Source organism: Thunnus thynnus, chromosome 18 (genome assembly GCF_963924715.1).
Source record: "Thunnus thynnus chromosome 18, fThuThy2.1, whole genome shotgun sequence".
Classification (NCBI taxonomy): domain Eukaryota; kingdom Metazoa; phylum Chordata; class Actinopteri; order Scombriformes; family Scombridae; genus Thunnus; species Thunnus thynnus.
In genome coordinates, this window is record NC_089534.1 from 29,446,107 (window position 1) to 29,517,397 (window position 71,291).

Sequence of the window (71,291 nt, forward strand, 5' to 3'; positions counted from 1 at the left end):
AATATCTTACATAAAAAGGGGACAATGGGAGACACTTTTCTAAGGAAAGGGAAGATGTAAGCCTGTGTCTTAATCTGTATGTGTGTTGTCAGATTTGCAATATGTACAAGAATCTTTAAACATAAATAATATCATAATCAATAGGCTTCTTCTCAGTAACTTACTGATGCCTATTGTAATGCTTTTACTGTAAGGTACTGGTGGATCAATATACAACACATTTCCTTGAGAGTTAGAAATCTGTGACACTTATTTACTGTTTTGATTTTGACAAAGGAGAACCTTATTGCCATAATACAAATGTAATAATCAATGCACTGGTGTTGTAGTACTTGAGTCCAGGACTCGGACTCAAGTCCGACTCGAGTCCTGATTTTCAGGACTCGTGACTCGACTCGGACTTGAGCACTGCTGACTTGGACTCGGACTTGGGCTCAAGTATTGACACACACACACACAAATGCATGCATGTTGCACACACAGTGCAAAGACAGCCACAGACACACATGTTGTTGGTGTGGAAGTTCTTTAGCATGAGTGAAGAAGACACAAAGCTTTCAATTTTTAAAACCTTTAAGTCCAAAAATCCCCCAAAATCTTATTTAATTCTTATAAAGAAAGAAAATCTGAATCAGCAAAAATTGGAATGAGTAGGTCAGAAATTTAAAAAATTGGCAATCAGAATTGGCCAAGAAAATTGCAATCGGTGCATCATTAATATTAATATGAAATGGTGACAGCTGTATCATTTTTGTTTAATGTAGACCTTTTTTATTTGTATGTCAGCTCTTTGACCGTGCCAGAGTGGAGCACTGGAGCCTCTTGGACTTGGACTCAGACTCAATCTTGACTCGGACATGACTCGGACTCTTCTTTGGTGACTCGGACCTGGACTCAGACTCGAACACTGGGGACTCAAGACTCGTCTGGGACTCAAGATTTAGTGACTTGACTACAACACTGCAATGCACACATTTAAAATATAAAAATAACGATCATGAGAAAAACAAATTAGGGCTAATGCATATAGCAAACCAACCTCCCTCCAAAATATCATATGCACATGATGCTTCTATCATTCTATGAATGAATCCTTAACATTTAAGTTAAAAAAGAAGACAACAAAAAGAAGATAACTTGTCCTTTTCAGTAATCATTTCACTGTAAGATGTACCCATTCTAACATTTTTAATGGAAACTCCTGGAATGACTTTGTAAAATACACAGCTAATATCTATATATGATTGCATTATATTTGTAGCTCCCACACACAGCCCACACGGTCCTTTGAGAATTTCCAGTATTAAGAACCTGTGAGTCCTAGTTCAGGGCAAAGAAAACCCTAAGCTACAGAAAGATAGTTTTCACATTTTTTTGATTGTTTTACAAATCTTCTACATCTACAAATCAGCACATTTAGAGATCCTTGTACAGATTAAAGAATCTGAGTAAACACATACGTATTGAGATACAGTTTCACAACTTGCCAGTCATGGTTACAATAATTTTGCCACAATATTGGACCCATACCTGTGGTGAGGGATTAGTCAGATGAGAAACACAGGCTTCCTGTATCTGATAATTGCACTAATGAGCCTTTTCTCTGTCAAACAGACAATCTTTTCTAAGCTTCAAATTACTGAATAAACCTCCTTAAATATCCTTATCTGCCCATCAGACCTGATCTTTAAGCTTGTTATCAACAAAGTGAATATGGTCTTGATTAATTTTTTGGGCTGTAGTTTTTTGTGCTTCTATATAAATTGTAAAGTCGAAAACATAGTTATGTCCAAATTCTGGTTTGTTTGTGCTTGTTTGTTTACACTGTGGTGGCCTCTGACTGGCACATTTGCCTACCTCCCCATCCCCAAAACCACACTTGAGTATAACCATAACTACGATAATGAAAACAATCTGGATTGTGTCCTCAGCCTGGCTTTTCCATAATACCTGTCCTTGCTCTGCTCACTGGCAGCAGCCGAATTGCTTTCCAAGCTGAATAAGCTGTAATGAGCTCTGGGGTGAAAGTTGCCTGTTGCCATAGTAATGCATCTCCCCACTCTGATCCTCATGCTCCCACAGCAGCACACCTGCTTTATGTCTTCCAGCCCACCTGGCTACTGGAACACATACTACACACACAGCTAATAACACCACAACACACACACACACACACACACAGCTGCCCCTCACAGGCAACAATCAACAGGCTATTTTCAGACAATTCAGCGTGCAAAAATATTGAAGTTACAGAAACAATGCATGGCCTAACAGAGGATATACTGAAGACTTAAATGAGCTTTAAAAGTTTTTTTTGGAAATACGTTATTGTCTTTCTCTCTGAGAATAAGATGAGAGGTGGATATCAATCTCATGTCTGTGAGTTAAATACAGAGCTTGAGTCAGGATGTGGTTAGCCTAGCTTAGCATAAAGACTGGAAAAACTGGGGTAAACAGCTAGCTTTGGTGTCAGGCAAACCTGGCAGCCTCACTGTGATGACAAGAATTCAGGATGCTGTACAGTCACTGCTCCCGGCTGTTGTTATAGTAATAGTTTCTACATGTAACTCTCTGATGTTTTCTTTTGACATTTCCTATTTGTCTTTTTGACTTTTAAAGTTGATGTTCATGTGTAGCCAAGTTTTAATTGAATTTCTAGCATAACTGATTTTTAGATGTAATGAGTTACTTAGCTAGCTGCCTTCAAATGCTTTTCCTTAAGTGTACTGTTTTTTAAGAAAACACTGAAAAACATTTAAATTATATTAATATCAATATATTAGCATTTATTATGTATTATCCAGTTATTGTTATGTCATTCTTTAACTTTCATTGATCATCAGAGATCATGCAGGGGCCAGGAGTATGTATGTGCACGTGTGTGTATGTTGTTTTGGTTTTTTGAGAGTACAAATTCTTGAATTGAATTCTTTGAGTACTCTCAAATTACTGTCATGTTTGTGCTGCAGTAAGAACTGAAGTGTCTATTTCAGTTGTATCCACTCCAGGAGAGCTTGTTTGATTCATTATTTCATATTAATATAATTAAGTTATCACATTCAATATCTTTGTCCCCTCTATAGTCTTTTTATATTATTACTACATTGAATGTTATTAAAGCAATATTGGCCAGCTGGCAGTTAACAGTTAATTGCACAGATACCACTGTGTAACCTAATGCAGTGCAAATACTGTTTTGTTGTTGTTGCTTTGTTTTTTGTTGTTTGCCAAGAAATAGTCCAGACTCCCCCTAAAATCATAAATGTATGTTTCTGTATGAATTCAACAAATGGGATAAAACATGTTAATTGGTGAGCTTTAGAATTGTTGCTTAAGGGATATATTTTTGAACCTTGGAAAGAGCCAAGCTAGCTGTTTCCCCGTTTTCATGAGATTGATATCGATCAGAACATCTCAGTCTCAGAAAGAAAGCAAATAAGTACATTTCACAAAATGTTGAACTATGTCTTTAATAAAGAACTTAAAAGGGTTTGAGGATGTTAAGACTGTCACTGACCTCTGTAAGTGACCAGTAATGAGCAGAAAATTGAATTCAACCCTCATATATAATGGTTCATGTTGTGCTATGTGGCAGTACAACACACAATATGTTTTCTCTATAAGTGACCTTCTAATCTGTTTCCACATATCTTTTTGTAAAAATAGCTGCCCTTCTCCTGTGGTCGATATCAAATTTTGGAGCCTCATGATTAATCTGAACACCGAGGATCCTCCAGACAGTCAGGTAGATTTTGATGAATACTTTAGAGGCTGCCGACCCACAGCACACAGCCCAGACAGTGTCCTCCTCCCCTCCCACCCTGCAGACAGAACACTCAAAGTCACTCCTTAAACAGCACTGCAGGTCAGCTTAGGCCCGGGAGGTAGAGTGGGTCATCCACTAATCAGAAGGTTGGTGGTTTGATCCCCGACACTTCCAGTGTTGAAGTGTCCTTGGGCAAGACACCAAACCCTGATCAATACTGAATCCCGATGTATGGTAGCTTTCTGTCATTGGTGTGTGAGTGTTTGTGTGAATGGGTGGGTGAGCAGCAGAAACATTGTAAAGCGCTTTGTATAAAAGCGCTATATAAGCAGCCATTTACCATTTACCATTTACCAAACAGCAGCAGACAGCTAGCCTGCCCATTAGGTGTAATGTTGGGTTAGAGAGGCTAATGAAATGTCACTAGAGCCCTGATGCATCTGTGTGACATGGCCCAGCAGGAGCCTGGGGGTCACAGACAGTGCATTAATACACTGAGTGTTTCCTGAGCAGCCAGTAGTGTGCTGTCACAACCATAAAATGAAGTCACACATTGCAGTGTCCTTTCAGAGGAACACGTGATGCAGTTCACCCTAACTGCACCTTATCATCCTTTGTGTTATCAGATGGTTCAGCAGGGACTTTGATGAATTGCTGTTCAACTGGGAGATGGATGACTCATAGAAATGGGGCTAATGATATGCTGATTAGAGAATCTCCTCTTACAATACAACTCACAGTGTATTAAAATGCAACAATATGAAGGTAGCTTAGTTTAACATTGCACTTTCTGTGCATTGTTTATGTATTCGTAAATAGTATGTAGTAAGTGAGTAAAGAGTTGTTTAGTAAAATAAACCATGTAGGCATAGTATACAATGAAATAATAAAGGCCTTAAAACTAGTTTCAGTGCCCTTAAGGGCCTCTTTATAATTAGGTAATAATGCAGGAGTTGCCTTAAGGCCCTTATCATTTCAGTTTACCATGGGCTTTAGCGGTGTGTACAGTATATTCCCACAAATTGATTGCCACACAGTGAACCTGCAGCCTTTGGACCCATGAGAGTCTGGCGGAAGACTCTGGCTAAATGTTCTGACAGCCAAGCTGGGATGCCTCTGGTGGTGTCTGTTGATTTAGCAGAGTTGTCCTGGTCATATGTCAGGGTGGGAGTCTCAGCATCCACTGTTTGTACCTGTTGGCCCTGAGTACCCCTTGGACCCAGACCTCCCTCTCTCTATCCTCCATGTTATGTTCTGTGTAGGACAATCTGATCTGATCTCTGATGTTGTAAGTGCTGGTTAAACTTCAAATTAAAATAAAGAGATGTTGAGTTAAGATAATTCTGTCAGACTAGCACTCACGTGGTCAAGAATGAACTTTATTGATCAACTGAACAGTTTAAGTTTCCTAAACATAACTAAACCATTATGGTGTGCTCCAGGGATTTAGTATTGCACTTCCATGTAGGTGAGGGGACTCATAAGAGAGATACTTTAAAAAAAAAAAAAAAGTCCAATTCCATCCTGCAGAGGCGGAGATATCCTTTAATCCCTACTATGGATCAAGCTCCAAAAATGCTGAATCCTCCATTTCCCATTGTGCAACTTTTGCAACATTTTGTGATAAAAATATGTCATTTGGTACACTTATAGCCAAAGGCATTAAAAAAAAATCCGGATATTGGGCCGTCATGAATTTTCAATATGTCGCCCATGGCAGCCGTTTTTCAAAATGGCCGCCAGCCAACAACTGTTTTTAGATCAATTTTCTTATCAGTGATGGATATAATAGGATATTGAGGACATAATTAGTTGAATTTATTAACCATACACAGTTCTTGGGAATCGTACTTATAAGTACAATTCCCAATGTAAGTCATTGAAAATTCAAGAAGGCCATAATTTTTCAAGATGGCAGCCATGACTGGTGTGAAAATTGTAACTGCAATTAAGTTGCATAGACTAGTCTAATATGAATGATCTCTATGTCAAATCATACATTTTTATAGTGCAGAATTCAAATTTGGAACTTCAGAATTGCCCAGAAGCAGCACATGTATCTCGCACCACGAGAAGAGTCCATCAAATCATAGCAGCAGCTCTGAATGTTCTGCAGCACTGGACTTATGACAACTATTGTCAAACACAAACAGATGAAGTTCCTCTAGAGTTTGAAGCTTGGTGCAGCCAGAGAGCAAACATCCCGCAGTTTCAGTGCTGGTCTATTGAACTTGAGCTAGAGCTGCTCATGCTGGTCTTTATACGGTCATTGTGAGAGGCATCTTTCTCCATGTACCTTGATTTCCTAACAGAACTAGCCAAATGGTTTCATGCAATGGACCATACTCATTATGTCAGATGGATCACCCTTCATCTGAAAGACGTGGCTGAACTCCCAAGGACACACCTTAACATTCTCAGGTCTCGTTCATTAAGGATGTCTGCTCTCTGGTCAATGCAATGGAACACCTTGGAAACCCCTTTGAAGAGGAAAGCAAGGATCTGATTGTACTCCACTCAAAAGAAATTGCTTGGCCCTCAGCTGTTGAGGCAGTCAGAAAGGCAAAGCAGATAGGAGAGCACAAGTTTGAAGCTTTCACTAGAGAATGGCTTGTTGAAAGAACAAAACTGGATGATACCATACCAAGAGATAAGCTGGCAGTGTTCGGTATATCAACTGTGAGGAGAATATCAAAAAACAGCAATTGGTATCTCTCAAACAAGACATGGAGCTCTTTTCAAGGTTGTACATTGCCTGCTGGACCAGAGATGGAAACCTTCATGAGTTCTTTCGACACGAGAACCAGTCATGTCCCCCAGTGCCACCTGGGGCTGAAGAGTGGGCTGATCTTCTTTTATGCCTGGAAGATGTTCATAGTGACAACTCTGACAATCCCAAGGTTACCTTCACTATTCTAGATGGGGCAGCCATCATCCAGATGCTGAAACCAACTTCTGTAAAGACCTTCAATGAGTATGCCCATGAGATCTTCTTTCCATATCTGACCAGAAAACTTGAAAGTGTGTCCAGACTTGATCTGGTGTGGGACCACTACTTGTCTGAGTTTTTGAAAGCTGCTACAAGAGCAAAGTGTGTGAAGGGGGTGCAGAGACATGTGGTAGGTGCTGCAGCCATTCCCAGGAACAGGCATAACTTTCTCAGAGTTGACAGCAATAAGACTGAGTTGTTCCACCTTCCTCTCAGATGCTCTGCTCAGATGGTTTGTGCAGGAGGATAAACAGCTTGTTGTCACTGATGATGTGGAAGTCCTCAGCAAGCCATCACTTCCAGATCTATCTTCAATTGCTCCATGAGGAAGACAATAGTCACATGCTATTACACGTGGCCCATACAGCAAGAAATGGCCATCAGAAAATCTGGCCTAGAGGAACATGTTAAGAGAGCAGTGTACCAAGGAGGCCATGTGTGGGGTCAGATGCTGGTGTCCACACCAGAACTCCCTTCACGGTGTAAATCGAGCTGGTCAAAGACATATGAGGGGTACTATGAACCCTTCTGGACATTCCTATCAGATACAGGCCAGTCCAGCTTGTCTCCTGCAAATGTTAGAAGGGATGTGTTAAGCAATGCGAGTGCAAAAAAGCTCCACAGCCCTCTGTTACTGTGGGGAATGGGAAGGGGAGTTCTGAAAAGACTTTCCCACAATAGACCCTAGGTTTTGAGCAGATGTCACTTATTTTGAACCATGAATTGTAAGAAGGAAGCTTCTGGGCAATTCTAAAGTTCCTCAATTGAATTCTACATCAAAAAATGCATGATTTGATGCCAAGATCATCCATATCAGACTACTCTATGCAACTTTATTGCAATTACAATTTTCATATCAGTCATGGCTGCATTCTTGAAAAATAGCAGCCATCTTGAATTTTCAATTACTTGTGTGTTTTATCCAAATGGCAATTCCCAAGAACTATGTATGGTTAATAAATTCAACTTATTATGTCCTCAATATCATATTATATCCATCGCTGATAAGAAAATTGATCTGAAAACAGTCACTGGAGGCCATTCTGAAAAATGACTGCCATGGGCGACAATATCCAAAACTTTTTGGAATGCCTTTGGCTATAGGTGTACTAAATTATATGCTTATCACAAAATGCATAATTGTTATGGTTATCCACACCACTAATATAAAAATAACTACAGGATCTAAGTAAAAAGAAAAAAAACAGACAAACAAAAGACAGCTCAGACAAACACATTCAAGTACATTGCTCTATGTAAGATTTTGCATACAGTCAAGTCAAGTCAATTTATTTATATAGCACCAAATCACAACTGAAGTTATCTCAGGGCACTTTTCATATAGAATTGTTCTATGTGGTTTGTCCAAGTGGTGTTGCTGTACCTACCTGTCCAAGATGGCGCACCCACTCAACCAATTATATTTAGGGATACAATGGTGACCAGGTCTGCCCAATTACTGCCAAAAAGAAAAACCAGTCGCGTGCAATCAGGTGAAACATTCACGTGCTCCTTTGGATTCCACGTGCATTCAGCACCTGATTTTCTCCTCGCAGGCTACAATATTGCTTGCGCAAGATATTCTGCACGCAAATGCTGTGAAAGTGCTTGCAAAAATAATATGCATGCACGGCTGTTTGAGTTTACGCTCATGGATTATGGCAGAGATATGCTGTCATATATAACATAGGCTTTCTGTAATATGCGGTACCTGCAGTCCCCAAGCCAAAGCAGAGCTAACTGATGACATCACTGTGACATCAGGGTTATTTTTTCAGACTTGATAAAGCTCCTCCAGAGCAGCAAAAGACATTATACAACTGTTTTCACAGGCTGAGTAGTTGTCCTCTTGACTAGTGACTGATCTTAACGTATAAAGTATGTGGAGTGCCCCTTTAACCATACTTTTGTTGCCACCTTGAAAATGAGCATAACTTGTAGTAGACAAGGTTGCAGGACTCTGTTGTTACAGGCCTCTGACAGTTTGTATGTATTGTAGCACTGTTGCAATTTTGCTGTTTCTCCTTCACTGGACTTGAAAGTTTACATTGTCATATACATACTTTGAGTGAAGCTCAAAACTCTTGCGCTCTTGAGATCTGTTATTGTACATTATTTATAAAATGTTATTAGTGTATTTTTCCAAAAACTTATAGATGTCAGTGAGAAAATAGCTTTTCTTCATTCCTGAAAAAAAATTTCATTTTGCAAATCAGTGTTTTTTACTCAACTGCAGTGACAGGCTGTGCATATCCTGAGCCGTCAGTTTGAAGGTTGTAACACTGCAACAACTGTCAAACTGACAACTGTTGTATTATAGAGAGCTGGACACCTACTGTACTTCACTAGCACTGTAATTATGTATTTTGTATTAACTGTAGTTATTATTAAACTGTTGTAACTAAATGTTACATGCTGAGTTTTTTCCCCACTGTTTTAAAGTTATAATCCTTAAATATTCCCCTCAAGACATGTTTTAATACATTTAAAAAATACTCTGTTTAGTCTATCAAAAAGTTCAAATATCTCCTTAATAATCTTTAAAACAAGATTTCCTCCTTCTTCCTCTTTGAAAAATCCAGAATCTATGAATATACAAATATTGTTCATTTCTAAAGTTTTCCTGCAGGACATAGGATTGGCTCCAAACTGGTTATGATGTCATCAATCATGCTTGTAGGTACACACCTTAAATTGAGTAATAAGGTGGGCTCAGCAGATGAATGTGAAAACAGCTTTCTAGTCAAACTGCACATACATCATTCTGCACAGTGAAGCTCAAACATCCAACTGAAGTAAACTGAAAAAATTCAGTCCTGGTTGATTTGGTGGCACCTGATGCAACTGGAGGTAAAAGCAGGTGTCTTGTAACACAAAAGTGGAGCAGGCAGGTAAGAGCAAACAGAGGAAAGGCAAGGGTCATAACAGTCAGGCAGGCAGAGAAGCAAAGGTGAACACAAAGGCTGAAGCATAATAGACATTCTGTGAGGGAGGGATAAACATTTACTTAAAAACTGTCTGATGAAGTAATGACAAGCAGCTGAGGGTCAGGTGCCTGGGCAATGGTGGGAATGACTGAGGACCACTGCTGGTCAGATGAGGAATGCCAGGGTCTGAAATAAGAACAGTCTAACCTGCACTTGATGGAACATACTGCTTATAAAAACAGAGTATAAATATCTATATAAACAACATATAATCAGCTGTATGTGTCTGCCTCCAAAGTGACACCTGAGGTCATTATATTTGAAAACCCATTCCTGGTTATTTAGCAAAAAATCTAGCATTAAAAGTCTCTTGAACAAAACAGTAGTTTGTCGATGTCATCCAGATAAGATGTTCTGTTGAAATTATAGAATGCAGGTGCAAGCACTAGTACTGGTCACTGAGAGCAGAGTGGCACAGCAGGAGTGTGCTGGGCCCATAACTCAGAAATCAATGGGTGCGTGCTGTCTCCACCTTATCTAACAATACCTACATTGTCTGGTTTTCAGACAAATTGGCACTGATTGCCACATCAGATGGCTTTTCCTTTTGCTGCTGTAGTGGACACTGTAAACAGGTGATGCAACTAGTGCTACAGCAGGCCTTCATTACACTTTTATTTTAATGAAATTGCTTCAGTTATTCCACCTTTTCTCTTTCCTTGCATGCACTGTATTTACAGTTCAATGGATATCGTATTAAAAGCAAAACATATTTGTAAAAGTTTTGCATTATTAAAATTAGGAAAAAGGGTCTTTGGGGAAATATCAGAAATGTTCCTTTTTGCCTGAGCCGGCTGGACGTACATGTTGGTGTCTGATTGACAGCAGCTGGCGGGCTGCCAGAGTGCTGGTGTTACATCGTACAGGATGAGAGACAAAGTAAACAAACTGCTGTAGCTACAAGTCATGGACAGGCAGGAAGTGCAGGAAGAGCACTTGCCAAGGGGTTCCTCCTTTTTGACATTCAACTTGATTTAACATTTACTCCCAAGGTGAGATAACATATTGGTTTGACATCACGGAGTGCAGATGCCAGACCTAATACTGGTGACTGAGAGCAGAGTGGTGCAGGGGAAGTGTGCTGGGCCCATAACCCAGAAGTCAGTGATTCAAAACCATACTCTGCTAATGAGATGTTGAGCTGTTGAACAACAAAACATGGCAAAATATTTGACATTGACAATGCACAAAATAGTTTTAAAATGACTAAACGTCTCAGACTAAAAAACACAAAACACAGATACAATTGAGTGATTTTGGAGGGAGAATAGTCAGTTCCAAGCTGAATGGTAAATGTTTCAGTTCAGCTGACATATGACAGACTGAATACAACTGTTTAGTCTGTCACTTCATATTCAGTTGAAGAACAATAACAACAATAGTAACAATAGAAATATGACTAATAATAATAATAGCAGGCGTGGGTGACAGGACCATGTCAGCACGGGTTCCCCGTAACAAGGGAGTCCATTACCCTTATCTAAAGGAACCTGTGAGACGAGAAAGCACAAAAATTGCGGGGAAGAAGCCAAGTTAGAAACATGCATTAATGGTATATGAATGCATATAGATGGAGAGGAGGAGGAGGAGGAGAAAGGAGCTCATTGCACTGGTCCAAGGTAAGTCTGGCCTGCCCTATCTATAAGCTTTATCAAAAAGACAGAAAAACTTTTAATTCAATTTTTCAATTCAATTCAATTTTTATTCATATAGTGCCAAATCAGTACAGAAGTTATTGTGGGGCACTTTTCACATAGAATAGGTCTAGACCAAACTCTTTATTATACCCAACATTCCCCCATGAGCAGCACTTGGCGACAGCAGTAAGGAAAAACTCCCCTTTAACAGGAAGAAACCTCAAGCAGAACTGGGCTCTGGGTGGGCGGCCATCTGCCTCGACTGGTCTAAATGTAGAGAGGGTGCCTGCCCCCCAGACCAAATCTGGAAGATGGTTCTACAGGAGAGGAGCCTGATAGCTGAAGGCTCTGCCTCCTATTCTACTTTTAAAGACTGTAGGAACCACCAGTAAGCCTGCATACTGGGAGTGCAGTGTTCTAGTGGGGTAATAGGGTACTATGAGCTCTTTAAGATATGATGGTGCCTGACCATTAAGGGCTTTGCAGATGAGAAGAAGGATTTTAAATTATATTCTGGGTTTTACAGGGAGCCAATGTAGAGAAGCTAAAATGGGAGAAATATGATCTCTTTTTCTAGTTTTAGTCAGAACACGTGCAGCTGCATTCTGGACCAGCTGGAGAGTCTTTAGAGACTTGTTAGGGCAGCCTGATAATAATGAATTGCAACAATCCAGCCTGGAAGAAATGTTTGGAATATTTTTTCTGCATCTTTTTGAGACAGGATCTGCCTGATTTTTGCAATATTTTTCAGTTTTTGGCCTCTATATTCAGGGGGCACAAATGTTCCAGAAATGATTAGTATTCAGTATTTTGATATAATGATTATGAATGTGCCAGGGCTGTTCAAGATTGACAGAGTGTAAAGGTAAAACACTGTCCTAGTGGTACCGGTACTGAGTATTAAGGGTTTGGTATATTCCTACAGAACAACTTGTCAGGTGGTCAAACAGGTTTGGAAGCCCCCTCGCCCCATACCTTTCTGACAGCTGATTAGAGGACGCAGGGCCATTTCTGTAACTTTCCAACACCGACAAGCTGACATTCACACCAACTTCACACAGTGATTGGTCAGCTATGACGAGGCAAGAGAGGAGCCCAGGTTTGAACTTCTCTCTCTAGCTCTCCTTTATCATTCATGACACAATTATTTCTGTCACTTTTCATGTGAACAAATGAGTGCAACTCAATGACTGCCTTCCAGGAGAGGGAGAGAATCTGAAAATATGCTCCGTTATTCTCTTTTTTTAACCATTACCCCCATCCACCCATCGTCTTACATGTGAGTCTAATAATAATAAATCAATAAATGTAAATAAATATTGGAAGCCCCTCAGGTCTGTGTCCTTACTTCACTACTGCTTTAAATGTTTATTGTAAATTAACTGAGAAAAAAAAAACCCTTTTTCCAGACAGACATCTCCTGCATATCCCCTCATTCCAGAAATACCCCATTTAAAGGTTCTGTGATGCCTTTGTGACTGACTTCTACTATCTTTTACTAAGCTCATTATTCAGACACACCTCACCAATCAACAGAGACAGGATCAATAGCACTATGGCCTCTTTTGCCAATGCAAGTAATTAAGTTACATTGATTGAGACATCAGAGGGAGCGACATGAAGGCGTCCACACAATCATCTGCTTGTGAAAAACAAAAGGCGGATAAAATACAAGGCATGAATTATAAACAGTAAGACAACACGCAACATTGGAGTTACATCAAAAATATGGAGGTCAACGAGCATATTGACCATGCTTTAAAAACATTTTATGTTTGAATAGGAAATGTTTATTTCATTCAAATGTGCTCATATTTTAATCACGCACACTAGTGGTGCATTTCACACGTATCCATTTCCTGAGAGCCAGTGTCTCTTTGAGCGAGCTCAGCACATACCCAATTTTATCTTGTTAAATCAGCCAAATGAGTGGCTATCATAGTCAACATCTGCATGGTGGAAGAGACTATCACTGTTCTTTTATGGCAATTCAATCAGATATCATTTTTTGTTTTAAAGTGTACGCAGTGGTTTAGAATATATATACATACAATTAGGAGTCTTGCAAGAGACAGACATCTCAGCAGAGGCTGAGATGTCTGTCCTGACGTCCAAAAGCGTATATTATGAACTATTAGTCCACAAGTTCACTCCTTTACTAGTGCTTATTTACTACCATAAACATGGCCTTACTGGGTTCATGACTTCCAATTCGTCATCTTTAACTGGTGTACGCATAATAGCACAAAATAATTGCAATAGAATAGAACCAGAAAAGGAAAAAGTGTTCAAAAGTGCAAGGAAAATATAATGTATTATGAGATTTTATTGTATTGATCTTATCTTTTCCTGAAACAATAGATAAAAAGTATGACTATACACTAAGAATACTGAGAATCTTTAAACAGAATTATGAGAAAATGGAGGCAAAAGAGAATTATAAACAAATAGAAATAATTAGCAAATTAAAAGCATGGAAGAAATCACTTAGAGATCCTCTCCAGACAGTATTAAGACATATCAAAATACTCTGCTTGGAACAATAATGTGTCTCTGATAAGGTTTTTCAAAAAAAAAAAAAAAAAAAAAAATTATAATGAAAATATGAAAATCCTTAAAATGGCATCTCCTCCTTCTCCTACATTGAAAATTCCAGAATCTATAAATGTGTATATAATAATATGTAAATATATTTCATCTCAAAAGTTTAACTGCTGGACACAAGATGTCTTCTACTTCACTGTAAAGTCCATTCTTAGTGTTTGTGCACTGAAGGCTTCAAGTTTCCACATCACAGTTGTGTAAGTTATAATAATATTGGACCAGGATTGGCTTCCAAACTAATTGTGATGTTGCATATCCTGCTCATAGGCCTGCCCCTTAAAATCAGATTTTCAATGAGCTCAGAGAAACTTTCCACTTCAATTAGCAGATGAATGTTAAAACAGCCTTCCACTGTCATACTCTGCATATATATCATTCTGCACAGTGAAGCTCAAACATCCAACTGTAGGAACAAGAAGAAAAACATATTTTTGAGTGGAAGGGGACTTAAAAAAATCAAAGCAAATCTGAAACAAGAGAGGCTATATAAAGTGAAATCATGTAGGCACTGTATGGAATTCATGTATACAGCTACATGTAGACAGGTGGATGTGTATTTATATTCATTATATACATGTAGCCATGTTCATACAGGTGTTTAAGTGCGTATAAGTATTAGTACACACATATATTTCCTGGTGTGATCATTTTTAAACTCTTACAAGCTGTTCCTTAAGCCTTTAAATCAACCAAATCTAACTCAAGCCCATCAGTTTAAATTCAAATTTAAGGAGATAAGTTTGAGAAGCAAGAAGCATGAAAAAGAAAAGAAAGCAGTAGTGAACAGTTGTTTGCATCTGTAAGGAGTCTTAATCCATTACAGATGATGTGTTCAATAGTTAATCAAATAGTCAATCGTGGAAAAAATGTATTTAAATTATTTCTATTTGAAATAGCAGAACAGATGGGGATGTGGGAACTCAGACAACAAAGATAGGAAGGATTTGGGCTCACGTGAGTCATACAAGTGGCCTCTTTCTCTTTTTTCTGATTGTAAACTGCTCACTTGTTTCCCTTCACTAAGACAAAAGCATTAAATGTTTAAGTCACAAAGCGGGGGAGGAAGTTAGGAGGGAAGCACTGGAAAATGGAATGCACCCCTGCTTTGACATGCAGCAAATAACAAAATATGCATCTTTTCAACTGTGGTTTTGGAACAGAGGATGCAAACAGTATGTACAATCTCACCCTGTGTGAGCTGTAATGAGTTCTTTATGCTCATCTGTCTGCTGAGCATTCACATCACACCATCCTGTCCTCCCAAATTTAGGACAGCCATGGCTGTCCTGGTACACTGCTCGCCTGGCTGAGCACGTACAGCCAGTCGTGACCAGACACCGCTCCTTTCAGACTCCGATGACACTGACATTCCCAATGGCTGCTCCAAACCCTACAGTGCCTCCGCTGGGCTTTACTGACAGATTTGTGACATCCTATGGTGATTACAGGTCAGTTTGACTTGCCTGTGCATTCAGTTTTTACCAACTCCTTCACTGAGCACTCACTGCACAATATGGACTTGATAAAAGTGATCAAGAGTACCCTTGTTTAAATCGAATATCAGGACTAAGACTGATATCTAAAGTGTCCTGATTTTGATGTGTGTAATAAATAAATACAGACCAGTTACAAAGGCAGTATGTGAGAATGGTTGATGTCTATGTAATGTGATGGCACATTATAGAATCATGACATTGAAACACCAACCACCATTCACCATCATATTAGGAAAAGCACAGGTGTTACTAATGAAGGGGACATATTATGCTTTTTGTGATTTTCTCTTATTTATATCCTGTTGTTGATGTCAGATTTTAAACATGATAAAAGTTCCAAAACTTGAGGTGAACGTATGTAGAAATGCTGCCTGCAAGTCAAAAACCAAGGCTCTACTTCCTCCTTGTGATGTCATCGGATTTTTCAAACATGCCCACAAACTGCTGTCTGTTTTGTAGCATTTGTTGCTAAGGTAGTCGTTAAGGTTGTTTCAAGGGCTATTCGCATTGTCCACTCACATATTTCAGATCAAAGTTTCCATTTCAATTAAAAAATGAGAAAAATAAGTGAATTTCCTACTTGTACTATTTGTTTATGTAGCCCCCTGAATCGCTACTTCTCAGGGGTGGCCAATCAGAACAGAGTGGGCTCATCAGGAGACAAGCCTTAAAGAGACAGGAGCTAAAGGGCTTTGTTTCAAACAGACAGAGGCTGAACTGAGGGTCTGCGTAAAGGGCCGGATTAAGATAAATAAGGAGTTTTTAACTGTAAATCATGCAAAGATATTCCAGAATATAAATATAGACCTGGAAATGCATGACTCTGTTCTGTTCAAGTGTCCCAGTGAGACATGACGAAGTGACAGTGAGCCAGCATGTACAATACAGTACCAAGACCCTGAAACTGAAATTTTACTTTTATGATTTACACATGTGCTTTCCTTCCCATCACATGTCAAAACATCTTCTGTATAAAAGGCCTATTGGATGACTGTGCGAATTCACAGGGTAAAAATGAACAAAAATAAACTGACCTGATAGCATTGTGCACAAGAGCTGTGAAGCTACAAGCTACTCCTCACTGAAAAGCCACAGAAACAAGACCATTTTGTTGAAAGCAGCAGCTACAAAACAAGCTATGCAATTAAAGTAGCTCAAATGCAACCTGTGGAGTATTCTTACAATCAAACAAAATTCTGTTTACATTCAGTGTCTCTCATCAAACTGCATTGTGTGTATCCTTGAGACCTGACAAAATTGTTAAATGTATATCCTTAAGCATTTAAGTGAGTGTTCATGCACCACCAGGTAGTAGGCATGTGTGTCTGAATCCACTTCACCAACACATGAGGTGCTTCCAGAGCCACAATTCACCACAGTTTACTGCCATAGAAAAGAGTAACCAAATGCGTCTTGGACAGTTTCTCCCATAATGTTCACACATGACACAACCCTGGTTTTTTAACACTCTTTTTCACAATTTTCAGATTTTCAGCCTTACTCAGATAAACCAGTGCAAGGCTCTGGTTTATCTGCTTATGCAGAAAGGTTTAATTCAAACAAATTGTCTATCCTTATTTCTCATATTGCAAAATAGTGTGGGCAAATGCATTTTCCACAACTCCTCCAAAAACACACACAGAATTGCAACAAACTCAAATTCTCACATCCCACTGGCTCCTTTATTTCAGGAATCTCAACTTTTTTACAATATATGACATTAATGTTTTCAAAAAATGTACTTTTATATATAAGATCAAATTCAAGGAGGGACATCTTTCATTTTTAAATTAGAATCACAGATTCACACAAGCAGTCAAGTCAATTTTATTTATATAGCACTGAATCACAACAGAGCAGGTCTAGACCATACTCTTTAATTTACAGAGACCCAGCATTCCCACATGAACAACAGTGGTAAGGAAAAACTCCCCTTTAAGAGGAAGAAACATCAAGCAGAACCGGGCTCTAGGTGGGTGACCATCTGCCTCGACTAGTTGGGTTGAGAAAGAAAGAGAGAGGGTGAGAGGGGAGAGAGAGACAGAGAAGCACAGCAACAACAACAATAATAATAGAAATATGACTAATAATAATAGTGGGAGCAGTGGGCAAAAATGACTAATAAAAATAGCAACAGCAGTGGCTGTCAAGCTGGACCAAGAGGACAGCAGGAGGTCTGCAGCTGAAGTTCTCCTGCGAGACAAGAAAGCACAAAACTATGGGGAGGAAGCCAAGTTACTAACATGAATTAATGGTACCTGAATGCATACAGATGGAGAGAGGAGCTCAGTGCAAGATGGTTCCATTATTGTTGTGCCCTGAGATAACTTCTGTTGTGATTTCTCACTATATAAATAAAACTGACTTGACTTGTTATTTGTATTGTCATTTGTTTCATTTTAATCTGTGCAAAAACACAAAGTCAAAGGAAAAGCTTCTCAGGAGGCAAAACTAATTTCACTACTGTACACTATAGTTCTCTTTTTCACTCTTTTTAAAAAAAAAAAATCTTACAAAGACACTATATCAAGTTGCATTGTGGGAAATACTTTGATACTAGACCAATATTGAGGACTAAAAATCAGAATATCTCAAACTCTGCTATTTTGATTTTGACCATTCTTTTTTTCATCTGTCACTTTATGGAAGTGACAGATCAAAAACTGTATCTTGATCAATATCTTGATCCAGATATAGAAGGCTCATTTCCTGCCTAACATATCAGCCAATTCTTATTTGAATTCTCAGCATCACTTTCTCTTGCATATTAAAACACTGAATGTAACACTAAATGTCATGTGCAAAATGTCACTTTAATTAGAAATGCAAATGTTATTCATAGCAGCATTTTTCAGCACAGAAATTAGTTTTACATTTTTGTAATACTTTCACAAATAAGTCCACTGAGCTTCTTGAATTTTAAACACTACCAGATGCTTTCATATTATGTACAAATATCTTTTTTAAACATACAATACATAAACCCTGCTCATCACCTCATGCTGCTCTGTACCTCCTGTCCTGTCTCACATGTCTGAGGCAGATACTGTCATAGTATCTGAGGAGTGCAGACAGCCAATGCTCCGTTAAAAAGGACAAGCTGTCCATTTTCACAATGTTGTCACCATGGTAACTGTAGAGACCATCCCCAGTCACTGCCATAACCAACAATATCTGATTGTGGCAAAATGCCTCTTCAATAAAATATAATTGAGGGTATCTACAAAGCAATGTGGAGCACAAAGCTGCTGAAAGATCAGGAGGGAAAAAATGAACAAATAGAAAGCAAGAACAGTTTATTTGAGTCATGAACAGATTTACTTTAAGGTGCCCTGTGCAGTTTTCTCGCAAACACAGTCACATTTACATGTAGAGTAGTTTTTTTGTTTTTTTTTACCAAAACACATTGTTTATCTTGAGGTCCAGCATCCTCCTTGAATATATTTTCTGCCTTATGAAACATTTGCAAAGCTGATTCTTTGAATATAAAAAACAATCAATGTTTACTACCTAGCAATCTTCTTCTCTTCTCTTCTTCTTCTCTTTTTGCTGGCATATTCCTTTGTTCCTTTGCCAACAACTGTTGATCAGTGGAATAGGGTTAAACCTAATGTATTGTTGTATAAATGTACTCCCACGGTTACTATGCCTATTCCACTCACTTCCTGTTGCAGTTCCTTCTAAAGAATTTACTGAATGGAATAGGATGACCCAGAGATTTGTGATAAAATATAGGAGGAACTTAAAGGTGCTATATGCAAGAATAGCCCTGGCCTGTCCTCTCTCGTACTACCACTTTGTCCCTCAAGAGGCGATAGTGAGTCACTGTCTGCCCTCAGTCTAACATGAGAGGATGAAGAAGCATACTGTTTTCAGTGAATCTGTGCTATGGCATTGCCAAGATATCAAAATGCTACAGAGCCAGTGGTAAATTACCAAAGTTCTCACTAGTATGACAACAGACGTTGATTGGCCAATCATCTCAGGAGTCGGGCTGCTGGTGGCTGAGATGACTGGCCATGCTCAAAACACTCTGACACTTCAAAGTTAGGTTTAGACTGAAAGTCCACACAGGTTCTGGTGCATATGATTACTATCGTTCGTGACTCTTACCACCCAACATGCAGTGAAGAGGGACTAAGTCCTGGTGTCATGATCCCTGCCTGGCACTTGTGTCTTCCTGTTTTTCCTCTGCCTCCTAGTCTGTGTGTGTGTGTGTGTGTGTGTGTGTTGTGGACGCATGGTCAGACTGGGAACAAAATTCATCTGGACCAGCCCCATTATTCCCCAACATATGCACTTATGAATGGCAAAAAGCAATATCAGGCTATTTATAACATATAGGCTAAGCAATAGATATCAAGTTTGCACCCTAACAACAGGTGTACTTACAGGCTTTCATTAAAAATAAATAAATAAATAAATAGCAAGAAATATCTTAGAGGAAAAGTCAGCACCCCAAGAGGAGCATTTAGGATTAGTATGATAATTGATACGGTCAACCCAACTCTTAGCGTACTTAATCCATTACTTCACAAATAAAACATGACACAACCATATGTCCTAAATGTAATGTATGACAAAATGCAATGCTGTCATCATGAAACAAAATAGCCAAAACTTAACACTGGACAAAAGCTTTCCCATAGGCCTAGCCTAATGATGATCTGAAAATGTGTCAAGAATTGGACATTAATTAGCGGTGCTCTATTTATAGTCAATCATCCAACATTGTGTGTGCAACTGATCTGATGCAATTCACACATCAAGCTTAACAGTCAGGATTTCATGATACTGCCACTATTTAAATGTTCATTCACTGCTATTGTCAGACTGTGACAAGCAGCATGCCTGCACCCCATTGAAGCAGACCCAGAGTGACTAATCAGCTGACATCATTTAAACAGACAGCATAGCACAGCATAGCAGCAAATAGAACAGCATATCCTACCTTAGTGAGAAGACTTCTCATCAGTGTGCTCTTCTCTGCCATCCTGTTGATTATTCCATCAGTGTCCAAAACCATAAGAATGTTTTTTTTCTGTAGCCATAAGCATGAACACTTCACTATGCTCTTGAGATGTAGTGCTAAGCTATACTTTCAAAGTTGAAAAGGTGCGCTTAGTACGATAAATCCCCTCTGGCCTAGATCTGCTGTTAATACTGTCACTGTCACACTTACATGAGCTAGCAGTATCACCTGCTGGGAGGTTGTCATGCACCTTTCGCAAGTCCTCGGCAGCGGCCTCCTCTTCTTGCCCCTGCTCTCTACTGCAATCAGCCTGCTCATTTGTCCAGACTCTTTCCTCCTTTTTATTTGGCGCTGGCGGACTGTTAATGTTATCATTGCAGCTAGCAGGATTTTGTGTGGCACTGGCACTGGCATAGGTAATGTTATTTTTGAATAATAAATGATTCGACTTAAAACATTTTTCAGCATCAGCCTCTGCTCCACCTTTTCGATTGTTTGGACCTTAATTTGTATTTTTGATTTGAACTCTGCACTTTCTGTCTTGATTTCATTTGATTATTTCCTGCTTGAGCTCTCACATTAAACGGACGATCCTCTTGAAGGGGTGGGGGGAGGTGATGGTGGTTGGCACCACTTCTTGCATCTGCCTATTGACAATTATGGGACCGTGTAACCCCCAATCAGTTGGGCTGTTCCAACATCAAGTGGGTCAGTTTTTTTTCCACACTGCTAGTGGTGGCCTTGCAGCCCACTAGGCGGGCTGGCCCATCTGGCATTTGCCAGAATTGCCAGTCCGACCCTGGCAACCACTGCTGTTTCATAAGCAGTTCAGCAAGTTATCACACAGAATTTGGACATGGGATGTTAGTAATGTAGTCATTCATGTTATGCACTCAAGCTTAACTCATAAAACTGAAGTTGGGAGGGGTTGATTCGATAAGAACAGCTGCACTGAACTAAAGTCATAAAATCAAGATTGTGCTTGACAATAAAATAATTGATTAAGAATGTTTTTCCTGCCAAAGACCTGACGTTTAATGAAGCTAGATTTAGTGTTTGTGTTAAAAGTATTATAAGCCCGATGTTCTGGGACAGGCTGTGGCTGACGAGGAATGGATGCTAAATTTGATAAAAATAATCAGTTGAGTGCTTCCTGTTTCCTAGCAGAACCACCATTCTTTTTTTATTACCTACCAAGGCAGAAATTTAGGAAGCTACCAGCACACTGAGCCCTGGCTTTTTCTGGGGAGAATCATGAGTGCCATTACCTTTGTAGCCTGGACACAGCAGATATCAATTAGAGCTTGCTGCATTTTATTATCAGGATAATGACTTTATAGCTTCAGTAATACCTAAATATTTAGACAGTACAGCGTGAAAAGAGGCAATATTAAGCATGACTGAGGATTGAACCCATGCGGCTGCCGGTGCAGAAGAAGGACTTCCTGGCAAGCATAAAAGGTCACACTGTTAAGAAGGCTCACACCATTAAATGCTTCGTTTGATGGAAGTCTGCAGAAAGCCCAACCCAAACAAGTACACTTCACTCATGTGAGTGTACTTGTTTGGGTTGCACTATGTTCAACTCATAGTGCAACCCAAACACTATGTCTAACTCATTCTCTAAATATCACAGTAAAGATCTATCAAAGACGGCATGAAAGGTCAATTCAAAGGTCATGATCAAGCATTGCATCAATATTTCTAACAATAAGCACTGAACACTTCAGTGTGACAGGAATTCTGATTTCTTACATTTATCTGAATCTATTTAATGATATTGTATCAAAACATGCATTATGTAAATTCAAAATATATCATTACATTTTGTGACAGAACATACCTACTAAATGCACTATTATCACACACCCCCCAAACTAAATCCACTGTTTGCATTCCATTCCTACTCACAGTGTAGTGTTCACAGGGATGCCAGTATATATACTTTTTTAAATCATTTTTTTTATTTTAACATACATTTAAGTCATACTTTATACAATAGACAGAAGACAGGACTTTCCTTTCTTCATAAGTATATTCCATCATAGTTGAGTTAGAAGCCTCCATGTTTCCTGCTCTGCTCCTGTTTTAGTTGGAGTTAGCTGTTGATGCAAACTAAAATCTTAATAAATCCAGTATAATATATATTTCCACAGCACTCACTCCATCAGTACAACAGAGTCATGTCATACTCACCACTCTGCTGCTCTGAGTGTAGCTTGTAGCTGATACATTCATTAAAAGTGTGGTGCTCCTGCATTAACTAGTTCCAATGAAGAGCAGCTTGCAGTAGAGGGTGGACCTAAATGGAAAACCGGAACCTGACGTGCATAAATTCTGTTTCAAAAGAGAAATATCAAATCTAAAGGGGACCCAAGCTCAGTCAGACCAGATCCTAATAGCCCTGAGGATAATTAGGCCTGACACAGACTGTCGTCAACCCCGAACAGACTCTAATAGAGAGAGAGAACAGTAGCATGATGATCTGTTGGTTAAAGGACGGGTTCACAATTTTTCAAGTCTGTCTTAAATCAATAGTCAGGAGCCCGAAAGAACATGGAAACATGTTTTTCTTGCTGTAATCATTCCTCTTGTTCATACTGACCATTAGAAGATCCCTTCATAATGCACTTACAATGGAAGTGAAGGAGGACAAAATCCACAGTCCTTGTCCAAATGAGTCAAATCAAGTAGATATCTTTCAACGTTACAGTCTTTTTAGTGCCAAAGTCCCTCTTTTTGTTACTATACTTCCACTGCAGCTCAACAGGGAAACACTGTCTGAGGAAACACAAAGAGGGAATTTGATGCTAAAAAGACTGAGTATAATTTGGATGTGGTCCACGTCAGGTCCCCCGGTTGGGTCTGGTGGACCTGTGAAGACCTCTGGCTTGTAGCTTCCATAGCTGCAGTTTCCAAGTAGCTTTTCCAATACTGACTATGAGATGTATTGAACATTATTACATTGCGTGGGTCCTTTAGCTCTGTTTAAATGTTTAAAAATTTAAATGTCCTCCTTTTTTAGATACTGTAGTTGAAAATTTCCTCTGATTACTGGCTGGCATTGGTGAAGCAGGTGAACAGAATCAACCAGTAGTCCTTTATTTCTCTGATCAGAAGGCTATGGTGAATTTCAGTTGTGCTACAGTGCTCTGTAGTAATTAATGGTTTTAAAGCAAGGTTGTGCCTAAATAAAAACCATGATGAAACTTGCCCTTTTGCTATTAACTACATATTCTCATCATGACCGATCAACATAACCTTCAGCTGGAAAAAACTGGGTTTGTTTGTTTCATGAAAAAACAGCCTTTTCTTCATATTCGATGTCTTAAAATCCAAAGCAGAGCTGACTCCTGTCTGACTGTTTTTATACAACCCTGTCTTCACCTTTGTTGTTTACAGTACCTCTGAATCATGTGTCATATCTGACCTGTGGGTGCTCCAGGCTGTCGGGTTTACCTTCTGAAACACTTGCATCATCTCAGGCCACATCAGTTTGATGTCAGTGACTGTGTCTACCCTGGTTTATTTCCTCCCTACTGTGTGACGAGTCTGTCAAACCTTGCCTCTCGTCCCAACTTAAACGTGAACTGTGTACATGAAGTTCTTGTGAAGTTCATTTTGGACTTTTAGGAATAATATGTTCTGAATATAATCTAAACTCAAAGGTCCACTTAAAAATGATTCAGATCTTTTTAACACATTTCATGCTCTTTATTCAGTAAATGCAGCTGGCCCAGGTCTCATAACAAGACCTAAATGAAGTGAAAGGGTCAACTCCAACCTCCACTTACAAAATCAAAGATCATTGTTGAGGACTCTGCAACACTGGGCACATCTGTCAGTGAGAAGGATAGAAACAGAAGTGCAGCAGGACAGAGGGACACTTTCTTGCCAAGAGGTAAAAGAGAAGATTGATACCATTCTTGTATCAATAAAATGCATCATTGTATCAATAAAATACATCGTTTGACCATGTGATTCCAGAATGACACATAGGAGTGTTTTCTAATATGGCACCCCTGCAGTAATCTGCAGGACAACATCATTTGCCTGTGCTTTCCAAAACCATTACACATCACTGTTAAAAATAATGATGTTTTATGGTGTGACAACGCTGTGGTTAAGGTCTGGTTAGGTTTAGGCACAAAAACCACTTGGTGGTTTGTGGTGTGGCTTAAAGTTACTACTTCTTTAAAGTTAAGCCACCTTCGTTTTCATGGCTACAATAATAACCATGGGTTTAAGGTTATGGGACGAGTTACAGTTTTTAAAAAACTGTCCTGACTCACGGTTGGAAACAGAAAACGAACAGCAGTCTTCTGTGGTAAAGTCTGCTGTTGCATCAATGCCACCAACCACCCAACCCACCACCTCCATACGAGGAAGTTTGTCAACTTATACAGATGTCATCTGAACTGCACCACTGCTCTGGATCATAATAACTACGTCTCCTACTTCACTGAAAAGTCCATTCTCAGTGTATGTTCACTAGTGGTTTCCAGTTTCCAAATCACACTTATGTAAGTTGCATGCTGGACCAGGATTGGCTCCAAACTAGTTGTGATGTGTTGTAGGTACCCGTGTTAAACTGAGATTTAAGGTGAGCACAGAGAAACTTTCCTCCTTCAGCAGATGAATGAAAACAAACATCATGCAGATACATCATTCTGCACAGAGAAGAGAACAACATCAAGATGAAGGAACAAGAAGAAAAACATTTTTGAGTGGAGTGAGACTTTAAGACGGGGTGAAGAAGTTTCTGATTGGATAAACAAAGAGATTTAACTGATTTATTAATAATATAGTGCTGTAACACTGAGAATAGAAGTTTCTATTCTGCATAATATACCCTGCATTACACAGTGGGGTCCAGTTGACCGAACTAGTGTGATTATAACTGATGGTTTAGATTTTAATCACCTCAGACTGATGACATCAGCAGTTCAGTTTTCATGTTTGCTGTCACTGTTGATGCATTTCATGGTAATGTGCACTAGGAGGCTGACATGAATGTGTTTTGTTGGCTGTTCATATTTACAGGATCACCTCTCCAGTTTAGGGCCCAGTGAAAAGTCATCCTTTACCTACAACTAGCAGCACCCATGGATGCACTCACACTACGGTAATTTTCTTCAGACTATCAAGTCGTCACACAAACCATTTTAGTAACAGCACTGCATAAATAGAAGCTTCCTGTCCCTGTGCCGGTTGTTCTGGAGATGACCCAGAATATCTAGTAAGTTCTCTGGTTCCTATCAAAAGTGTGTGGACAGCAGGGACTGTGGTTTCCAGAAACAGTGAATGTGTGGTTATACAAACTGTCTCTTTGATGAGTTCGCTGAGTTATTCCCCTGATGAGTTACTCCCCTGTGCGGCTTGGATTCAAGAGGGGAAATGTTTCATCAGACATGGGCTGACAGCAGGAAGTCCTCATATGGTCTGGGAGAATGTGTCTGAGTAAACAGAGCCTGCAGCAGTGTGACGCAGGGCCAAACAGAGACAAGGAGGGGGCAGACAGCAATTTGAATGGACAAAGCCCTTGCACTGCATCTGCTGTCAACAAGGCAATTCATCATAATGTCTGCCAGACCAATACAATCAGGGAAAATAGAGGCCAAAAAGAGGTCTTACTCCTTTTGAGACTCAAAACCAAAAACCAATAAAGGATCCTGCTTCAGAGATCCAGCAAAAATGCTGCTTTATCATCTTTTGATTTGTAATGTTTTGAAAGAGTAAATCAGAGCCTGTTAACACACAGGTCTGCATATTCCAGGAACTCATGCTCAAAAAATGGGATTTTACACCTCAGTGTGAGTTTCCAGGTGATCTATGTGTCTAAAGTAGTGTAAAACCCTTTGTGTCTACAGAGGCTGTGTGAAATCTGAAAAATTCCATCAAGTGACTCACTTAAGTCAGCGTCAGTTGGGACTGAAGACTACAAGTTTGAAAATGAAAAAAGTCTAGGGGGGTGTAATTCGAAAGAGGTTACCAGACCTCTGTAGCCTCCTCATCTCTGCTGGAGGCTACATTAGCTGCTACTAGCATAACACAGCCAAAACTTTGCAGTTGTGTAAAGTAAGTCGAGCCGTATTGTGGGTAATTTAGGTACCAGATTTTGACAAGGAAGAACTATGCATGGATAAAAAGACGGTATCTCTGGTTCTGCTGCATCGATTTTTATACTTTTTTGAAACTGTCCATCATGATGATGTCATGACAATGTTATAGGAGAGCAGTGCTCAGTGTTATACTATTTAAGTGCTTTTATTACAGCCTCACCTTCTGGCCTCAAATCTAATTCATTTTAATGTTCACAGCTTTGCAACTGACAAATGTAATCTTTTTTGGGAACAAGCTTCCTTTTTGAGCAGAGCTGGTATCCACCCCAGCTTCCAAGGCACACACACACTTTCAGCAAACATTTTTCATGCAGTTACTAAAGCCTCACGTCACTGACTAACCGCTATCCGCTCCACAACAGCTCTGGACTACATACTCACTGATTACTTTCTTCCACTCCCAGTGACCTCTCAACCTCCTGTTTGTACCACTAGCTCCCCCTACAGCCCAAATAATTCCTATGACAATTCAGAGAGCCTCTCTGTCATCCCAGTTATAATCAATAATAGACCACACAAATAATATTGCTCCGACTGGTGTGCAGACTACAGTGTGCTAACTCCACTAGCTAAATCAGCTGTTTATACGCACATGATCTGTCATAAGTTTGCCCTCTACAGCATCTTATCTATCACCAACAAAATCCCTCTGGTTGATGACTTCATCACAGACCACAAACTGGACTATTTATGTCTCATGGAAAACTGGCAGCCAGAGAATGATTTTCTACAGCTGAATTCAGCGGCTTCACTAGGATTTGTTTACATGTAAACCCCATTCTTCGGGCAGGTGCTATATCATGAGAGTATAAAACTAACACCACTCTCTTTACCTGATCAGTCTTCTTTTGAACTGCTGGCTGTTAAGCTCTGTGGACCTACACACACCATTATGCTGTTCTATACAGACCACCCAAATTATCAAATATTTTTATCACTGAACTCTTGACAGTTTTAACCACCCTCAGTGCAATGTCTCCTAACATCATCCTAATGGGGGATTTTAATATTCATTTTGATAACACTGACAGTATGTTAACTAACAACCCACACCAAGGGCCATATCCTTGACTAGTTTGTTGTTCCTGCATCACACCATATAACATCACCTCTGCTCTCATACCATAAAGTAATTTTATTCAACACCAACCTACCGCTCAGTAAATCATTATCAACTCTTCTCTGTTTGTTCTGCTGTGATAAACCACATTAACTCATCACACAAAACTCCCCCCAAAAATCCAGTGATTTACTGCACCTCCCAGATGCCAACTACCCTATAGCGGTATGAACCCAAAATAAACAGATGTTGCTATGCTTTGTCAGGTCTGTCTGCAAGATGACAAGAAAACAACTTTTAAAATGCTTGTTTTCTGAATGGAATTTGGATTGATCAGAGCTATGCTTTGCAAACAGTAGCTGCTCCATCCACACTCAAAATAACATCATCTAAAGGCATAAATGAGGGCTGTGTGTGACTCAATCATCAAAGGCATTTGGGTCCATCAACTATACAAAATGTGGTGCCAATCCATTATGTAGATGCTGATGTATTTCGCAAGGCAAGGCAAGTTTATTTGTATAGCACATTTCAACAAGGCAATTCAAAGTCCTTTACATAGAGCATAAAAGGCATCAAAACAGAATATAAAAGCAACACAAGTAAAAAGATATATAAAAACAATTAAAAAGTGTTAAATTCGGAAATTAAAAAAGCTAAAAGGGAATAAGAGATAAAACGAGAGAATAAAAGTTACAGTGCAGTGTAAAATATTAACTCTCAAATTTGGTTTCATAAAAGGCAGCGGCAAACAGAAAAGTCTTCAGCTGTGATTTAAAAGAACTAAGAGACCTGCAGTTTTCTGGGAGTCAGTGTCCTGGGGGTTGTCAACATGGATGTTAAAATCATCCACAATAACTACACAGTCAAAGTCAATACATACAATAGACAGCAGTTCAGCAAAGTCCCATCCTTGGGAAAGCAGAGTATTTTGGTGTTCTTACTTGCACATGCATCTTAAATCTTTTGTAGCACAGTCACCCAGAATCAGAGTTTGAGGCCCAGTCGTTAGCTTTCCCTGTAGCCTTTATTTTCAGATTTGCTCTCAGTTCTTATCCTGCTGTGTGAAGACGAGAGGTTATCCAGGTCATCAGACGGAGATCCAAGGTCCTGCAGCAGTGGAGCAAATCTGTTCTCTAGTTGCACACTCGGTTGTTGGGGAGGTTTGTTGTTAGCTCTCCCTTTTGCAGCTGTCCACGGCTGTATCTTACTAAGAAATCTCAGGGTGCTGGGCTCTGCCTGTTACTCATCCTCCCAATTTCCCAGGAAATGATTTACACTTAAGCTTCGCTCCAAGAGAGTTCCAGGGAGGTTCACAGCCCTCCTGTTTCTTGGTAGTCTTGGTGGTGCTAATTAGCGTTAGCATGCTCTTGTCCACTGTTTTGAGTCCATGTTAAGGTGGTGTCATTCCCACATAGTCCATTCACTTCCATGTTCACTTCTAACCGGTGAATTTTGGAATATATGTAGTAAGTGAAACCAGCTGACCAGTTAGCCTGCCGGTAGAGCCAGTTGTAAATAGCAGCTACAGAAAAAGTCAAGGCATCACCAGTGTTAGAAGGATTCATTTTCTGATCCCCATGAATGCCTGTACAAACTGTCATAGCAATATATTCAACACTGAGATTGAATCTGGACCAAAGTGGTAGATAATCCGACAGACTGTCAGTGCCATCCCTAGCACAATGCCGCTAGCATAGCATAGCATAACTAAAAGTGTGTTGAGTGATCAGATAAGGATTTTCAGTAGCGAAACAGAACGTTTTAGAAGGTCTTTTTTGCCCACAGTTGTGAAACTTATGAATGACATGATACCGGCCTGTTATATTAGATGTATTGTTGACATCATTTTCTAGGTTTTTGGTGGAATAACCCTTACATGGAATGGTGACACTGAAGTGTATAGAGTGACGGAATAAAGAGCGGTATTTCCAGAGCACTTTAGATTTTTACTGTGTATGTATTGTTCATACAATGAAATCAAGGCACAAAACTTATAGCAACAAGCAGACTTGGTGGACACAGCAGTATAGATGGCAACAGCAGAAGAGCTGCCATACAAGGTGCTGACCATTAGGAGCAACTTGAGGTTCAGTGTCTTGCTACAGAACACTTCAACACATGGACAGGAAGAGATGGGGATCACACCGCCAACCTCATCAAAATCAAAACAACTTTACTGCCCACCTTTGTTGCACTAAAGTAGAAATTTGTCAATATCACATCATACGTCACAAAAACAGTAAGTTAAAAACATTTTACCCTATTTAAGATGCAACTTCATAAAAAAGGAGGGAATAAACTGCTAAAAATGATTTGAAATTATTTAAAATGATTTAAGACCAATTTAAGAAGTAAAATGCCAGGTACATAACAATTTTGGCATGTCCATTAACTACTGGTTTAATTTATGTATGGCATGTGGGATAAATGATTTTTTTAATAGATATTTTTCTTTGCCCAGGGGACTCTGTACTGTCTCCCTGAAGGCAGGATGCAAGTGATGATTCAGGGGATGGCATGAATCCTCCAAGATTTTATCTGTCATTCGTTCAACTGCTTTGTCATAGTGATAAGCTAACTTAATGTTGTTTACAGCCTGATATTGCACTGCCATGTTTGATTGTTCAGAGCGTTTGGTCTTGTTTTTGACAGCAAGGTATTTGAACCAGGACATAATGTTGAATGTAAGAACACTTTCTATGAGGGATTGATACACTCTGTTTAATATGTGTTGATTAACCTCAAAACTTTGCACAATAGAAGATTTTTTGTAAATGTAGGTGGATTTCTGAGCCACAGTTTGTGTGTTGGTGTTGGTATTGTAGTGGTAGAATACCTTTCATGTGTCATCTGTTGGGACCAGTCTGACCTGTGTCTTTCTTCTGTTTTCTGCTGTGCTTTTCTCCTGAAATAATGTTATCTATCTTTCTCTATCTACATTTACAGCATATTCATGCTCTTTGTTAGAGTAAAACAGTTGTAATACCTCACTATTTAGCATGTTTCTTTGTAGTTTGAACCTATACTACAGTTGTACGTACTCAAAACAAATCATTACACGTGTTTCTTCATTGTGTGTGAGCTTTCCTCTGTGTCCCTGCTGTGCATCATCATACCTGCCAGATCAGCTCCTTCTGAAACAGAGGGGAGGTCTGGCCAGCTCAGATAGGATAATCAGACTCTGTCTGGGGAGTTGAGTGAAACATTCCTCCGGTGATTATCAGAGAATCCATTAGCCAGAGATATGTACTTTTGTGCGTCTGTTTCTTATCTGCTTTCGAAAGTCTGTGTCATCAGTGAGTTAGAGAAGAAAGAGCTAGAATAACTCACCATGATTTTATTTAACATTGGTCTTTTAAGGTAATATAAAGTGGAAATCTTTGATGTGAGAATCAATGTTCATGCTTGACTTTTGGGAATAATTTATGGTGACAAACATGTCACCTCTAGAGGTCAACTTGCTAATGATTTCAACGTGTATGAAAGTTAACTTTTAGGACATGTGATGACACCTGAGTGGCTCAATTTGTTGAACAAAAACTATAAGATGTGGTTGACTTTTTAATATAAATACTGTTCACATTTTATCTTTGTACTCGTGTGAGTGTTTTCTTTTTTTTTTTAACCCACCACCGACATTACTTTTCAAATCTTTTTTTTTTACTTACTTTTTCGACATTAAAAACAACACAAAAATATCACAGAGCATTACATTTGTCTCATCTTCCAGATTCAGACCAGTAGACAGACACCCTCTCTACATTTAAGAGTAGGCTTAAAACTTTCCTTTTTGATAAAGCTTATAATTTGGGCCGGCCAGGCTCACCTTGGATCAGCCCGTAGTTATGCTGCTATAGGCCTAGACTGCCAGGGAACTTCCCATGATGCACTGAGCTCCTCTCTCCTCCTCCTCCTCTCCATCTGTATGCATTCATGTACCATCAATGCATGTTACTAACTTGGCGTCTTCCCCGGAGTTTTCTGTGCTTTCTCATCTCACAGGAAACCCTGGGTTGCAGGCCAAGCCTTCACGGTCCTGTTGATGTCAGGCACTATATAAATAAATAAATTGAATTGAAATTATTCACCCACTCTGTTATCTAAGCTATGTGCCATTTTTTCCATCTTAATTTGCTTTATAGCCTCATTAACTCACTCCTGAATGGATGGCACAGTACTTTCAACCAATTTTTTTTGTAATAACACACAAAATAAGGAACAAATGCTTTTGCCAGGCAGAGAAATCATAAGATCTCCCAGGATGCATGTGACCAGGGTTAAGGGCCCTTTTATATTCAGATAATTAAGAATATCCTGTAATGCTAAATTCCAAAGCCTATGTATCTCCTCACAATCCCACAGAAAGTGAAACAATGTTCCTGTTTTCGTCATGCATTTATTACATAAACCACTGTCATGTTTTTTCATCTTCAGTAATTCTCAGGTGGACAATACAGTCTATTAAGAATGTTATATTGTGTCAACTTATTACCTACTAATCTCAAGGGACACTTTGCATTGTACCAAATGGAATTCCAGTCCAGTTCATCTGCAGCTACCTTAAAATCCAACTGATTTGTTTAAAGCATTATGTGTTTCCATACTTAACAGATTACACAGTGTCTGTCTTTTATTCTTTTCCTCATTATCACTAAATATCTCACCATATTCAAATTTTAGTTGTCTAAGATTAGGAGGAGTAGATTTCTTGATGTTTTGAAGACAATTAGGAATTTCTTTTTAGACAAATTCCTTTTTTGTATCAATTCATTAAATAAAGCCATCCTACCATCCTTCATTATGTCTTTTATATGTTCAATTATGGCTGGTTTCCAAATCTCCCAGTTTAATGTTATGTCATTTATTTGTATGTGGGATTAATCCATATACACTGAAAAAAAAGTAAAACAAAGCTGTTGTTTGTTCAGTGTGTTTTTTTCTCACTCCAGTAGCCGAAAATGATCAGTTTGTTGATTTAAACTACACTTTCTAATTTATGTTTATGGTTAGACCTTTTTTTTAAAAAATTTATTTGGATGTAATATTAACTGGCAGCAGGACATCAAACTGGATCAAGGCATTTTTGTTAGATCACATTCCTAAAAATGTCACAAAAGCATCTGGTGGTACACTCCAACATAGTGGGTGGCGGTAATGCAATTTAACGCTGATTGCGTCCTGCCATAAAAAAGAAAATAGAAGAAGAAGAAGAAGAAGAAGAAGAAGAATGTGGCGGTAACCAGCAGACTTCTTCTGCCTTGAGTGAGCATGCGACACTTGGAAGAAAGAGCAAAGTTGATACTAGTAAGGAAAAAGGAATAAACTTTACATACCAGTAACGTTAACGTTAGTCCAAGTATATCTGCCCTTAACTCTGGCCATAATTTCAGCACTTATATACGTATTAGCTAGCACTAGCATTAGTGTTCATCATTCAAACTATACATTACGTTAGCCGTCGTGGGGACATGGATGGGAAATGCTTTCACAGTTCGCTAGCTTAGTTAATTAAGAAATACAAGCTATCATTTCTAAAGTTATTTTGTTGGCGGATTTGACATTAGCAAACTTCCTTCTTCAGCTTCCACCATTTGATCCTTGGCTCTGCCTTCATTCTCTTCCTCTTGATCTCTAAAGTCATCCTACAGACCACCATCTGAAGTTGCCCACCTACTCTGCCACCACCTTGCAGTCTCCAATCTCTTTCAGATCGAACCTCCTGCATAAGACATAGTCCACCGGTGTGCAACTTTCTCCACTATTATACGTCACCCTGTGCTCCTCCCTCTTCTTGGAATATGTATTCACCACAGCCATTTCCATCCTTCCTGCAAAATCCACCACCATCTGTCCTTCCACATTCCTCTCACCAATATATAGAAATAAACAAATAAATAGCTCGCAAACTGCAGGGCTCCAAAGTCCACTAATTATTTATTGCACCACACATTTGCTGTATATCAGGTCCCTGCTGTGTCAGATCAATGGTTCCTTGTGGGGAGTGACAAGGACATAATGCTGTACATACTCTACATTTCTACAAGTCACGAGAAGCTTCACAAGCATACACCCGTTGCTGATCATGTGAGGAGAGAACCTGAAGAAGCCACAATGAGAAATGCAGATAAGTAGTGTAAGATTTGTAATTCTGTATGACTAATAAATGAAGGTGAACTAGAGCAGATATTCCTGATATGTGCTGGAATGTTTTGCTTACATTGCTAAGGTGTAAAACAGGGTTTCTTTATGCCAGATATTTTGTCTTCAAGTTACAGTTAGTCAAAGGTAAAGTCAGCCCAGAGTTCAGCTTTATTCTGGTTTCCTTTTTTCACCTCCTCTGTCCAGGATTGCAGCGTGTACTGCATGACTCATCAGGGATCAGTTGTGTAACACTGTTGCTCTGGCAGGAAATTGTGATCATAAACTGTTGGTTTGTCATAATGCTAATCACCCCTTCCTCCACATGCGTGAGCTGGTCAGACGCACAGACGTCAGTCCACTCTGTTTTGTGCTGAGAACATTTAAATAAAAATATAAAATTGAGGACCACAACTGTATTTGATTTCCCCCCAAATGAATGCATAATCCAGCTTCATTTGAGCTATACTTACCCATACGCAACAGCACTGCACTGTCACCCTGATGTTACTGGGGAATGTACTGTTACCTGTCTTTGTATTTTCTCTGAACATTCATGGAGTCATACACTACATCTCAACTAATAGCCCCCAACAGGTGACACAATACCAACTCTTGTCAGTTGTTTCACACAAGAAACGCAGCAATGCCAACAAAGGGAGAGAAAAAAAAGACTTCAAACTAGTAAACATTTGTCCAAAATGTGCTCTCCATAGTTTGCTATTAAAAGTTTAAAAAATTCTCACCAAGCGAAATGTTAGTTACTACTGTCATAGTTGAGATGTGACAACACATCTGGCTGACCAATCATGGGTGACAGCTTTGCAAGCGTGGAGACAAAAGAAGAACATGGCAATAACAGCTACAAGGTTCAGTTCTGATAATGAAAACACACCACAACTAAACATAACTTTGTTGATGTCAAAGGTTTATAAACTAAAATCACTTCTCAAACAAATGAATCAACTACCAACTACCTTTAGCTGTTAGTAACATCCAAAACACTTGATCTTGGTTATTAATATATTACACTCAATGGATTCCATGATGTCATGTGCCCAGAATGTTTAGGACTGTTCTCATAGGTTTTAACTGTTTCATTTCAATTTTTCCAGTCATTAAATCTATTACTGATTAGGTTTTTTTTTTTGTTAGAACAGCTTGCAGCAGAAGCAGTAAAGACTTTTTTTTTTCTTGGAATATACCCCCCACTTTATCTTGATTTTATCTCCATTCACTAATTTTGAACAAATGAAACATTTAACGTCACACACAAAATGGCATTTTAATGTTAACATAACATGACATACCTCTATGTTGGGCTTTCTTTTCTCTCTTCTCCCTTTTCTTCCTTGTGCACCTGAAGATTTGGACCTTTACATTATGAAATAAAATGTGAATATCTTCCCCTTGACATCTCATCACAGACTTTGCCCTTCTCTGATGCGCATCATCCCTCTTTTTCAGTGTGCACAGTGCAGATGCAGGGCAGATCAAAAATTGTGAAGAACAGGGGTGCAAAGTGTATTTATTTATTTGTTCATTTTTTACCTCAAGGCAGAAAATGAGGAAGGGTGCCCACCAGCGAATATTTATTTATTTATTCTTCCCTTTGAGGGTGACCAGCGCCCACCAGACAAGGTGGTGCCCCAGGCTACTGCCTATATGGCTTATGCCTTTAGCAGGCCCTGAAAGTGGGTGAGGAAACTACTGTTTTGTTTTTTTTTAAACTCCAGCCATATAATCACAATAGCTGTTTTGAATTTAATTATTAAACAGGTTAATTAGAATGGTAAGTGTCCATGCATAGATTACTGTAAATTCTAATAGCTGTCATGATTTACATAAATTAGTTAACTTTATTCGGTTATCAACAATACTACTAGTTCTTCTTACTAGTTTTCATGAAGTTACATTTAATTGCAGGGAGAAAAAACTTAACTTATTGTTTTGAATGAAGATAACTTTTGTTTTAAGTTATCTTCACTCAAAAAAGTAAGATAACTTAAAATGAATGAAGGCTGGGGTGTGAGCATGTGCAGTAGCCAATGTTCAGTCTCAGAACAGGGTAGATTGGTGCTGACTCAGTGTGGAAGCTGAGGAAAGAAAGAGAGACCACTTGGATTTTGACCATTTCACGAAGTCTCATTTTGTCTTTTGAAGAGTAATAAGGTAAGTTATCGAGCAAGCAATAATTGTGTGTGAATTAATGTTTCTGACTGCTGCCATAGAGCTAACACTAGCTGACTTAGCTAACAGGCACTACGAAATATTCGGCTGGCAGAACTTGTTCAGGCATGTTTTAGTGGTTTCCCACCACTGTCCCAGGATTGCGTGAAAACCTATTTAACTGTTCCAAAACGAAAGTGGAAAGTCCAAAATTTTAAATGTTGTAGCTAGTTTTCTTTCTTTTGATCCCAAATTGGAAATTTACAACATGGAAATTCTGAGTTACAAGTGAATGCAGCATGAGTCATGTTTGCTGCAGAGGCAATGCTAAACAAGGCTTCTTGTAACGCACAGTTTACAGCCACGTTTTCTGGACAATTAAGAGACATATTTGACCATACTGTTTGTTTCCCATTTTCCCATTTTCAGTTTGTAAAGACCAAAACTGTTTCCATTCCATTACCTAGACTGTTTGTCCCGCCACAGTTTCATAATAAGTTGAAAATTTTTTTACGCTTCTCATAAAAGCATAAAGAGGTGACTGCAGACCAGGCCACATAACTGGTAGCTTGCTCTTTTGAGCCTGCATGTCTGCCGATGAGGCTACGCTAGTGACTGATTTAACTTTAAAATGTACAAAATTCCTGCTGCCCACCGGACGATCCACGGTTCACTCACCATAGTCTCAGAAAATCCTGTGGGAAACACTGTTAGGTTTAGTTAAACTAAATTAAAATGCTTACTCTCACATTTTCTCCTGCAGTAATTGTTATTACTTTGCTGTGTTGGCACACTACTACTAAATTAATACAGAGGAAATGCTGCATTTGAACTGTTTTTATAACTGAGGTCTCAAACAGATATTTATATAAATGTGTTGACATTCATATCAAATACAAGTATTTTCCTGTAATGCCTGTAAAGCATCAAGGAATGTGTCTCTAATCTACAAACCACAACAATGTAAGTAGAACTTCCTTTTGACTAAAAAAATCTTTTTCAGAAGAAATACTCTTGGCAACTGCCTGAGGGCTCTTCACTAAACAGCTGTTTTGTCCATGCAACAAATTTCAGCATGTCAAAGGATTATTTTAGCACCCTATATCCACTAGAGGAAAAGGTAGTTTATAGCATATGCTGAAACCTGTTACACCGTATATGCTAAGATGCAATACATGAATGCAAGGGCTGACATCACGCCTACAGTAGAGATGGCACAACTGTATAGCAAACTCCACCACACAAGAGGCTGGCATGACACTGTTCACAGCTGATATGGTGAGTACAGTTTGTTCAGGAAATTCATGCACAGACATGCAATCATTTCCCATTCAGACTCTTTTCTCTTTTTTTCAGTTAGCATTTCAGCTGAATGCAGGTTAGCTATTTTGTGAAACACTGAGCGATGAATTGTTTTCAGTATTCATTGTTTTTGGTTAATAGCGTATGTAATGAGCCCTTGTGCATACCGGAAACATCCAAGCATCCTCTGATTCACGATCGCAGTGTTGTTAGTAGAATCATGCTCAATAGCACATGTTTAGTTTGGGCCAAAGTGGCTACACAGAGGCCTGGCTAGGGACATGCTAGGGCCACACCAGAACCTAATCTGACAACAGAAACCAGCTGGATCATCTCCTCAAGTGTGGCCAGTGTCTGCCTCAGCTTGTTTTGTCTTAGTTTATTCAGTGTTGTCATTTTCACTTTGTATTTTAGATTTGTGTTGTGTTCACAATTTACGTCTTTAGACATCAGCTTATTCACTGTACTGTTGGCCATGGTCAGCACCTCCCTAACCTCCACTGAACTGAAAATGTCTTGCTTTCACTGTCAACACTTTCAGCCCCCTGGCAGAACAATTTTTTTGCCATAGCACTGTCACTGTGTCCCTATGCAGCAGTGAGTGTCCGGTCCCATATTCAACATACAAGGTGATACAGTGGCAGTGCAATGGCAAAAAATAGTTGTGCTCACAGGAGCTAGGCTAGTAGCATCACCCATAGGATGACATAGCCATACAACTAACTCCAACTAACTGAATTCATCCAGCTTTGTTGCTGAGCTCAGCAGTGCTAAGCCCACTTGGCATGCTGCAGTTGTGTATTCTGCACAAGAGATAGAACATCTTTGCAACAAGTTTTGCTGTATTCACAGTTGCTTTATTTTCACACTGTGCTGAAAAGCTCCAAAATAATGTTAGAAATTACAGTGTCTGTATAAGGTACACTGTATTTACATTAATACTTAGAAGTTTTAGACACTGACTGGCTGAAAACTTGGACTCTCAAACATCAAGCATTAATGTGAAGTCACTCCCCCTGGTTTATTACTCTGATGGATTCCAGTTTCAGTAAATGTTATTATTATAAAGTGCTATTCTGTGAACATATTTCACAACAGAGTTTATTTGACACAATGGAACTGCTGACACATTCTGATCTGGAGCAGCTCTATCAGCCAAAATGAGGCCTTCTATGGTGTGGTTTCTGTTATCCTGTTTATCCTATTTCTGTACACTGCAGTCTGAAATCAGATAGCAGCTCATTGTGCAGTAACCTGTTATGGGTATATCAGTTGTGCTTTATTCTATTTCAGCATGTTTTTCTATGTTTACAATGTCTCCAAGAGCTGCTGGAAAGTTCATCGATTATAAGACCAATGAACATAATAATGAGACACCTGTGACAGTGTGTGCACAGTAGACCTTCCCCAAACATAATATGGGGAATGGGGAAAATAACTTGCTATTGGAAATGTTACATGATTTTAATATAGCTATGCTACCTGACTTCTGCTGGGTTACATACAGTAGACTACTGAAACTAATACTGCACTTGTCTAACGATTTGCCTTCTGATCAAGTTGCTGCCTATCATTCCCATGTACTTAATTTGGAACATGTTTAATTTTCACGCCTGGAATGAAAACAAGGGGGGAAAAAAGAGCAAACTGTAAAATAATGCAGAGTATTATTTAATAATGCAGTGGATCAGGATTTACACAGTTCACATTGTCTGACCCATATGAAGGCTAACACAAACAAAAGATAGATCACCCAGTTTAGAGTTCCTGAATTCATTCCTGTCTTTACCCAGCAGCCAGTGATGTAAAGCCAAGACAAGAGTGGAAAAATGAAGAGTTTAGCAACAGTAAACCAAGCAGAAGTTTGTTTACATTTGGTAAAAGGAAAAAGAAATAATGGATTTTGGAGGAGAACTGGTACTTTCCTTTCACAGAACAATAAGAAAGAAGAAACAAGGTTTTACCATGTAGATGAGTGGAACTGATATGGAAATGTAATTACTGCCGGATGTCTGCTAATGTCTGTGTAGATATCTGCTCCATCACATTTGGCAGTACATCACTCATCACACCAGTCCAATGGATGTTACAGAGTGGCCAGCCATCACCCTCTGTCTTCTTACAACACATTCTCAGATTTTAAATATCTAATTGTCAAATGGATAAAAAATAATTTTAACCATATTTACCCATATTTGACAGCGCCCCCAGTTGTTGATTATACTGACATGATAGCTTAGGTCAAGAGCTCTCTATAACAGTTGGTTCTATGTCTGCAGCCCCTTTTTGTTGCTGAATTATAAGCCTTCAAACATGCACCAAGGTCAAGGTTCAAAGGTCAGTATTTCAAAGCAGGAGCCATGTAGAATCTTCATACTGACATATGTCGAGACCTTTCCAATGATGTATTTGGTTAAACTCTACAACAAAGTTCTAATTTTCTCATTTCATGGACACAAGACATCCCAGCTAGAGTTTGGGTTAGGGCTGAAAAGACCAACCCATTCATGCATATGCTACTATTTACAAAACCCTGGAGATTTCTTATATCTTTTTGATTCTTGGTTTTGGGATTTTATATCAGCATGACATAGTCCCTTTAATCAGAATCTGTTTTATTAGCCAATGCAAACATATAAAGACTGTGTCTTGGCGTGTGATCACAAAAAATGCAACGCATATCCTGATTTTGCCAAGTGGTTGTTGTCCTGAGACCAACATTTTGTATGATAGCCCTAAGACAACAACTGCCTCAGCTAATCAGTATTTGTGATGTCATCACAGAAAGCCCTGCTGCTGATGCCTGCAAAATTAAAAAGAAATAAAAGAGGTAAAAATGGCTGTGCAAAGATTTGCAAATTACAGGGTGTTACATCCAACATGAAAGATTTAAAATTTACTTATAAGTTTACACTAGTGTGCTACTACAGTTTAATTATTACAGTGATATTAAAATGCATATTTGCTTGTAACATTAGCATTTTGCCACCATGGAAGTAATATTTAGATGTTTATATTTTTATAGCACACCTAGCTAAAAAAAAAAAAAAAAAAAAAAAAATTAGCTAGCTAGCAAACATGACCAAGCTAGCAAGCTACAAAGCCAATACTAACCAAACTTTTAATGTGCACTGCAAATATAAATAATATATATATATAATATTTGACTCAAAAAGACATTTGATTCATTTCCATATTTAAAGGGTACTCGCAAAATATCTAGCTTTAGCTAACAAAGCATAAACTTCCCTTCGTTACCAATGTTGTTTGAGCTTAGGGTAGTGATACATTCAGCAATTTTATGGACAATGCTGCAGGCAACATGCGATAGTGAGAGCTAGGGGTCAAAATCTATCCAATATGCTGAGGCAACTCCTAGGGTACTGTTTAACATCAGATGTTGCCCATAATATTGTTTTGTTTGCTTTGCTATCCTTGGGTTAGGGATACTCTTGGCAGTTTTTTGGGAAAATGATATTTTGCTACTGCCTTTAAATATGAAAATAAATCAAATGACTTTTTGTGTCAAATATCACTTTTATTTACAGTATACATTAAACGTTTGGTATAAAAATATCAACATCTAAATATTACTTTTAAATTGTTTCACTTTGAACCAGAAAGATAGTAATACTCTTCATTTTTGGCTGGTAGCAACCTGGCTAACTGTTAGCTCACCTTTGCAAGCTAATGCGAGCTTACTTCCATGATGGCAAAATTCTAATGTAAAAAGCAAATATGTATTTTAATAGCCTCATAATAATAAAGCTGTAGTAGCAGACTAGTGTAAACTAACTAGTGTAGACTAGTGTAAACTAATGAGTAAATTTGAAAAGTTTCATGTTGGTTGGTCACCTTATATATATATATATATATATATATATAAGGTGAAACCTGAGCAATGGAGCAAGTGGAGCAAATGCATCCTGATTATTCAGTTAGGGGGAGCAAAGTTATGGTTTTGCTGCCCCACTTTTTGTTTTTTTAAAAATAAACTAATCATCATACAGTCCCCGCAATCAGGTGATTATATTTAAACAGCCTATATCAATGATCATTTTTCTATTTTCAGCAACTGACAAAAACAAGTAATAAAAAAATCTGACGTTTTTGGACCACCCTTTGATTTGGTTCAGTCCAACCCGTCATGAGAGACAGACAGACAGAGCGGAGCGTTTCCTCACAGCGCCAAAGTGTCTGAATCAACAAACAGTCAAATGTTCAGCGGTGGAAAGTAACTTGTTTAGACCTCTGCAGAATGCTCTGTTTTAGTTTCAGTTTTAGTCAGACTTTGGATGGAATTATTTTTAATATAATGATGCATCACTCCGTGTACTGATCTCTCATCCATGATTATGTTCTCATTTTCTCATACAGGCTAAATGAGAGGCGCTAGTTTACTTTAAGAGGTGGTTTGGCAGTAAAGTCTAGTCCTTAAATAACATAGCTCTTTTAAATCTTGAGAAGCAAAAATCACCTTCTGAACTGTGCATTAAAATAGTCCTTGATTTGAGATGATGTAGGTTAAAATAATCTGCTTTTGAAGTTATTTATTCCTGTATAACATTACAACTACATCAGCTAGTGGTGCTAGATAGTTGTTGTGAGGCCGTTTCATTCATCCAAATTGTTTTCTACTTTGTTGCAATTGTTAGACTTGTGAGTATTGAGAATAGCAGCCCTCAAGTTTAACATTGTTTAACCAGGTTTAATTATACAAATCATATGGTGATGTGTTGTAAGACTATTTCATTTATGTAAATTGTTTGTCCTTGTTTAACCTTGAAGATGGCCTAGTGGCCTGTAACCTACTGACGTTTTAGGCTACATAATGTTTTTATGAATATAATTTCAAATATCAAATCGCTATTCTTCTAATAATCATTTCCTGTCCTGATCCACCCAGTTATATACTGTTCTTGATGCATTCCTGGTTTTCATGGCACCCTCAATCTAACTAATCCAGACTAGTGCAGGTGGCTGTTTCTTGACTTTATCCAAGAGGTTAGGTGGTGTAGAACTGCAGGAAATGTGTTTTAAATTACAATGTTTTTTTCTGGGGGAGGACCCCCAGACCCCCTCACCAATTATGTATCGTTCCAAGTTTGCTCCCCCATTTTAATACATAACCAGGTGCCTATGATGACATCACAAACATCGGCTGACACAGTTGTTGTCCAAGGACTATCAGACAAAGTGTTGGTCTCATGATGTGCAAACGCAAGAATAAAAATTGACAAAAGTAAGTTAATAATAATATTAATGATAATAATGAAATAAACAAAGTAATACTAAAATTCAATTGAAAATTTAAATTCTATTTATAGGTTGCTATAGTAATTTGTTTTGAAATTGGATATAAAACTTGAAATGAAATATTGGACTGTGCTATGGACAAAGAAATGAAGTGACAAGAGCAAAAACTAAATGTAACATGTGCATAAATTACTCAGTTATGTAACAGTGGAGGTTGAATGCAAAATTCCAGTTTCCTGAAATATATGAAAGTGACAAGTGCAAGGATTAAATGAGGGATGTGAAATGTAAAGTCCAGTTTGATAACCCTGTCTTCATCCTGTTTATATGGCCATGTTACAAGATTTGATGAACACACACACACATACACACACACAAACAGTGCTTTATTGGATGACATGGCTCAATATTGATTGAGGAAGACTATGTTTTAAGAAAGATGATTTCATATTAAATATCCTCAGCCACATATTCTTGGAAATATAAAATGAAATGAGCAACTTGCATTTTACAATCACAGACTAAAAAACACCTTTTCTTAACAGAGATGCTGGCATTTGGATTTGGGTTGCGGCCAACTGGCAGCAATTTGAAATGGAATGAAGCCCACTGACAGCAGACAACCCAAAGCAGGAGTTGAATGCACCCATAACAGAATGCTCCTCTGTAGCTTTCAATTCAAGAATTGACAAAAAACTTTATTTTTCAGAATAAAAGGTGAAATAATTCAAACTGATGGCCTTAACATTAACTGATCTTATTGTTGAGTTATCAAGGACACTTCCATGTTTTTGTGTCAAGAAATTTTGAGGATATCATTTAAACCTAAACACTGGAATTGACAGTGAGGAAAATACTTCCGGGCAGCGGGTCATCCATTCCACCCACTAGACTGATGCTCACAGCGTCATATAGCACTGCGGGAGGGTTAATATTAAGGTAAATGGACAGCCCCACACATTGAAAAATGACGCTAAAGCAGTACCCAGAGCGTTAGAAAGTGATGCCAAGGGGTCCTGACCAATCGTCCACATGTTGACAAGTTGGGAGTGAGAACGCATTGGTTCTTTCCTGATATGTTTTATTCCATTTTATCCGATCACAGCTCCATGGCAATTATGATTGTATGTTATCTTACGCTAGGGATGTGCAGAGAGCCCAGTATTTGTATTTGTATCTGTATTTGTTGAGGCAGCAAAATTATTTATATTTGTGTTTGTATTCGAATAAAAGTGGAAAGAGGCTTAAAAATCCTGTTTTTGTTACGCTTTTAGTTTTAGAAAATTAAAGTGTTACAATAAGTGTTCATGAATAAACTAACCTTATGAAGGAGGTCCCCACGCCAGGTCTCGAACTGGAGTCTCCAAGATCATAGATGACTGCGCTGACTACTGAGATAAAACTTTACTCATCGCCTCATTACAGACAGACCTCTACCTATTTATACACCCATAACACAGAGACAGCACACCATGTGACGTGTAGAGAAGAACTTCAAAGCCAATTATTGCTTTGCACTTTTCAATTATTGCCTGTTTTTTACAACCTAACTTTGTGCAAAAGAAAAGAGGAACAACAGATTATGGAGAGTCCCATGGGAGCACTTTGTGTGTGTCGGTAGCTCAGCTTTATCTCTGGGGAACACCCCCAACTCTCGGAGTGATGTCCAAATAATGAAATGTGCATCATATAGCAGGTGGATGTGACTCCCCAAGTTGAGACCTGCTGATAGACATAACAGCAGAGCAGAGGAGAGACACTAAGATAGCAATGTAACTGACCTGTTTGCTGGTACTTAACATCTTTTTTTTTTCTTCCCAAAAACAAATAATATTTAAAATATTTCTGTGAAACAAATATTCATAAGAAAACCCATCACTTGTGCATTGCCGAATAATGTATTTGTATCCAGGCACACCTCTACCTTACACAAGGGCAGGTGAACAGGACATTCACTGACATTCAAAATGTGCTTGATGTCAAAACTATAATTTTTGTAGCACTGATATTTTTACTCCTCAGTAAATTCATTTTGAAAGTAAACAGTGACTCTGAGGTTTAAGTAACTGCAGAATGTGGAGGTTGATCAGAGCACACTGGGACATACTTGATTAAGGATAAGGATACTTTGTTGGTTTGATTTAATTTCTGCATAAGGACTAAATACCCCTTTGGCCCGAACGTAAGATGACCCTCCTTTTCTATCACCTGTTTTTGGAAAAAAGACTTTTTGAAGATAAAACACATTTTCACACTCATCCTGTTGGCAAAATTAACCCAAGGAGAGGAGATTACTCTTAAAACAGAACGTGAATCTCACATTAGCTTGTCTATCAGTCACTCTCTCTTGTCAGGCTTTTGGAGGCAAAGCATTTATTATTTTTACTTCTCTGACACTTTCCTTTCTGTCTTTTTGAGCTCTTCATCATCTGTGACAGCAGTAATTCTTTGGCTGTTCGATCCACAGTGTGTTTCTGCTGTAAATACACAAGCCCTCAGAAACTCCTGCAGGTTAAACTGAGCTAACCAAACACTTTTAGTGCTGACTCACTCTAACAGATTTAGAGACACTCACTAGCCTAGCAACATTAAGGCTACAAACAACCCATAATGCATTGTCTAGTCCTTGAATATAAGACTAGACTATATTTTTCATCATTTCCAGCAAAAAATATCATTGTATATTTGGGCAAATATGGTAAGTAGGATGATCTAAACAGTATTATAGTATTCAGATGATCAGTGAAAAACAAACACATTCTGGAGTTGATTAAAAAACTCATAATCTAGAAGAAGGTTGGCCTACTGAGCAAAAAAGAGACAAAATATATTATTTTGAATTATTTATGCCTATTACAATTCAAGGGAGGGAATATATTTCTCAAAATCAGTGATGAAAGAATATTTATGTGTACATGTGAATGCATGGGCTGGAGCCCTTTTTTCTCACTCTTACTTTCTGTTTGCTTTTTGTAAAGGACTTGAAATGCTGTAATTGCTGGTTTTGATAAATGATGTAGTAATAGTAAATGTATTTATATACCTAGAGTTTTGGGTGAAGGGATAAAATTCTTCTTAGGGACCTGTGTGACAGAGAATAAAAATTTGTTTACTTAAAAACATCAGATGATTACTAAAATCATTTATCAGAATGATACACAGCACATATTTTCATGTTAGGAATATTCTCTATTTTGCACTTTACAAGCATCAGCCTGTGAACCACTGAATCACACCCTGCAGCTTGTTTAGTTCTTCAGAATTAAACTTCTACTGACATATCAGTCAATCTCTCTGTGCACATGGACCTTCATTTGTCAGTGCCACATTATTTTATTTATTTTTTAATTAACCAAAGCAGAGTGTTCAAAATATGCCGATCCTCCACCTCAGAGCCTGTAAACATGAACACATGAGCGTGTGGTCAGGATGCAAAGCAAAGATAAAGGATCAAATGTATAAGAAAGCCTGTGGGCCTTCTTTGCTGAACCCCTGTGCAGCGCTCCACCCCCACTCTAAGACTTTAATTAAGTCATTCATCTCTGGTGACAGGCAGCAGGCTGATCTTCAGATTGCAGTGCAGCAGGCCTCCCTGCATGCTACTGCGTGACCTGATTTGAGAAAGGAAGGAGAGCAAACAGAGGTAAAGCAGGAAGCTGAGAAATGAATGCATTAGAGCATGCTGACAAACCCAACCAACTACAGGAAACCATTTGCAAGCATTTAAGTGTAAAAAGATTAACACTCACGCACAGACTTCATACACACACTGTAAAAAATCAGCTGAACCTGACGGCTGTTTCTCATCGATTTGTTCAAGATCAGCATTAGTAAATCTACTTCAAAATCTGAGGAAAAAAGATGCTCCTTGTAACTTGAGATGTTCAAACTCATCAAATTTCTGACTTTTTCTCCAGTAAAGGTTTTTACAGCTGCATCATGCATGTGTGTGAATTGGGAGTGTTGAGAAGTAAATGCAGCATGTAACTCTGTGGAGCACATTCACCATAAAATCAATGAAAATGATGTTTCTGTTTTTTTGTTTTTTGTTGTTGGAAACTCACTCATCAGACAGCATCAGTTTGAGTTTCTTCTGTCACCAGATTACTCTAATATGGATGATATTATTGATAAGAATCATCCTCAGTCACATTCAAAATTGTATTTTGGTGCATATGTTAGTCTGCAGATGAAGAAATGACGTGTACCAAACTGCAAGAGAAAAAACATAAATGAAAAGTGTGGTCTTATGAGTGGTATTTTAGAATAGTTTTTTGATGATTTAGAGACAGGTTTAATGATTGACTCATACCACTGAGGAGGAGCAATATATTAATATTAAAATTAAAACAAACTTTAAACAACTCAAATAGGACTTTTAATATTTTATTTGACGTCAATGCTTCATTTTTACCAGTAACATCTCTTTTTTTTTCATTTGCTTCTCAATAGTGACATTTGCACTCAAATATGGATTACAATTGTTCATTTCAACAACTATCAGAGGCACCATCAAAATTGCTGTTTTGTATTATATAATGTATATAGGAATCATATGTTATATAGAGCTGATAAATGCACCAGCAACAGGTGGTGTTGGCTGCATATGTTTCATCCAATTGGGTCTGAACTAATAATATGTCATGTATATCCAAAACACTTTGAGTGTCTTTTTGTTTAGGTAATTCTGCATGAGAATAAACATATTACTATCAGAAATGTATACAGACCCCTAACTGCACCAGCTGAGTCCTCTGCTTGTTTGAATTCAACCATTAATTCCACTGACTGTAGTAACAAAATTAATATATTGGGTGACAAAAAGGTTGGAAGGTTGGATGAGGTTAAAACTAAATTCCTTTAATTAGCATCTCATATTCTCAGCTCTCTATTGGCTGATCTGTTTAATCTTTCACTGTACATGCGAGTTATCGGCTATTTGAAAATCTGTACACATTACTCTTCAAGACAAATTTGTCCTCAAGGTCGCTACTTAAACAATTAGGACTTACAGTATTTGAATGTTCTGTCTCAAAGCAACAAGAGAGCCCCTCAACTCTCTCATTCACACTCATCTGACACTCTTCAAGATTCAAAATTCAGTAACTTTATCATCCCCAAAGGGCAATTCTTTGCACAGCTGTAATACAACACAGAAAACATCACCAAACAAAGACAACAGCAAACATAGAACGCATTAAAAGATTTTAAAAACCATATATACGAGTCAAAACATTCAAAATGCAAGAATTTAGTATTTTAAGAAGTTAGTATTTAGATGATGAGTGATTTATATCTGTTGGTTCTGGCTATTGGCAGTCTGAAAAGGGAGTCAGAAGGCAAGACATGGAATTCTGGATACAGGGGATGGGAACTGTCTGACAGGATGGACTGTTTTATGGAGGTCATTCAGATTGCTTAATTGACTTTCAGTGATTTTAGTGCTTACTTTGACCATCAAGCTTGATGAATTTGAGCAAAAACACACATTTGAGATCTTTTAAAACTGTGGTATCTCAGTCATTTTTAACTACTAACTTTTTAATCTACATAAATCTCTTTATTTTTTATAAATCTCCTGGTGCTCACAGTGAAATTATTTTAATGATATAGTTTTTGAGTTTTGGTGTCTTGTTCTTATCAGTTTCATCAACACACACACACACACACACACACACACACAGTCTCAGTATTCTGGTCCCCAAAGCCTGATTGGCATCTCTGTGTCTGACTATACCAACATCTTATAGGAAGACAACACTGTTATTTTTATACCCTTTACCCTTTATTAAAAGATCTCATCTCTCAAATGTGCTTTCAATATAAGTGATGGAGGCCAAAATCCACAGTGTGTCCAAATAGTCATTTAGTGCAAAAATGCATTTTAAAGTTGATGTGAATCTTATATAAGGCTTCAGCAGTCTGTGTTAGTCATAACAAGTGGATATCTGCCACATTTACAGTCTTTTTAGCATCGTATTCCCTCTTTGTGTTTCCTCAGACAGTGTTTCCCTGTTAGTTAGTTAGTATAGTAACAAAAAGAAGGACTTTGGCAAATAAAAAGACTGTAACATTGAAAGATATCTACTTGATTTGACTCATTTGGACGATGAAGCTTCATATTAGCTTCAGATAAACTTTTAAATACATTTTTGCACAGAAGGAGGACTGTGGATTTTGGCCTCCATTACATAAGCCTCTTTAACACATAGTTCCTGGTAATTTACTAGGATAACCTTTCAGGCACCACTAGTGATTTTCACTATTCACATATGATTTTTCACTATTCTGGCCGACTGGAGCAGAGAGTATGAAGTTAGCAGTATAATGTTTGCTGTGAATATCAGTACAATGTGCTGATTATGACACCCTGCACGTTCTCCATATGCCTGCTCACCAAAAGTTTGCTCTGCACTCTATAAGAGTTGTTAACATTATGGATATGATTTGGATTGTGATATTAAAGATAAGATAATAATGTTTAACGGAACATGCTTGAAGAGAGAGGAGATATTACTATTTTTGTTGTTTAAATATTTTAAATAAAATGTTCACACTCTTTTGTAAATGTTTATTCACGCAACTAACTGTATTGCTTTCAAAAACATATAATAAAAAAATAATACATACTGTAAACAACCATGAGTATATTGTACATGATGAATGGAAGTACACATATGAATAAAACTACACATCACAAGTACTAATAGGTACTGGACCAGCACAGTCCGTGTGTGTGTGTGTGTGTGTGTGTGTGTGTGTGTGTGTGTGTGTGTGTATGAGTCAGTGAATGGTTACTGGCAGTTAAGGAGTCTAATGGCTTGGGGGAAGAACTGTATGCCACGGTACCTTTTCCCAGAAGGGCAAAGAGTACATGATGGGGATGAGTGGTGTCCCCAGCAATGTTGGTGGACTTGGTCAAGCAGCGTTTGTGTGATATGTCCTAGATGGATGAGAGTAAAGTCCTGCAGGGACATCTGGTCTGGGCATTGCAGTCTCCATACCAGAAAAAAATGCAGCTGGTTAGTACACCCTCTACGGTGCCTCTGTAGTATGTGGTGAGGATGGGAGGAGGTGTGCTCTCCTCATCTGTAGCAGGAAGTGCTTAATGTAATAATGCTCCAAAGTGATTACACTTACCTGGACGGCTTTATACAATTAGGTTGAGCAAGCCTGATGGCCTGGAGGATTCACAGTATGTGAAAGGTCAGTGACAGAAACTGACAAACATGCCAGTCACATTAGGTCTATACAGTTTGACTTCAGCCTCATCCTAGCTGCAATATGATCTTACAGAGGAATGGTAATAGCATATAGAACAAAACAACACAGGGCCATAGAACAATGAGAAAATAGCAACCTTGTCTGAGGTGTTCCTATTTTTATTTAAACAAATTTTCTTTCTTCAGCTCTCTTGTGAAGAGATGCTTAGTTCATTGCGTAGCATAAACTGTACAGTCGGTGTGTTCTACACTTTTTTGTCATCATTTTTCATGTTAGTTTTCATGAAAGTTGCCAGCTATAAGCTATGAGGTTCCCATTCATAAGATGCACTTGTAGAAGGCTCTGTTTGCTTCTTCAATCAGAGAAAACAGCCGTCAGTACATCTCAAACCTATTTGGATTGCTGAACCATTTGGAGATATGATCAATGATTCAGAGGTGTAGAACCATACTGCATGTATGACTCAAAGACCAGGAGGAATTGAAATAAATACTCTCAGGAAAATAAAAGCCATTCCTCTTTACATGAGAACACGCATGTTCTTATTCTATTTCTTTTAGCCTGTTTCTTTGCCAGGAGATGCTTTTGCATGAACACACATGATCTACTTCAACACAGCTCTGCTTCACTTTCAAACAGCTGCACACATCTGGCAGTCGCCCAATGCAACCAGACACCTCCATTTTGGTACTGCTCCAACTGTGGAGTGATCTTAGAAGGGAACCTCGACAGCTGCTGAGGGACTGCACAGGTTTATTTATTGTTTTCTAACCCAGCTTTTCCCAATCAGAACAGAGATTTGAACCTTTCTTACACAGAGATATTTAATCACATTAACACTTAGCAATTGCATTTGTGGTTGATGGCTCAAATACAGAAGCCAAAATTACAATTATATGTGACTAAACTCTTACAGCATTTGTCGCCAGTCACTGCGTCAGGGATAAAAGTGAAAAAATAATGTTTCTGGACTGCAAATACCTTTTTGATGAGCCGGAGCATAGTAGCTGGGGGGGAAAACAGGCGTGGGATATGAGTGATGACGCAATGATGATCTCAGGGTCTGCTCATATAAAAGTGACCAGTCTTACAGTGCTTGCTCTAGTGGAGGCTAGATCACCGTGCTGATTATATGCTTGGACTGAACACGAGGCACATCTGGATGGAACGGGCAGAGTCACACAGATGAGGTGAGCAGATGCGAAACTTTGCACAAAGCAGATTGAGTGGGAAGTGTATCTCATTTATTCCTAGTGCCTGGACAGGGAGGATGCAAACAGGGACCAAAGATATTTTCATTTACAGCTGTTCTGCTTGCTTTCAGCTCTATACTTTCTTCATTAATAACCAGCAGTAAAGCTTACAGTAATCAGGCTATGTCTGGACAGTCTCAACAAACAATGTAAGCAATCAAGAGACAGACAGCTTGACCTGTCTGTATTATGCTGTTTCACAAGTGTACAATTCCACAAAACTAAAATCAGCTCCTGCTGTGGTTTCTGTGGTTGCTATGATCACATAGCCGGTAGAAAAAGTTGTGCACACCTGAAAAAGCATCTTAAAAGCCATTTGTTTTCTTTCGCTTTCTCTTGATTTTATAATTTTAACTTTGCGGATTATACACAGTGTTTATACAGGGTTATACACAGGTGGCTGACACCAAATAGTCCTGTTTTAGAGTAAAGTTTTTTGTCCATGTCCTGTAGCTGAACAGTTTTGTTACATAAAATTTAATAAGTCTTCATTTATATGAACAGATGTAAGCTTTTACAATATTCTTTTATTACAGAGATACGAATGGATAATAATTTGAATTAAAAAAAAATGATTTAGCCTGACTGTAATGAACTGATACAGTTAATTATTGAGCAGTGATAGCATGGAATTCATTACCAAGTTTTTTTGATTTCAGAATGTAATATATGTTTTAAGAAAAAGTTAAGATTGTATTTGTTTACACAAGGACTAGTGTAGAAAAATATATGGCCTTTTGTGTTTTTTGTTCTTGAAGATGTGATTGGATCCCACTTTTATTTGTGATTTAGTGGATGATTTGCTAAGTGATTTCTTTTCTCAATGATTTAAGAGCTGAAATTATTATATAGAGCTATGGTATGTGTTAGACAGGGTTTGACTCGGTGTTGGTTGTGTCTTCTTGGTTCTGTTAAGTATTGTGAGTCTTACGGTGAGTATGAATGTTACAGATGTGTATTGATGTATTTCTGTTATTGAAATATTGTTAAAAATACTTATGGGGACCCCAGGAAGAGTAGCCTCTGTTACAATCCAGTGGCTAATGGGGATCTGAATAAAAAAACAAACACTTACATGCCATTTGATTTTGTCATCATCAGTCCTCAGTTGAGCCTTGAACTCAGTGCTCTGTCAATCTCAATCATGCTACTCAAAGGAGAGAAGGGCCAATTCACTGAAATATAGCCTAACGTTTTGCACAAGCTGCCCAAAATTCAATTTTTTTCATTTATATAGCGCCAAATCATAACAAAAGTTATCTCAGGGCACTTTTCATATAGAGCAGGTCTAGACTGTACTCTTTAATTTAAATTGGCAATTTTTACCTGGCCAGTTAAATAAAAACACACTTTCTACTTATTTTATATAATGTCTTCTATCCATCTTCCATCTACCTCTCTCACTTTTCCTCTCCCTGTAACACACTTATATTCAGAAAAATTGTATATAAATGAAGTTTGCTTGCTTGCTTATGATGACAATGGTTTGACTATGAACCACTATTGTTCATAGATTCCAATGGTTGCGAATTCATCAGACTGGTTGGTCCAGAGTGTGGACCCGGAGCTGGACAACTGCAGTAACTACACTGAAGCCTGGCAATGGCTGTCCTCCCTGCACCCGGCATACTTGGGTCTGATCAGCATTGTGGGGCTCATGGGAAATGGCCTGGTTCTCTGTGTGTTCTTCCTGCAGAGGAAGCCCTGCACTGTGGCAGATATCTACCTGGGGAACCTGGCTGCTGCTGACCTGGTCATGATGTCCTGCCTTCCCTTCTGGGCTGTCACTATTGCCCGGGGGTACCAGTGGGACTTTGGGGAGGTCCTCTGTAAGCTGGTCAATGTGGCCATCTCAATGAACTACATCTGCAGTGTTATGTTCCTTATGATGGTCAGCTTGGACCGCTACATAGCTCTGTTGAAGCCCATGAGCCCCTGCCGTCTGAGGAGAGCTGCCTGGGCCAAGCGTATCTGCCTGGGGATCTGGACCCTGGGCTTCCTTCTCACTTTGCCCATCCTGCTCTTCCGCACTGTGAAGCCCGTAGAGGATCCTGGTGTGGAAGCCTGTATCCTGGCCTACCCCCACCCAGTCTGGAGGGTTCACTACAACATTGCCAAGAATGTCTTGGGCTTCCTAATCCCTGTCCTGGTGGTTGCTTATTGCACCCATTACATTGTGGCTGCTCTGAGCAACAGGGGAGCCAGAGGATTCCCCAGGGTGAGGAAAGAGAGGAAGGCCACCTACTTGGTCCTGGCTGTGCTGGTTGTCTTCCTCATCTGCTGGACACCACACCAGGTGATGTGCTTCCTTGACACTCTTGATTACTTCAAGGTCACACCTGGATGCCTCTGGGGTCACATGTTAGACATTGGCATACAGCTGTCTACATATCTGGCATACAGCAACAGTGCTGTTAACCCCTTCCTGTTTGTCATTGTGGGGAAGCACTTCAGGAGAAAGGCAAAAGAGGTGTTTGGGAAAACTTTGAACCCCTGGTCAAAAGACATTTCTTACCTGACTGTGGGCTTCACCTCAGTGAATAGACTCAATGAAACACAGCGTATAAGCATTGGAAAACTTGAAATATTTGGACTGAAGCAAACTGTTTCATGACCAATTGCTGCAAAGATTCCTGCAGTTTTTTCCAAGTAAACCAGTAAACCACCTGTCATGAACTGTCATCAGAGGTCTACATTAAAACAGGTGCACATAAAAAATATATTTTATAAAATAAAAGATTTTGAAAGAACACTGTACTGACTACTTGATGAGAAGTGAAGCTGCTTTGATAAATGTTAAAGCCGCATTAATTGATTTTTTTTTGCTACTTGGGGGCAGCAGAACAAGTTGAAAACACAACATTGACATATTATCACCTTATACATATTATATATGTTCTGGTGAACATGTTAGCAGTTGACTATACATCCAGCAGACATGTAGCAATGTTAACATTCATTTGTGTCCATCCAGTGAATGTACATCTAATATTCACTCTCCTTTTAGCTCTGGTTTAATCTCCTGGGATAAAGATCTGGCTCTTTATGGATTTAGCCAGATTTGAACTGTGAATTGATTGCCTATTTCTAATTTTTGGATTAGATTTGGATGGAAACAGTTAATGATCTAGCTGCCATATGATCAGATGAATTTCTGACAGGTTTGCTGTTATAAGATTACTTATGAACTGTAACAAGATTGTTTTAATGTTACTGGAATAGTATTTTATGTGTTGCAGCTAGTTCCATTTACAGTAAGGCTGTGATAGAAATAAAACTGAACTTTGCTGCAAAACAGCAAGACCAACCTGTCTGCATCTGTGGCTTCATATTCATTTTTTTTTCTTCTCATTTTCTGTTCATAGTTGAATGGTGAATAATGCTGCCTTTCTCTTTTTTGTCAACATTTTTCATAAAAGTTTATTGAAATTGTAAATGGACAAACTGATCAAGAGTTTTGTGTTTTAGTTCAGTGTGATGTTGTGATGGTTGATCATATTGCAGCGTGACTTTAGAAGTCGTACATTCTGGCCCTACAAAAAGGCCGTTTAAAAATAAATGCTATATTCTCTGCTATGTTCACCAGCTCTGTCTGCTCTTTTGTGCTGGACAGGTAGTGTACAGTGGAGTTTTTAGGGCCCTACAGCTTAAAACAACTGCCTGCTGCTGCTGGAAACAAGCTTAATGAGTTTGCAGGCCGGAACAACAAAGAAGTGCAAAGAAGAGGCTAAAAACCTCTGCAGAACTTAGGGGAACTGCAGACTTTGTGATAATTCTCTTTGGGTTTGTTACTATGACCCTTTCACACAGTGTTGCCAACTATTTTCAGTGGGAAGTAACTAAAGCCTGCAGGGCTAATTTGCAGATCTATGACATAATGATGTAATTACATAAATATAAGATTTTAAAATATTTACAAAGTTAAGTTAAATCTAACTAAACTCAAACTAAACTGACTGTAACTAGTTATTTCATTAGCTATTTTTCTTTTCAAGCAGTGCCTCAATGTGTATCTCAATCTACCTCTAATAATAATATTTATGTATCATCTGTTGTATCAGCTCTGAAGTATCATGAATAGAGAGATTATCATGCACTGGAATAAATTCACTATTGTCAACTCTGTCTATTTTGACAAAACAAAATCAAACTTAGATAGTAAAGTTAAAGCTTTTAGAATAAAAACAATGAGGATCAATAACTGGTCATTTGGTATGCTCATTCACAACTCTGTCTGGCTGATAATTGGTCCATTGAACGTGCTGCTGCTCTGTCCCACCCACTGAACAGTCAGTCCAGAGAGCCACATTCGCTCTCATTCACCAAGAAATACTGGAGATTCCCTTCAAGGAGAGAAGGTAAGGTTCGTACAGAAAGTTGCTAGATATGTCGCTAGCCACGTTTTGAAAAAAAAAGTCGCTACAGGGGTCTGAAAAGTCAGTAAATCTAGTGACAAAGTCGCTAAATTGACAACACTGCTTTCACATCACACATATTAATTTGATTCATTTTTAATATAAAATATCAATAAGTTCAGCTTTACCTTAAGCTCCTGGTGAGATATGCATTGATCAGGAATATTTCAGATGATTCTTGTTATAGTGGGGCAGCTAAGTGAAATCGTTCGGTATCGAAGCAAAATCATTCAGATGGTAATACTCCACCATCAGCCGTTATAACAGCATTTGTCTGTTCATGGGCTTGGTCTATTGCCATGGCTGAGAGTGGTCCATCTGATTTTTGGACAACAAAGTTTCCTGCAGAGGACTTCTGGGTCCTGACATCTGGGTGTTGCTTTTCAAGTGATAACATGTCTCTGAGGTGTATAGAAAGTCAACGAGCATAATTCACATTCTTGTTGGCAAAGAAATAAGGTATCAGTCACCTTCATCTAATAGGACAGGATCAAGCATGATTGGTAAAGCATTCATTGCTTTGAACTGAGGGACATTTTTTGCAATCATACTATAGCCATCCTGTTCTGTACTATATGAAATTGGTGGACATTCTTTTTTTTTCTTCCTTTTGTCCAGTTGACAAAGACAGCACTTGTTCCAATCTGTTCACCCCTTGGACAAAGATTCTTCAATGTCAGCCATATTCAAGAACATATGGTGAGAAACAATTAAAGGCCAAGGGTTTATCCTTTTACCACCTTAATTGTAAGCACTTTCTTGTATGGAATACAACTAGGTTCACACAGTAAATTGCCCTACATCTAGCCTAATCGCTCATCCAGTGTCATTTAAGTCCTTTGCAATCTGTACACCATCCGGATAATTAAAGCCCCATCATCCTTGGCTTGGCTCTCCTGCGCTGGTATATCCTGTCAATTCAGGTGTGGATATCTAACTCACATGGGGGCTAATTAGATATCTTTTGGGACACTTAACTGTATTACTTTACAGAAGCTGACATTGAACTCCATGCTGAGTTTCACAGTAGTGATGTCACCATTGTGCCCTGGTAGTGCATGACAGTCACTCATATAATTACAATTACAGTTTAATTTTCAAGTGGCTAACTATTTTTAGTGGCAAATTTTTTTTATATGAACTAACCTTTGATGAGTCCCTGTGCGAAATTTGGTGCTTGTATCACAAAGTGAATGATTCTGCCAAAATTTGCACTATAAATTGTAATTACTGGAGTCCATATGCCTCAGTAATGCCAAGGGACTTATTAGCACAAATAGTCCATATGGCTTTGTCTCTGTGCCATCCTGCCCTTTGCGCTGTCTTATTTCCCGTTGTCATCATCTTGTTGACATGCTAAGAAATATTAGCATCTTTAACAGACTCATTTCCAGTGCAAATTCTTTTTTATGATGTAATTGATGCTAAATAACTACTCTCAAGTGCTGGAGATTAATCCCAATGTGATCTATATTGTCTCAGAGCTTCTTCTGCCTATGATTAAGTGCATTATTATGAAGGCTAACTATTCAAGACCTGCACTAAGAAGGGAACTTATTGCAATGTGATTAAACTGAAGGAAGGTCACATTGTTCGTGAAAAGTTGTGGTGTTTATAACAGATATTGTTTTAATAACGATCCACATGTTTTATTGGTTAATTGTCATTTCATCTGTCAGAATTAATCAACCAACAACAACAAAAAAAGACTTAACTGTGTCAACATGTAACAGCTAGATCTCACCATTGTAGCATGTAATATGTATCATTAATGGATACAGTATGTGACAACAAGATAATGTGTGGAAAAACAACACTTCCTAACTAGATCCTAACTCTACTGTTTGATTCAGAGCAAAGGATGCATTCATGACCTGGATTTTAGCACAGCCAGCTAGTCTCCCAGCTAACGTTAGCCCCGGCTCTCCATGTGGATCCAACTGGAGCACTGAGCCCTGGTTTGTTACTCAGGTTAAAGTGGGAAGAAGTAGCGGGTCTGATGGACAGCTTGGGTGAAGTGGAGCCTGCGGAGGAAGCACCTGGACCGTCAGGGTGACACAGTCAGTTAAGGGAAGCACCATTAGGCCGCAGAGGAGAAGGCCTTTTTATAATTGGCAGAATTCGCTGATGCCGATATTTCATTTTAGAGCTTTTATCGGCCGATACTGATGACATGCTGATAATATTGTGCATCCCTAGTACATACAGTATCAAAAATGTACACATTATGTGATGGCTTATTGTGTCACCATTTAATTTTGAGTTCTTCATTGGCTTTTTTTAGGTTGAGTCAAAAGCTTTGTCATTTCATTTTTCCAGAAAAGTATGAGGATGCAAGAAAAAAACTCCCTGAGGCAGACACATTCTCAGACATTCAGTCAGATGTTAGCAAATGATGCTAGCATTAGCATGGTAGTCCACTAGCATTAGCATGTTAGTTCATTTGCTAGCTAGTGCTAGCTTGACCTGTTTGCACTGATTACACATGGACTGATTTGGTTATTAAGATTGTGTAATTTAAGTGAATATTTATTTTATTGAATAAAGATCAGCTTTACGTTAAAAGAGCAGAGGAGCACAATCGCTTGTTGACCGGCATGGAGAAATACGCTTCAGGTGTGAACAAACAGGCTCCTGCTTGTGCGAGAATTGACACTTCGCAGCGCTTCCACTTCCAGTCTGAATGTACTGTTAGATCAGTTGTATATTTTATGTTTTCTTGCAGATACCCAGAAGATGGTTCCATGAAAACATCATGACCAACAACATCAGGCCGCATTACCTCGTCCTGCCCTTTCCAGTACTGAAAATTAGTCAGTAGTCACTCTCAGACAGGTGAGAAAAGTTGTGACATTTCCACACAGAGTAATTCTATTGCTTTTTGATTTTTTTTCTTTTTCAAAAGATGATGTTTGGTTTCTCAAATAAGCACAGCTTAGAAGCAGCGTCAATTGGATAATATACATCAATATACTGTAACTGTTATATACAGTGAGGATTATCAGACTGAAAACCATATGTTTTCAGTTTGAGTTAGTTCAAATTATCTGGAAAAGACAACAACACCACTGAACACAATCGTGTTGAATACCTCAGTAGTATTTTTAATGTTTAAACAGAGGACATTGAAAATCATTTAATAGGTTCTGAGTATTTCTGTTCTTGTCATTCTCATATTTTAGATACTGAAGGAGGCAAAAGTCTACAGCTCCATCCTAGAACTTCAGAGGGCTGTAGTAAGAAAAAAAAGTGTCCTCAGGACACAACTTTGACCGAGAAAGCCAGATGATCCACATCAGCATGGTGTGCTGTCAGCTGTACCAGCCTCGACCACTCAGGAGCCATTGCAGACACAGGTCAGCAGGAGACATGACATGAAAATGTATCAGACTCGATTGCTGTGCAAGAGATGGTTGTTACACTATATTCACAATATGGTTATTCTTCATAGAGTTTATCTATTTGACATTAGATTCAGTTCTGGTCAAACTCTCAGAGAAAAGTGCTGCTTTTCTATTACCCTATTACTGAGAAAATATATAACAGAAAAGTAACAATGCTATTCAACACAACCCAGGACACATCTGATCAGGTGTCATAATGTGGGAACAGAAACAACAGATGGCAGTAAATTAAGAGATATTTATGATAATTAAGTAAACAATTGAAGAAATAATTGCAATTACAGTGTGTGTCAGTTAGTAACATCAGTAATGTAGGTGTGAATGTGTGAACAATGAAGTGTAAGGTGTTGTGGAGTAAAAACAAAACTAGAATCAAATGAAAAACAAAACCCTGCAGCTGCTGTTTGGAATGAGTCAAGGTGAGAGAGTGCCCAAACAATGCTTGGAGTTGACCTTTTATCCTTTGGCAGCATTAGGCCCAGGTGCTCTGAATTCAGCTGGCTGCCACAACCACATTCTCTCAGATACCTTTATGGACACAAGAATATAACAATAACTCATTACCACACCAGCATCAATACACTTAAGGTAGGTTAGGCAGGGGCCATAACACAGGTCAAAGGCCATTCTCAATAATAAACTCTTTTTTTTCTTTTGGGCATGTAAAGATTCAACATGTGGATCCTTTCATATTCCTAACTGTTGTATTCTTTCCAGAGACCACAGAGACAGAGTCTTGCCATGGCATCAGATGAGGACCACCTGTGAAATGTCTAGTCATGCACCACATTTGAAACTACATATTTACCATACCAAATTGGCCTCTGTATATCTGTACACTGTATACATTTGTGACTACTTTTTATCCAGCATTCTGTATATTTTTATTCTTGACCCAAATAAATCAGGATCATCACCTTCTGCACCGTCTTCCAGCTTCTGTTAAAAGGTCCACGGCTCCCACCTCCACCAGCCACCATCCATGCAGAAAAATAAAATATTGTGGCTCCTGATCACCATGGGCCCTATGAGTGGGCTGCCAGTGGTAGTAAATCATAATTTAAAACATTGTTTCTAGAAAGCATTTAGATTCATGCTCAAAAGTTTAACAATGAACATTAGAAATAGGGGAACTTGAAGTTATGTTTTTTATCCCTTAAACAGTCAGTCTTAAATTTGACTTGAATAGGTGCACAAACTTTATATAAGCCTTCAATAAATAATCTGTAAACACAAAAACAGATAGTTATGTATGCACAATGAAACATACGTAACGTAAAATTCCAAATTTTTGACCTACATCAATGGGGTGTTTGAAAAAATATACTCTGGACTCTAGAAAGAAGGAATTCATCTCAGGATGGTGATGCTCATTGTGCCACACGTCTCCTGACTTTATGTCACTATTTTAATGTCCTTTATGTTTCCTGTTTCACCACAAATGAAAGAAACCCAAATTCTGGGTGTGCAAATTCCAATTTATGAAACTTTAAAACTGCAAAACATTGCTCCTTCCCTCAACCCTCTTCCACTCATCAGTTCATCTGAAAGTTTTTCTTTCTTTCTGTGTGGAGCAGCAAGCCAGGGTTAAACAGTCAATAGCTTTCTCTCTCTTCCTCACTGTGTGTTACTTCTTTTTCCATGTGTACTTCTTATCACTCCTTGCAGCATTGAGTAGTTGTTTGTCTTTCAAAATCCTGCAGTAAAACTCTGAACAGGACTGCTCAAAGTTGAGAGTGATCAGGAGCTCATTCCTCAAAAGCTCCATGGAGCACATGTTCCTGCTGTCACTCCATTTGTTGACTACTGTGGAAAATATCTTTTCCACATGTCCGGTGGATGCTGGAATGCTCAGGATGTGGCTGATGATGTACAGCATGTTAGGCAGGGCAGATTCTTGAAAGATAGCCACCCACCTGCTAGCTCTGCCTTTGGACTTCCATTCATCTTCTGCATCTTCTCTGAGCCTCCTCAGAGTGGTATTTGCTGTGGTGCATTCATCATATAGGTCATCCACATTGACTTTATGGATGAGGTTGAGCTTACCAGTGACCATCTCGATATCACTAAAGGTAAGCATGCCATGGCGCAGAGAAAGAGGTTGCAGGGAGAACAGCCAGTCAAACCATTTTTCAATGTATGCAATAGCCCTTGCCTTGTTTGCATCATGTGAGAGGAGATGCTGCAGCTTTTTTTTTTTTGCTTGAAGTTATCCGTGATTGAATGTAACTCAACACAGGTGGTTGAGAGCTTTCCAGCGTCTTTACAATTTCCTCAAAGAGGAAGAGGATGTTATTACAGAAGAGGAGGTAAACCTCCACAACGTTGCCATCTTCCTCAGTTGAGTCTTCACTGAGCTTTAAAAAAGCTCTGATCTGTCTGGGACATTCATACCCCAGGCTGATGAAGTAAGACTTCAGAGCAGTCCAGGTTTGCACAAGCCTGATGACTGGATTGAAGGAGAACTACCTTTGAGCAATTCTCTTTGTTTGGCAGATGTGGAGAAGAAGCCATAGACCTTCAGCACAATGTTTTCCACATCTATAGTGAGCTGATTGAATGCATGCTTCACTGTGTTATGCACAATGTGGGCATGGCAACGTTAATAAACAAATCGCATCATAATGTAGCCTACTAGAAGCCATGCCCACCTCAGGGGCTGAGATTTATAGGGCAAGTAAAAAGAAAATCAGTCCTTTGTGGTGTGATTCATCTATTTGGCATCTATTTGCTAGTAAATACCACCAGATAGGAAATCTAATCAATCAGAACATGATGTCATACCATAAAAGGGATTAAAAAGCTGTCAGTATCACATCTGTCTTAGGAGATGCTTGGGGTACAAAGAACTGAGACACTGCTGCTTGGTTCTTCTGGGTTCTGACATTATGGGAATATTGATCACCTGAGGCATGCTGTCTAACGTTTGCCAGGCCACCATGCACCACTGAAAACATTTGCCTACATATCTTGCAGTTGCCTTTATTCATTTTCTCACTGTCAAGCCAAGTGTTTAATTCTTCATATCAAGCCAATCATGTTGTTGCACTAATGCAAGTGCACATACTTTGTTCATTATTGTTAAAGGCAGTGTTGATGTGTGTGACAGACATGTATGGGACGTTTATGAAAATACGGAACAAATTGTGTCCTGTACTGATTCAAAATGGGAAGCTAGATTTAATTTTCAAATACGGGACAATTCCGTATTTTACGGGATGGGTGGCAACCTCAAAGCACCCACAGGGATGAATTCCTCATTGGACCCCAAACTCAGTATCAAACTCTACCCATGAGACCACTCCCATCAGGATATAAATGTTTCATCATAGGATAAAAGTGATCACTCAGTACAACTTTGAATTGATTTTCAGTGACCCTTCCCTCTAAGGGGACAAGTGGACCCAAACCATGCCAGGAAAATGCCCCCCAAAGCATCATTCATCTGCATATTTGGCATATAACAAGTGATAAATGGTCAATTAACACTGGGACACAGGATTAAAACTGTGAAAATGTATTTTTCATTTCACTGGGTCTTTAAAGGACATAAAGGTATATTATATATTCTAAACTTTAGTGAGCCCTACTGGTGACCAGTAGGAATTGAAACTCTAAAAACTACCCAACCTGGACGAGACCTATAACCCATCTGTTCAAATGAACTAACTGTAGTTTGTAACTGACACAAACAATAAATCATGAGTTAAAGAAACCGCAAATACTTAATGCTTAGTTTGAGCCGTAGCACTATAAAAAAAAAGAAAAAAAAGTATTGTCTCCTTAAAGCTCACTAAGATGTCCAGGGGAGTGCTGCAGTATGATGGAGTCTTCCCAAATGAGACACCTGGACATTTGTCAGCCTGATGACAGCTGCATTTCAGTTTTTCCAGTCAGTCTTGGAATTTCTGGGGCCTTTCCCCACAGGCTCATTATTTTGTAGAAGAGTGAGACTGTCTCATGAATTTCGAGCTTTCAGCCACTGCAAATCATGAACCACCAGGGGGCAGTCTCTTACCATACTTTGTCTGTGGCTCAATCGCATGAAAAACAATGTACAGATAAATTTGCTCACAAGTGGTCTCTATTTCCTTTGAAATAAGTAAAATACTGACCTCATGACAAATTCTCCAACAAACTTAATTGCTTGCTTGGGACCCATTAATGTCAGTATCATAACTTTAGTCATGAACAGAGTGAAGATAATGGCAGATTTTTTATCTGTGAAGAATAAGAATGTGGCAGCTAAGTATTTTGGTAAACTGTAAACGCAAGACTGTTTCTGCTCAAAATTGACCATTACTAGCTAACTAATGGATATGTACAGTATGTATAAACACTGAAGCATCTGTACCAAATTACAATGGAAATACTGGTTTCAACCATAAAAAAATCATTGCTAAACCATTAAAGGTGACACTAACGAGATGTTTCTTAAGGTTAGGCTTAGCTGTGTGATACAGTATGATGTGATGTATAGAATTACAGATTTTCTCTATTGTTCAGAAGCATCCCTGCTAGTTTGTAAATGCAGTGATCAAACTTCATAAGCATTCACTGAACTTGAACAGATTTCTGGTTCTTGTCATGTAGGTTTCTTCAGTTTTCATCGATCACATTAAAAAAACATGAGTGTTGGCACTGAGTGTAGATTCAATACAGTCCCTGACTTATGACTGTTGCATATATTTGATATTCACTGCAGTTCTGTAAATTGCTTAAAAGTGTATATACTTAAGGACAGGTTCACAATTTTTCAGGTGTGTCACGTGTCCATATGAACAGTGAAAGAGGTTTTCCTCACTGTAATCATTCCTCCTGGTCATACTGGCTATTAAAAGATCCCCTTCAAATGTGCTTTCAATGTAAGTGATGGAGGCCAAAATCCACAGTGTGTCCACACAGTCATTTAAAAGTCTCTGTGAAGCTTATATGAGGCTTCAGCAGTCTGAGTTAGTCATATCAAGTGGATATCTGACACATTTACAGTCTTTTTAGCATCAAATTCCCTTTGTGTTTCCCCAGACAGCAAATTCTGGTCTCTCCAAAAACTTGCTACACATAGATGTGTTGATTGTGTTATATTTATCATGCAGTTGATTTCGTGTTTCCTTTATGTTGTTTTATCTTAGCAGGGATGATTCATCAATAGGAGAGGCTCCTGCAAATACAGATGATAAGCAACAGGTTGAGAATGAATGAAGGAACAGGAATATTGAACAGGAGGTTGGCCATGATGATGACAGTGACAGTCACTGCTGTCTCATCCAGCTTCATCCTTATTTACTCTTGGCCAGTGTGATAAACAACTACACAATACACATGAAGCACACTTCTGTATCATCCTGAATTCACTGAGCTGAGGGTTTTCATATTGTTCAGGCTATAGGGTGAAATAGAGCTCCTGGTGTAGAAAGACTTGCTTTCTTAGTTTATGCAGACATAGAGTGGTGGAAGCTATTTGTCCTAATGTCATCTATTTGCATGCATCACCCTCATCACTCTGAAATTTCTAGAACACTTGTTATCAGATCAGCTGCTTCCTCATCATGGAATAATTGACAGCAGATCCAACACTATATTTTTAGTAACTTCATTAAAGGCATAATTCATTTTAGCTGTACACTTTTTTGTAACAACACTTTACAAAAAAAAGACTTGACTTTTTTTACTGCTTACTTATTAACTTATACAAGTTATATAAGTTCTACTTTAAAAAAAAAAGTTTTGTCTTAATGATGTATAATATACACACTTGTGTAAATAACAACTCCAGAGTTCTCCTATTAACATGTTGCATCTTGTTTATTGAATGGGTGCAGAAATAGAAATGTAAAAAGGAGGCATTGTGGTTTTAGCAGCAGTTAGCCTTGACGCTATTTTTTGGCCAACCACTGCTGAGTGGAGTGCCTGCATGTAGCATCCTAACAGTCCTGTCCTCAGTGGGGTTGCTAAATTTGAGCTACGTCCTAATTCCTGTCATATACAAAGTTCCAACATGTAAATCAGACAGATTTGGTGTTGTTGGATGGTGGATTTTTCCTCCTTTGTTGGGGCTTGGCTAGCAGTTTCCCCCTGGATCCAGCCTTAGTGCTAAGCAAGGCTAAACCAGTGCAGATGAAACAGATGTACATCTTCTCTTCAGACAGTGTTCATTTACAGTTTTTTTCAGTCACTTTGGTACATTTCTCAGATCAGAATTGAAATTCTTCAAACTATTTGTTCAACATCCACATCATCTAGTCACTTGTGCACATAAAAGCAATTTCTGTCTTTTGAACAAATTGCAAATGCTTTGGCACATTCAGGCAAATGGTTATATACAATTGTCTGCTGTGTCCTACATTATCAATTGCGTATGTCATGTCGATCAAAATGTATTATACTGGTTCTCCAATGATCTTTTTCCATATTTGGAACATATATTCTGTCTTTAAATCAGTTTTCATCAAGGAACAGCATTAAAGCAAACCATTGTGTGTGTGTGTGTGTGTGTGTGTGTGCATGCATTTAAAGCTAAAACATATAACTATTTTGCATTAAAATGTCTACAAACAACTAGACCTATGTTATATATTGTGTTGAGTTTTGTATTTACATTATCCAAAATGTTTGCAACAATTTTAAGCCCAGAGAAAGACATCATTGTGGCAGACAATGGCGTCCACCAAAGAGTATACGTATACAAGATAATACATCGGTGTTGTGGTTGTCTGCCAGAAACTGTCATAAATTGACTTTTATTCAGTTTTAAGCCACATTTTTATGACAAACCTTTTAGATCTTGGTCTTTTTTAACTATATCTTTTAACCAGATTAAGGATTCTCGTCATCAGACGTCTGGATCTTAAGTTATCAGAGAAACAATCTGAGCAAACATTAGCAGCAGCTCAGCTAGCAGCCTCTCCTGGACTTCCTGTGCCTGCTGAACAGCGTAAGAGAAACCCTGATTTTTTACATGAAACTGCTTTATTCAGTGTTTTTACCGGTTTTAATCACCAGGTCGGTTTGTTTTGGAGAGGAGGAGACCTCTGTGGATAATTTGGCTCCTGGTAAAAACATCCTGAATGATGAACACTGAAGTAATCCTAACCCAGAGAACCTGGTTGTTTAACAATGAAGACGACAACTCCAATGATCCCACGCTACTTCACAACGTCCCACAAACCGTTTTTTGTTATTTTGATTACTAGCAGCAGAAATGACATAATGCGTTTAAGACATTAATGTGTGTGTTTACTTGAGCATACACATGTATATCAAAACTACAGAAAAATAAGAAATAACAACAACAAACGAAACAACAACAAAATGAGAACATGATTAGGTGATTAAAATTTAGAATGAAAAAGGGTGAAATAGAAAGAAAAAGAAAATAAACTAAATATGCATGAACATTATGTTTATATAAACATAAATATACAGCTGAGTTGAAAATGCAATTGAATGTGTTAATTGTACATAGTGTGCAAAGATAGAAATTAGATTAGACTGAGATATTAGTGCAACATGCAGTGCTTTGGATAAAATGTAGTGCAAACAGCAAATATATGTGTGTAGTATCCAGGATCCAGGATTTTGTTGACTGTATTCTGAGCATGCATTTACTGTTTTTGCAAACTGCAACACACTCACCCATACTCAAAACTGACAATGCATCCAAACAATGAAGAGAGACTGTAACCTGTCAGGTACTTGTTGCAGTATGTGGAGACACTGCCCTCTTGTGGTCAACTCTATGTGGACCCCATCTCTACATTGTCATACTGCTGCTAATGACTGGTGCAGTCAACATACAGGATAACAAAAACAGGATGTAAAAGACAGTGTAATGTAATGTCAAAACATTCTACATCAATATTGCTTTGCTCTTAAACCTTATGTGCTCTTATTCTGTTCTGTTTGCTGGTCTACTGTATAATATGCTGCATGATGATTTATTATTTACCTGTCTAACTGTTAATTCATCCATTTAATTCTGACATTCTTCCAGAAGACAGGCTGTATAAAATGCAGGTTAATAGGTAGTCCACAGCATCTCATTCTGTATTGGACACTGATGCAGCCAAACCCAATGTCTGCCGTTGCCATGGTGACAGTACGCTGAAGTCTGGTGAAGCTCTATAAGCAAGTATGAGCTGTGAAAGCAGCAGCAGACAGCTGACAGAAGTGCAGTACTGTTTCACTTTGATTTTAACATGTATATCTTCCCTCAGAGTTTACTGGATCTACAGACATGGCTGAAAATATCGGTACCCTTCCACCTTTTTCCAAAAAAACTAAATTTTCTCTTTCTAATTTTTCTCTTGATTTACAACTTAACATATTATTTAATACAATAAAACAAATGAAAATGGCATGGCCAAAAATATTGAAACCCTTAACTTAATATTTTGTAGCACAGCCTTTGGAGGTAATAACTGCAGTCAAGTGCTTTCTGTAACTCTGAATAAGGTTTCTAAACTTCTCCACTGGTAGTTCGGTCTCTTCTTGAGCAAACTGCTCCAGTTCTCTGAGGTTTGATGGGTGCCATCTCCCAACTGCAAATTTCAGTTCTTTCCACAGATGATCAATGGGATTCAGATCAGGACTCATAGCAGGCCACTTCAGAATGGTCCAATGTTTCCTTCTCATCCACTCTTGGGTGCTTTTTGATGTGTGTTTTGGGTCATTATCCTGCTAGAAGACCCATGGAACTTCAGCAGTTTTGGTTTGAATGTTTGACTGTGTCAATAGAGTCTACGCATCCACCTATCTGTGTTGTCTAGGAAAGCCTCCTCCGACCTTGGTGACCATGGCAATGCTGATTTACCCTTTATCAAAGAGGTTTCTGCTTTCCCCAAAACATCACAGACAGCTAAAGTCTCAAGGAGAGGAGAATTTGTCCCCTTCCTGCTTAAGAATTACAGTGTGACAGTGATCTGACATTTAAAAGAGCTAATTTCAGCTGTTGGGATTCTGTGACAGGAAAGGAGACTGGTTGTGGCTGAACGATGACAAACCTCAGAATACTGAAATAGGTACCAGATGGTCTGTGATTGCTATGATGTGTTTGACCATGCCACTGGCTGTTTAAGATCACCGCTATGTTTAAGGAAGGGGCATGGGGTCTGTCTTATCTCTGGTGGACACCTGAGTGATCTGTGGTTATTGCTGTTTAATAGTACTTTAACTAACTCCTTGATTGGTGAGTGGGGGGGGGGGTTGTTGTGTCCCTGATTGGGACAGTGACATCCTCTGAATGCCTTGGGTGATGTGAAGCAGAGGGTCAGGTGAGGGGGGGAAGATACAGACTGTCTGCCTGTTTGTGCTGTCCTTCACACTTATCCATACATTCTTGTTTGGGTATGGCATCCCAAGAGTTTAGTATGGTGAATAGCTCTAAATAATATGGTACCCATCAGCCTCTGCAACTGGTTTTAAGTTGTCTCTTGCCTCTTTTCCAAACATATGCTGCAGTCTCCTTCATTAGAATATAGCCTCCCAGCAGGCGACACACTGGGGAATAGACTATGATTGGGTATGATATGATATTAATACGGATGCTTGCTGCCTCGGTTGTTTTGGGGTTTTTTCCCCCTTAGTGAAGTCATGAGAATTCATCCCTCACTTCAGGAGGGGGAAGCAGCTGGCAGCACATGAAGATGGGCTCTCATCCAGACACAGGAGGGGAAGCCTGACACTGGAGCCACAAGGTGACAGGAAATCATAACCAAATGAAACCAAGGCTGTCCCTCTCTGCAGCTAGTCAGGTGGATAATATTTATCACAAGCAGCTCAGGTGGGGTGTAGAGCAGCAGGTAGGGTGATTAAAACTTCTGATTTTGTTTGCATTCAGAGCAGCTTATCATTGTAACTTACTCACAGGTGATTGTAAAAACTTAAAATTTAACATAATATTGGTGTTTAATACCCTAATATTTGTATGGCCATCTCTGTGAAAAAGTGTCCACCTTGGTAGAGGTGGTAAAGGTATTACCAAATACCAATAACCTTGAGTTCACACTTAAACAAGGCACATGGACTTGTTCACTGAGGGGACAGAGACGCGATTCAAAATAAAGGTATTTTTATTAAAACAATGAAATAAGGAAACTGGCAAAGGTGGCTGAAAAGACAGAAAGTAGTTAGTGGTTAAAATAAAAATAAAAAAAAATAAAAAAACAATATAGAGTGAAGATTAAGTGGTAAAAGTATTTTTATTACAAAACCATTTTAAAATATAATGAAAATATTTTACCATTTGTAGGAGGAAAGCCTGTTTTCGAATTCCACTGGAACAAAAATCTTTCTTCAATTCTTTTGAGACATGGAGGTGAGTGTCTCACCCAAGAGGTAAACTGACCTTTCCAACTCCCCAGTGGGGGTGACAGAATGGAGGTTAACCAGGCCTCCTAAGAGACCATGGCTGACAAAATAACTAACTGGCCTTAGGGTCATTTCAACTCGAAAAAAGACAAGATAGCTCTACATTAAACATCGAGAGAGACTTCCCTTTTGGGTTTCTCTTATCTCCAGACTGTCGTAAATCTGAAGTGCACTTTTCATCATTTTCATTTTAATGTGAAGTAAGTGTCTAATCATTATGTAAACCGGATAATGCTTCTCAACATATGCTTTCTTGTAAGGTGATCCAACTCCTATGTGTGATACAGAGTAACTGACTTAAATGAATCAAATTTTATTACATTTCTCACTATTTGACAACACTGCCACCTGTTGTTGGGAATAGCGAAGTCTTTAACCCTATTGAGTGTGAATTGTTTTAAATTTTATTGTGTAATTCTCTGAACTGTTGCTTTAAACCTTTGTGCATTTATTACATTTTGTATACATTTATATTTTTGAGAAGGTTAGAGATATAATGTTTGAAGAATTTCATGTTGAATGTTTTTATTTTATGAAATGAGAGTTATGTTGAATGTATAATGCTAAACTATGTTTTTCTGAATAGTTTTACAATACACTGATATCTACAATGTTGACATGAAGGCATGAAGGATTCAGCCATAGTGACCTGATGTGTGTGATTATGCAGGCCACCTTAGAAGTCCCAAACAAAGGAATTACATATTTATTAGAACTTATAGCATGAAACATTTAAAACACACTCAAAATTCTGCCTGTCTTGGCTAAACAGATAAAAACCGGAGTCTGACGGAAGACTAGGGGTGTTAACATGAACATAAAACTCACGGTTCGGAACGTATCACGGATTTGAGTCACGGATCACATCATTATTAGGATCAGCGGAAAAAAAGGGGGGAGACAAATAAAATTTGAGATGTCCAATGTTTAAATAAAATAAAATTCTTCCTCTTTTAAACAGTGAATGAAACAGCCTCTGTCCACATCATCAAAATTTGATGATAACAAACATTCGCCGCTAACGTCAGTTAGCAGCTAGATGCTCAGCTGCAGCACATTAAATAGCAGGTAAACATAACTCAAATGTCACATCGGACCCGTTAGATGCTGGTTTGATCGTTGCTCTTCAAAATCCCTGTTAATGTTAGCGACATGCTGTCTGTCCATGACTTGTACTTACAGCAGTTTGTTTACTTTGTCTTAAATGAGACATTAAATTTTGCAATTAATCCGCAGTTCATATGCCTGCCGAACCATGGGGGGTGATCCGTACGGATCATGGATCAACTACAATCCGTTACACCATTAGTTAACACTTGTTATTCTAGTTACTTTAAGCTTATTACTCAATATACGGCTCAGCTTAAAACGAACGAAAGAAACTGTCAGAAGCAAGCAGCCAGACCTCCTGCACACTAATCATACAACATCAACAGGTGACTGAACAACCATTCAATTAAAAACGAGTGAATGAGTGAGTCCAGACAGTTCACTGTAACTTCAACAAGCAAACTAACGTGACCCACAACACATTATATGATCTCTGCTGCATTCTTGTTAAGGAGATAAATTCACACAACAGCCACACAGAGACATTTAACCATCAGAGATGAAATTAGCGACCAAAGAGACAGAGAGAGAGAAGCTGTATCTGACTCACGTTATCTGATGTCTTCTTCTTTCTATCATGGAGATGAAGTATTCATGTCATAACGTCCATTTGTGACTGTTGGTCATCTTGTTAGTTTACAGAACTTTATGGCTGCTGCTTAACCAGTCTGATATCATTAGCAACAATGTCAAACAAGCTAAGTCTCCTGGTTGTTTCTCCGGTTGCTTCTCTCTCCAGCCTCCCCGGCAGCGTCCTGCTGCTGCTGCGCTGCACAGTCCAGATAATTTCTCCCGTTAGCTTAACAACAGTCCTTAACAGTTCTTCCATGGATGTATAAAGAGTCCTTCAGGCTGCTACAACAAGCTAACTGTTGCATCGGCTAACGCAAGGAGCTATCTACTGCTGCTACTCTGCCTTACATTGGAGAGAATTGAAGATGAAATCTGGAAACTATCATTGGATTTGGATTTGGATCATTGTTGATTGGTAAGGGAGGACGTCCTTCCTTGGAGCT

The 71,291-nt window shown here is 38.6% G+C and overlaps 2 protein-coding genes and 1 long non-coding RNA gene across 3 annotated transcripts in view; all 3 read left to right on the forward strand.

Annotated features, from left to right (window-relative positions):
* Positions 1-9,161, forward strand: part of LOC137169611 (uncharacterized protein C14orf132-like) — a 64,058-nt gene extending 54,897 nt beyond the window's left edge. The window contains exon 2 of the mRNA XM_067572883.1: positions 1-9,161. This exon is cut by the window's left edge and continues 1,124 nt beyond it. The gene's annotated coding sequence lies outside the window, so the exon portion shown is untranslated.
* A 41,673-nt stretch (positions 9,162-50,834) lies between these two features.
* On the forward strand, positions 50,835-55,165 carry si:dkey-63b1.1 (B2 bradykinin receptor). The gene is made up of 2 exons (XM_067572925.1): positions 50,835-50,915; positions 52,492-55,165. Exon 2 carries the CDS (start codon positions 52,498-52,500, stop codon positions 53,590-53,592), a length of 1,095 nt encoding a protein of 364 aa, XP_067429026.1. The 5' UTR covers positions 50,835-50,915; positions 52,492-52,497; the 3' UTR covers positions 53,593-55,165.
* A 1,991-nt stretch (positions 55,166-57,156) lies between these two features.
* LOC137169483 (uncharacterized) lies at positions 57,157-59,699 on the forward strand. The gene is made up of 4 exons (XR_010924465.1): positions 57,157-58,009; positions 58,119-58,228; positions 58,576-58,749; positions 59,515-59,699. It is a non-coding gene; the product is annotated as an uncharacterized lncRNA (long non-coding RNA).
* Positions 59,700-71,291: the final 11,592 nt, after the last annotated feature.

Bases quoted from the DNA above. Each gene is read 5' to 3' on its own strand.
- si:dkey-63b1.1 (XM_067572925.1), top strand. From the start codon at position 52,498: ATGGTTGCGAATTCATCAGACTGGTTGGTCCAGAGTGTGGACCCGGAG.